Source organism: Salmo trutta, chromosome 25, assembly GCF_901001165.1.
Source record: "Salmo trutta chromosome 25, fSalTru1.1, whole genome shotgun sequence".
Lineage (NCBI taxonomy): Eukaryota > Metazoa > Chordata > Actinopteri > Salmoniformes > Salmonidae > Salmo > Salmo trutta.
The window spans coordinates 4,916,219-4,978,018 of record NC_042981.1 but is presented as its reverse complement, the minus strand read 5'-3'; the positions used below and the strand labels follow the sequence as shown (position 1 = coordinate 4,978,018).

The 61,800-nt window shown below is 42.6% G+C and overlaps 2 protein-coding genes and 1 long non-coding RNA gene across 3 annotated transcripts; 2 read left to right on the top strand and 1 right to left on the bottom strand.

The window, feature by feature from the left end:
• Positions 1-2,031: 2,031 nt before the first annotated feature.
• On the top strand, positions 2,032-9,705 carry LOC115161760 (uncharacterized). The gene is made up of 3 exons (XM_029712545.1): positions 2,032-2,087; positions 8,694-9,518; positions 9,609-9,705. The coding sequence occupies exons 1-3, from the start codon at positions 2,032-2,034 to the stop codon at positions 9,703-9,705; spliced, it is 978 nt and encodes a 325-aa protein (XP_029568405.1).
• A 1,948-nt stretch (positions 9,706-11,653) lies between these two features.
• On the bottom strand, positions 11,654-34,468 carry LOC115161894 (protein cornichon homolog 1). Its single transcript, XM_029712705.1, has 5 exons — positions 34,313-34,468; positions 32,028-32,096; positions 22,394-22,506; positions 21,746-21,889; positions 11,654-13,668 (listed from the first exon to the last, which is right to left on the bottom strand). The coding sequence occupies exons 1-5, from the start codon at positions 34,391-34,393 to the stop codon at positions 13,641-13,643; spliced, it is 435 nt and encodes a 144-aa protein (XP_029568565.1). The 5' UTR covers positions 34,394-34,468; the 3' UTR covers positions 11,654-13,640.
• Positions 15,071-16,681, top strand: LOC115161895 (uncharacterized). Its single transcript, XR_003869449.1, has 2 exons — positions 15,071-15,110; positions 16,576-16,681. It is a non-coding gene; the product is annotated as an uncharacterized LOC115161895 (long non-coding RNA).
• Positions 34,469-61,800: the final 27,332 nt, after the last annotated feature.

Below are 61,800 nucleotides of genomic sequence, written 5' to 3'. Positions count from 1 at the left end.
CAAGATGATGTCTTAAATACCAACCAATCACCCCAAGTTAGATGTGTCCTACTGTCTGTCCAACACTACAGACTAGTTCGTACCATCATCCCCAGTTACTGTACCAGCCTTCTGGTTCTGTATGGAAATTCAGCATTGGAGGCGTCACACGTAGCAACCCCACCAAAGCCTGGGACAAAGAGAAGGCTAGCTCCCCTAGTGGACTAATGGATTGTTCCACAGCTCCCCTAGTGGACTAATGGATTGTTCCACAGCTCCCCTAGTGGACTAATGGACTGTTCCACAGCTCCCCTAGTGGACTAATGGATTGTTCCACGGCTCCCCTAGTGGACTAATGGATTGTTCCACAGCTCCCCTAGTGGACTAATGGATTGTTCCACAGCTCCCCTAGTGGACTAATGGATTGTTCCACGGCTCCCCTAGTGGACTAACGGACTGTTCCACGGCTCCCCTAGTGGACTAATGGATTGTTCCACAGCTCCCCTAGTGGACTAATGGATTGTTCCACAGCTCCCCTAGTGGACTAATGGATTGTTCCACAGCTCCCCTAGTGGACTAATGGATTGTTCCACAGCTCCCCTAGTGGACTAATGGATTGTTCCACAGCTCCCCTAGAGGACAAACTGGGACTTGGCTCCCCTAGAGGACAAACTGGCAATTGGCTCCCCTAGTGGACAAACTGGGAATTGGCTCCCCTAGTGGACAAACTGGGAATTGGCTCCCCTAGTGGACAAACTGGGAATTGGCTCCCCTAGTGGACAAACTGGGAATTGGCTCCCCTAGAGGACAAACTGGGACTTGGCTCCCCTAGAGGACAAACTGGGACTTGGCTCCCCTAGAGGACAAACTGGGACTTGGCTCCCCTAGAGGACAAACTGGGACTTGGCTCCCCTAGAGGACAAACTGGGACTTGGCTCCCCTAGTGGACAAACTGGGACTTGGCTCCCCTAGTGGACAAACTGGGAATTGGCTCCCCTAGTGGACAAACTGGGAATTGGCTCCCCTAGTGGACAAACTGGGAATTGGCTCCCCTAGTGGACAAACTGGGAATTGGCTCCCCTAGTGGACAAACTGGGACTTGGCTCCACGGCTCTCCTAGTGGCTGTTAGAAATATCTGGATTCACAGAGGCGGGAGCCTGCTTCTATTAGCCAGAGGTTCTTGTCTTCTCTCAAAAATACCTTATTAATTTTAAGACAAACAACACATGCATCATGCTCGGATGTGCCTTTTTTTTTTTTTTTTCTATTTTACAGAATAGAGGCAAAAGGTGTCTAATGCTATTAAAAAAAAATCCTGAAAAGGAAAAACTAAATACTGTTTCCTATGTAATGCTTAGAACAAAAGCTATACACTTGAAAAACTACACGTTTGTGGATGCTGTGTATTTAACATGTATACATTAACTAAATCATTTGTATAAAGTGACTTCTCTGTTGTATTACATATACCCCCCCTCCACGTTGCCTAACTGTCCAATGCTGCTATGGTCAAACTTACTTACTTGCTGACAATCCCCCCCCCCCCCCCCCCCGCAGGCTAGAATCTAAACCCTGGGACTTCAACAGAGTAAAGCCATGTCTTCCAACCCTAGCCTGAGTTCTAGACTGGCTTGTGCTGTCTTGCCAACTCTTTTGTATTATTGTCACACTACGTCCTGTTGTAATTATTATTATTATTTTTTAAACATGATGTCATTAAAAGTATGTTGTTGTCATGACACGTGACAAAGAAATAGGAGTTGGCAAGACGACACGTACAGATCTGGGACTCAGGCTAATTTCTCCCTCCCAGCTAGTGTAAAGGAACGAAACGCTGTGTCCCAAATGGCACCCTATTCCCTACATAGTGCAGTAATACCCTATGGGCACTGGACAAAAGTGTGTTTATTTTTATATATATATATATTACTAAGAGGCCAGTTTATTAGGTACACCACCCCTTTCACAAATTGCCGTGGCTTGCTATATAAAGCAAGCAGACAGGCATCGAGGCATTCAGTTACTGTTGGATTGAACAATGGACCAAACCAATGGACCAAACCAGTGACCTAAGCGACTTTGAGGGTGGTAAGATCATCGGTGTCAGGCATGTCGGTTCCAGTATCTCGGAAACGGCCGGCCTCATTTGGCTTTTCACGCACGACAGTGTCTAGGGTTTACTGAGATTGGTACGACAAACCCCCCCAAAAAAACATTGAATGGCAGTCGTATGGGTGAAAAACAGCTTGTTGATGAGAGCCATTTTGAAGGAGAATGGCAGTCGTATGGGTGTAAACAGCTTGTTGATGAGAGCCATTTTGAAGGAGAATGGCTAGCTAACAGTCAGGCCTCAGACAGACATAACGAGCAGTACAACATCAAGGAGCGCACAAGTCGTCAGTCCTTGTCACAGATGGTCTATTACAGCAGACGACCACACCTGGTTCCACTCCTATCAGCTGAAAACAAGAAGAAGAAAGCTTCTCCAGGATTTGGCTTAAGCAGCGTGAGTCCATGACCCCATCCTGCCTGGAGGCAACAGTACAGGCTGGTGGTCTAATATTTCCCTGGCACACGTTAGGTCCCTTGATACCCATGTTTGAACCCCACAGCAGATTAATCCCTTCATGGGGGGGGTCTGACCTGTACTAGATGGGTGTACACAATAAACTGGCCAATGTATGTTACTTGATGAGCTTAGTTGAAGATTGAATTGACCATTTATCTCAATGCGAACAGAACACACTTTGGTACACTTTAGGCTGTACTGTTAGAGGGGTCGGGGAAGGATGGGTCTTGTCTGTTAGAGGGGTCGGGGAAGGATGGGTCGGTGTAGATGGGTCTTGTCTGTTAATGCCATGATGTGTAATGGTGACGGTCCTATATAGGGGTAATTTTCCCCAAATTCCCTGGTTTTCCAGTAATCCTGGTTGGATGATTCCTGAATTTCTTGCTTAATTCTGCCAGATTCCAGGAGTTTTCGAACTGGGAAAGTTAACGGAAATGCGCAACTCTAGCAACGATCCTACGCTGCTGTTAAACTCACTTTCTTCATGGATCAGGAATACAGACGCACACCCTCTATCCCTGACTCCAACCCCAACCCCGACCCCACACCCTCTATCCCTGACCCCAACCCCGACCCCACACCCTCTATCCCTGACTCCAACCCCAACCCCGACCCCACACCCTCTATCCCTAACCCTGACCCCACACCCTCTATCCCTGACTCCAACCCTGACCACACACACCCTCTATCCCTGACCCCAACCCTGACCACACACACCCTCTATCCCTGACCCCAACCCTAACCACACACCCTCTATCCCTGACCACACCCTCTAACCCTGACCCCACACCCTCTATCCCTGACCCCAACCCTGACCACACACACCCTCTATCCCTGACCCCAACCCTGACCACACACACCCTCTATCCCTGACCCCAACCCTGACCACACACCCTCTATCCCTGACCCCAACCCTGACCACACACACCCTCTATCCCTGACCCCAACCCTGACCACACACACCCTCTATCCCTGACCCCAACCCTGACCACACACACCCTCTATCCCTGACCCCAACCCTGACCACACGCACTCTCTATCCCTGACCCCAACCCTGACCACACACACCCTCTATCCCTGACCCCAACCCTAACCACACACACCCTCTATCCCTGACCCTGACCACACACACCCCCAACCCTGACCCTGACCCCACACCCTCTATCCCTGACCCCAACCCCAACCCTAACCCCACACCCTCTATCCCTGACCCCAACCCTGACCCCAACCCTGACCCCACACCCTCTATCCCTGACCCCAACCCTAACCCCACACCCTCTATCCCTGACCCCAACCCTGACCCTAACCCCAACCCTGACCCCAACCCTGACAACACACCCTCTATCCCTGACAGACACACTATGCCTGATTCACACTACAGGGCCCTTCAGAACCAGTCCACATTGTCCTTTTCTTGTATGTGGTTCAAGCAACTATGGTGGATGCTGGATATGTAACCAGGCCAGCCTAGTATGGTTTGGCACGGTATAGAGGAGAGGATACTAGTGTAACACCACCTGAGCTTTAGAACACCCAGCAGGCTGTCTGCTAACCTCTAACCCCTTTCACAGATGGCTACGGAGACGACGAAATCGAGCCTTACTGAACTCTGACATCTGTGATGTTACATCCTGTCTTTAATGCGCACAGCACCACTGTTCTGTTCCCCTGTTCAATATGGTTTCAGTCAGTCAGTACTATCAGTGTTTGTTTGCGTACTTTTCTTTCAAACCCCCAGGCAGTCCTACAGAATAACCCTGGGTCGTATTCAAACCCCCAGGCAGTCCTACAGAATAACCCTGGGTCGTATTCAAACCCCCAGGCAGTCCTACAGAATAACCCTGGGTCGTATTCAAACCCCCAGGCAGTCCTACAGAAGAACCCTGGGTCGTGGTGTTCAAACCCCCAGGCAGTCCTACAGAATAACCCTGGGTCGTGGTGTTCAAACCCCCAGGCAGTCCTAAAGAAGAACCCTGGGTCGTGGTGTTCAAACCCCCAGGCAGTCCTAAAGAAGAACCCTGGGTCGTATTCAAACCCCTAGGCAGTCCTACAGAATAACCCTGGGTCGTATTCAAACCCCCAGGCAGTCCTACAGAATAACCCTGGGTCGTGGTGTTCAAACCCCCAGGCAGTCCTACAGAATAACCCTGGGTCGTATTCAAACCCCCAGGCAGTCCTACAGAATAACCCTGGGTCGTGGTGTTCAAACCCACAGGCAGTCCTAAAGAATAACCCTGGGTCGTGGTGTTCAAACCCCCAGGCAGTCCTACAGAATAACCCTGGGTCGTGGTGTTCAAACCCCCAGGCAGTCCTAAAGAAGAACCCTGGGTCGTGGTGTTCAAACCCCCAGGCAGTCCTACAGAATAACCCTGGGTCGTGAGGTTCAAACCCCCAGGCAGTCCTACAGAATAACCCTGGGTCGTGGTGTTCAAACCCCCAGGCAGTCCTAAAGAAGAACCCTGGGTCGTATTCAAACCCCCAGGCAGTCCGACAGAAGAACCCTGGGTCGTATTCAAACCCCTAGGCAGTCCTACAGAATAACCCTGGGTCGTATTCAAACCCCCAGGCAGTCCTACAGAATAACCCTGGGTCGTATTCAAACCCCTAGGCAGTCCTACAGAATAACCCTGGGTCGTATTCAAACCCCTAGGCAGTCCTACAGAATAACCCTGGGTCGTGGTGTTCAAACCCCCAGGCAGTCCTACAGAATAACCCTGGGTCGTGGTGTTCAAACCCCCAGGCAGTCCTAAAGAAGAACCCTGGGTCGTGGTGTTCAAACCCCCAGGCAGTCCGACAGAATAACCCTGGGTCGTGGTGTTCAAACCCCCAGGCAGTCCTACAGAATAACCCTGGGTCGTGGTGTTCAAACCCCCAGGCAGTCCTACAGAATAACCCTGGGTCGTATTCAAACCCCCAGGCAGTCCTACAGAATAACCCTGGGTCGTATTCAAACCCCTAGGCAGTCCTACAGATTAACCCTGGGTCGTGGTGTTCAAACCCCCAGGCAGTCCTACAGAATAACCCTGGGTCGTATTCAAACCCCCAGGCAGTCCTACAGAAGAACCCTGGGTCGTGGTGTTCAAACCCCCAGGCAGTCCTACAGAATAACCCTGGGTCGTGGTGTTCAAACCCCCAGGCAGTCCTAAAGAAGAACCCTGGGTCGTGGTGTTCAAACCCCCAGGCAGTCCTAAAGAAGAACCCTGGGTCGTATTCAAACCCCTAGGCAGTCCTACAGAATAACCCTGGGTCGTATTCAAACCCCCAGGCAGTCCTACAGAATAACCCTGGGTCGTGGTGTTCAAACCCCCAGGCAGTCCTACAGAATAACCCTGGGTCGTGGTGTTCAAACCCCCAGGCAGTCCTACAGAATAACCCTGGGTCGTGGTGTTCAAACCCCCAGGCAGTCCTAAAGAATAACCCTGGGTCGTGGTGTTCAAACCCCAGGCAGTCCTACAGAATACCCCTGGGTTGTGGTGTTCAAACCCCCAAGCAGTCCTAAAGAAGAACCCTGGGTCGTGGTGTTCAAACCCCCAGGCAGTCCTACAGAATAACCCTGGGTCGTGAGGTTCAAACCCCCAGGCAGTCCTACAGAATAACCCTGGGTCGTGGTGTTCAAACCCCCAGGCAGTCCTAAAGAAGAACCCTGGGTCGTATTCAAACCCCCAGGCAGTCCGACAGAAGAACCCTGGGTCGTATTCAAACCCCTAGGCAGTCCTACAGAAGAACCCTGGGTCGTATTCAAACCCCCAGGCAGTCCTACAGAATAACCCTGGGTCGTATTCAAACCCCTAGGCAGTCCTACAGAATAACCCTGGGTCGTATTCAAACCCCTAGGCAGTCCTACAGAATAACCCTGGGTCGTGGTGTTCAAACCCCCAGGCAGTCCTACAGAATAACCCTGGGTCGTGGTGTTCAAACCCCCAGGCAGTCCTAAAGAAGAACCCTGGGTCGTGGTGTTCAAACCCCCAGGCAGTCCGACAGAATAACCCTGGGTCGTGGTGTTCAAACCCCCAGGCAGTCCTACAGAATAACCCTGGGTCGTGGTGTTCAAACCCCCAGGCAGTCCTACAGAATAACCCTGGGTCGTATTCAAACCCCCAGGCAGTCCTACAGAATAACCCTGGGTCGTATTCAAACCCCTAGGCAGTCCTACAGATTAACCCTGGGTCGTGGTGTTCAAACCCCCAGGCAGTCCTACAGAATAACCCTGGGTCGTGGTGTTCAAACCCCCAGGCAGTCCTACAGAAGAACCCTGGGTCGTGGTGTTCAAACCCCCAGGCAGTCCTACAGAATAACCCTGGGTCGTGGTGTTCAAACCCCCAGGCAGTCCTAAAGAAGAACCCTGGGTCGTGGTGTTCAAACCCCCAGGCAGTCCTAAAGAAGAACCCTGGGTCGTATTCAAACCCCTAGGCAGTCCTACAGAATAACCCTGGGTCGTATTCAAACCCCCAGGCAGTCCTACAGAATAACCCTGGGTCGTGGTGTTCAAACCCCCAGGCAGTCCTACAGAATAACCCTGGGTCGTGGTGTTCAAACCCCCAGGCAGTCCTACAGAATAACCCTGGGTCGTGGTGTTCAAACCCACAGGCAGTCCTAAAGAATAACCCTGGGTCGTGGTGTTCAAACCCCCAGGCAGTCCTACAGAATAACCCTGGGTCGTGGTGTTCAAACCCCCAGGCAGTCCTAAAGAAGAACCCTGGGTCGTGGTGTTCAAACCCCCAGGCAGTCCTACAGAATAACCCTGGGTCGTGAGGTTCAAACCCCCAGGCAGTCCTACAGAATAACCCTGGGTCGTGGTGTTCAAACCCCCAGGCAGTCCTAAAGAAGAACCCTGGGTCGTATTCAAACCCCCAGGCAGTCCGACAGAAGAACCCTGGGTCGTATTCAAACCCCTAGGCAGTCCTACAGAATAACCCTGGGTCGTATTCAAACCCCCAGGCAGTCCTACAGAATAACCCTGGGTCGTATTCAAACCCCTAGGCAGTCCTACAGAATAACCCTGGGTCGTATTCAAACCCCTAGGCAGTCCTACAGAATAACCCTGGGTCGTGGTGTTCAAACCCCCAGGCAGTCCTACAGAATAACCCTGGGTCGTGGTGTTCAAACCCCCAGGCAGTCCTAAAGAAGAACCCTGGGTCGTGGTGTTCAAACCCCCAGGCAGTCCGACAGAATAACCCTGGGTCGTGGTGTTCAAACCCCCAGGCAGTCCTACAGAATAACCCTGGGTCGTGGTGTTCAAACCCCCAGGCAGTCCTACAGAATAACCCTGGGTCGTATTCAAACCCCCAGGCAGTCCTACAGAATAACCCTGGGTCGTATTCAAACCCCTAGGCAGTCCTACAGATTAACCCTGGGTCGTGGTGTTCAAACCCCCAGGCAGTCCTACAGAATAACCCTGGGTCGTGGTGTTCAAACCCCCAGGCAGTCCTACAGAATAACCCTGGGTCGTGGTGTTCAAACCCCCAGGCAGTCCTACAGAATAACCCTGGGTCGTGGTGTTCAAACCCCCAGGCAGTCCTAAAGAAGAACCCTGGGTCGTGGTGTTCAAACCCCCAGGCAGTCCTAAAGAAGAACCCTGGGTCGTATTCAAACCCCCAGGCAGTCCTACAGAATAACCCTGGGTCGTGGTGTTCAAACCCCTAGGCAGTCCTACAGAATAACCCTGGGTCGTATTCAAACCCCCAGGCAGTCCTACAGAATAACCCTGGGTCGTATTCAAACCCCTAGGCAGTCCTACAGAATAACCCTGGGTCGTGGTGTTCAAACCCCCAGGCAGTCCTACAGAATAACCCTGGGTCGTGGTGTTCAAACCCCCAGGCAGTCCTACAGAATAACCCTGGGTCGTGGTGTTCAAACCCCCAGGCAGTCCTAAAGAAGAACCCTGGGTCGTGGTGTTCAAACCCCCAGGCAGTCCTAAAGAAGAACCCTGGGTCGTGGTGTTCAAACCCCCAGGCAGTCCTACAGAATAACCCTGGGTCGTGGTGTTCAAACCCCCAGGCAGTCCTACAGAATAACCCTGGGTCGTGGTGTTCAAACCCCCAGGCAGTCCTACAGAATAACCCTGGGTCGTGGTGTTCAAACCCCCAGGCAGTCCTAAAGAAGAACCCTGGGTCGTGGTGTTCAAACCCCCAGGCAGTCCTAAAGAAGAACCCTGGGTCGTATTCAAACCCCCAGGCAGTCCTACAGAATAACCCTGGGTCGTGGTGTTCAAACCCCTAGGCAGTCCTACAGAATAACCCTGGGTCGTATTCAAACCCCCAGGCAGTCCTACAGAATAACCCTGGGTCGTATTCAAACCCCTAGGCAGTCCTACAGAATAACCCTGGGTCGTGGTGTTCAAACCCCCAGGCAGTCCTACAGAATAACCCTGGGTCGTGGTGTTCAAACCCCCAGGCAGTCCTACATAATAACCCTGGGTCGTGGTGTTCAAACCCCCAGGCAGTCCTACAGAATAACCCTGGGTCGTGGTGTTCAAACCCCCAGGCAGTCCTACAGAATAACCCTGGGTCGTGGTGTTCAAACCCCCAGGCAGTCCTACAGAATAACCCTGGGTCGTGGTGTTCAAACCCCCAGGCAGTCCTACAGAATAACCCTGGGTCGTGGTGTTCAAACCCCCAGGCAGTCCTACAGAATAACCCTGGGTCGTATTCAAACCCCCAGGCAGTCCTACAGAATAACCCTGGGTCGTATTCAAACCCCCAGGCAGTCCTACAGAATAACCCTGGGTCGTATTCAAACCCCCAGGCAGTCCTACAGAATAACCCTGGGTCGTGGTGTTCAAACCCCCAGGCAGTCCTACAGAATAACCCTGGGTCGTGGTGTTCAAACCCCCAGGCAGTCCTACAGAATAACCCTGGGTCGTGGTGTTCAAACCCCCAGGCAGTCCTACAGAATAACCCTGGGTCGTGGTGTTCAAACCCCCAGGCAGTCCTACAGAATAACCCTGGGTCGTGGTGTTCAAACCCCCAGGCAGTCCTAAAGAATAACCCTGGGTCGTGGTGTTCAAACCCCCAGGCAGTCCTACAGAATAACCCTGGGTCGTGGTGTTCAAACCCCCAGGCAGTCCTACAGAATAACCCTGGGTCGTATTCAAACCCCCAGGCAGTCCTACAGAAGAACCCTGGGTCGTGAGGTTCAAACCCCCAGGCAGTCCTAAAGAAGAACCCTGGGTCGTGGTGTTCAAACCCCCAGGCAGTCCTAAAGAAGAACCCTGGGTCGTATTCAAACCCCTAGGCAGTCCTACAGAATAACCCTGGGTCGTATTCAAACCCCCAGGCAGTCCTACAGAATAACCCTGGGTCGTGGTGTTCAAACCCCCAGGCAGTCCTACAGAATAACCCTGGGTCGTATTCAAACCCCCAGGCAGTCCTACAGAATAACCCTGGGTCGTATTCAGTAGTCGCATTCGGGTAGAAAACACTTTGAAACAGAGAGGTATTAGTTGAACTTGTTTCTGTTTTTCTACGTTGTGCCCAAATGAACAAGGACCCTGGTTTAGCTCCTCCTGTGGCACTGCTGTAACAGCTTGATCCAGCTGTGGGTTGGTTGGTGTGTGTGTGGCCTTTTTTAACTGCTTTGTATTAATGGTCTTGATGAATTAATAAATCACCCAGTCTTAATCACATTCTGCTGTATTCTCATTTCACATTCACGTGCTTGCGTCCCGAATAGCGTACTACCTTAGACTAAAGCCGGGGCTTTCTGATCTAGAATAGGGTGCTATTTGGGACACATGATCTGGCTTTTCATTTCTCTTGCTGCCTGAATGTCCAGGGTCTTTCTGCCAGGACCTCGGTGTTGGTCGGTGTGACTAGAATGGGTTTTACTTGTTTCGGGTCTCATATCGACCTTAGTCTCTGTAAGGACCCTTGTACAGTGGTGCTCAATTCTGATCTTTTGACCAATCAGATTATTTGCCAATAATTGAACAAAAAAATCTGAATTATGCTGCCTGTGTAAACGCAGCAATTGTAGCAGAGATCAGTAATACACGACCGTAGTGCTATATGTTATCGCACAAACAGATCTGGGACCAGGCTAGTAATTGACAAGACGGCACAAACAGATCAGTTGTTGTCGACGGAGCATTGCGCTTTTCCACCAACGTGCATTTGATTGATCAGCGAAGGAGAACCTGCTGTGGTGAATTAACCCAGGTGGGTGTGAAGACATTGGTGGAGAGGAAAGGTGGTGGTCCCTTAGTCAAGCTGATGACCATGTTTTCATACTAGGGTCTCATTGACCCTGTCCCTCCAGGTCCGCTGGTCCTGCCTGGTGTCGAGGACTTTGAGGAGAGGGGTATTTGCCATCTCAGACTAGAGCTCTGCTAGCCGAGCCGGACGGGCCCTGACATTATAGATCGGGTTAGGGACGGGTTTCTTTCTCCAACTAAGGGTATTGGCAGGGCTCAGAGATCACTAGATTCATCATGAACATTTTGAAACTGAGCCAAGATAAGGTAAAGGAAACCATTTGGAACTGGTGAAAAAGTGTTTTCCACACTGGACACTTTGGTTTCTGATGAGGTAGGACAATTGAACTAAGTTATATTCAAGAATCAATGGGTACAGATCAATTTAAGTTCAACGCGAATGTCTAGCAACCAAAACAACTTTAGCATTTTTGTAGCTAACCCGTACTCTTATTACCTAGCGTAGCTAATGTTATCCACAACAAATCTGAATTCGTAGCATATACTAAATGGAGGTAGATATGTTTACGTCTAACCCGGAGTAGAGGTTGATTTGGCCTATATTATCAACATTCACCCTGATTGGCTGATGTGTGCAGCAGAGAGTGGTGAAAGTCATAATGATGTAGGATCTTAATTTGATCACCCAGTTGTGGGAAAAATATAAAACTTGTGGCGTATTTTACGTTTAAAAATAGTTCTGAAGTTAGTAAATTCCACATTGAGACTTTTACATTTTTCTTAAGGGAAAATGATCAACCCCTACACAAATGTCCATTAATTAGCGTTTGCTAAATGACGTAGTATACCACTCAGATTTAAATGAAAAGGTTTCTATCCCAGCAGCACTTGAGCTTTGACAGCTCAGCCCTAGCAACCTCAGAAGAAAACCAAACCATTCTGGTACACAGAGTATAGTTGGGGGTAGGTTTATTTGGATTCATAATTCAAGTTGTCATTCACTAGGTGAAATGAGCTACTCTAGTATGAATACATTGAAGTTAAAGCCCCAAAACATATGAATGTATAACACACACCAACCTCCTGTCTGATTTTACAGAGTTGGAAAACACAGAAAACACTAGGATAACATATTTGATTATCTTTTTTGAGAGAGAGAGTCATCCCACATTTGGAAATACAAACAAAAAATGACAAAACATCCTTATCAGGTTGTAATGTATTTGGAGTGAAACATTTAATCCAGAATAAATGTTAAAATTCATGGTGGGGGGGACTAAAATAATATTATGGAGTTGGTTGTTTAGATGGGGGGGGGGGAGAACTAACAGAACATTATGGAGTTGGTTGTTTAGATGGGGGGGGACTAACAGAATATTATGGAGTTGGTTGTTTAGATGGGGGGGACTAACAGAATATTATGGAGTTGGTTGTTTAGATGGGGGGGGACTAACAGAATATTATGGAGTTGGTTGTTTAGATGGGGGGGGACTAACAGAATATTATGGAGTTGGTTGTTTAGATGGGGGGGGACTAACAGAATATTATGGAGTTGGTTGTTTAGATGGGGGGGGACTAACAGAATATTATGGAGTTGGTTGTTTAGATGGGGGGGACTAACAGAATATTATGGAGTTGGTTGTTTAGATGGGGGGGGACTAACAGAATATTATGGAGTTGGTTGTTTAGATGGGGGGGGACTAACAGAATATTATGGAGTTGGTTGTTTAGATGGGGGGGGACTAACAGAATATTATGGAGTTGGTTGTTTAGATGGGGGGGGACTAACAGAATATTATGGAGTTGGTTGTTTAGATGGGGGGGGGGACTAACAGAATATTGAGTTGGTTGTTTAGATGGGGGGGGGGACTAACCGAATATTATGGAGTTGGTTGTTTAGATGGGGGGGGGACTAACAGAATATTATGGAGTTGGTTGTTTAGATGGGGGGGGGACTAACATAATATTATGGAGTTGGTTGTTTAGATGGGGGGGGACTAACAGAATATTATGGAGTTGGTGGTTTAGATGTTTCTTTGAGCTCATAACAGGTTCAACGGTTACAGATATTCCTCGTCAGGAACTTTTCATGATCACACACATTTCAGAAATCACTACTTGGGATTTCTATAGCTTCACACATCAAATAGCATCTACTGACAAGGGTAAAAACACACGTTAAAGCAAGGATGTATGACAAGGGCTATACAAGTAGAATGAGACGACAGAAAGCATGGCAAACCTAAAAAAAAAAATCAAATACTTTAAGACAACCATACTGATTGTCCTCGTCTGTGCAACACATTTTCCATCCCAGGATCAAGACTACTCATGCATTCAACCCTTTATACCCATTTAGGTGAGTTCAAGTTGTAAATGTGTCTGGGAAAGAAAACAATTTTACAATGTAATTATGATAAAAGTCCCCCCCCCATTGCATACCTTGAATACATTTTTAAAAGCTCGGCATCTAATTCACATCCACATTCCCTAATAGTCAATGAAGTGTTAGATTCAGAGCGGCCTGCTTATTATCAACTGACGATGCAAATCGGAACGGAATATCTGTTCTAATTTGTTAAGTCAAAAGTAGGGAGGGGCAAAAAGAGATTATTAAATAAAAATGTTAAAAGCATCAAATAATGGAAAAGTATGATTCTGAGGTCAGTCATTCTTCCTCTCAGAAAGCATTGTGTTGACTGTTGAACGAGAGGACAGCTGCGACTGAAACCGATAATATTCATTTAAAAAAAGATGTTTTTGTATAGTAATGACGCTCTGCACTGCGTTGGTGTTGAGAGTCAATCCAGCCTCTTGAAAACGGCAGCCATCTTGAATCACTGAGTGGTGAATGGTCGGTCTTCGCAGCAGGTCCCTCTTCTCCTGCGGCCACTAAAACCAGATATCTCCTACATGCAGATCTTTCTTCTCTGACCCGTCTAAGAGCTCACCAACACGTAGATCATCCTGTAAGAAAAATAAACTGTTTAGGGGAAAACTCTCGTCATTAAGACACTTCAGTTAACCTGTTGAGGTGTAGGGGGCAGTATTTTCACGGCCGGATGAAAAACGTACCCAAATGTAACTGTTTACTACTCTGGCCCAGAAACTAGAATATGCATATTATTAGTAGATTTGGATAGAAAACACTGAAGTTTCTAAAACTGTTTGAATGGTGTCTGAGTATAACAGAACTCATATGGCAGGCAAAAACCTGAGAAAAATCCAACCAGGAAGTGGAAAGTCTGAGAATTGTAGTTCTTTTGATTCTCTATCGAAACTACAGTTTCTGTGAGGTCACGTTGCACTTCCTAAGGCTTCCATTGGCTGTCAACAGCCTTCAGAATGTTCTTTCAGCATTCTCCTGTCACTGGGCAGATAATAGGAGCTCAGTCAATCAGTGGACTGCCTGGAGACAAAGGGATTGGATATGCTCGGTCCCGCGAGCGCGACGTTCCTTCTTTTTCTTCTTGAATGAATTCGCTATTGTCCGGTTGGAATATTATCGCAATTTTACATTAATACCATAAAGATTGATTTTAAACAGCGTTTGACATGCTTCTAAGTACGGTGATGGAACATTGTGACTTACTCTCTGATTCCGCGCTCGCGCGTTATGCCTTTGGATAGTGCTCTGTACACACAAACAAAACGGAGGTATTTGGACATAAATATGGATTATTTCGAACAAAAACAACATTTCTTGTGGAAGTAGCAGTCCTGGGAGTGCATTCTGACGAAGATCAGCAAAGGTAAGAGAATATTTATAATACTAATTCTGAGTTTAGGTGACCTCGAACTTGGCAGGTGTCTGGATAGCTCGCTGTGATGGCGAGCTATGTACTCAGAATATTGAAAAATGTGCTTTCTCCGTAAAGCTATTTTAAAATCTGACAAAGCGGTTGCATCCAGGAGTAGTCTCTATTATTCTTTTAATAATTGTTATATATTTTCTCAACGTTTATGATGAGTATTTTTGTAAATTGATGTGCACATTCACCGGCAGTTTTGGTGGGAATACATTTTCCCAATGTAAAATGCTGTTTTTGGATATAAATATGAACTTTATCGAACAAAACATAATGTCCTAGGAGTGTCATCTGATGAAGATCGTCAAAGGTTAGTGCTTCATTTAGCTGTGTTTTGGGTTTTATTGACATGTCCTTGCTTGGAAAATGGCTATGTGATTATTTTTGTCTATGTACTCTCCTAACATAATCTAATGTTTTGCTTTCGCTGTAAAGCCTTTTTGAAATCGGACAATGTGGTTACATCAAGGAGAAGTGTATGTGTAAAATAGTTGTATGTTTGAGAAAGTTGAATTATGACATTTTGTTGTTTTTGAATTTGCCGCCCTGATATTTCACTGGCTGTGTCCCGCAGGTTAGCGTCCCACGTAGCCCATAGAAGTTAACCTCTACGGGCCACGGGGGCAGTATTGAGAATTTTGAAAGAAATATGTGCCCATTTTTAACTGCCTCCTACACCAACTCAGAAGCTAGGATATGCATATTATTAACACATTCGGATAGAAAACACTCTGAATTTTCTAAAACAGTTTGAATGGTGTCTGTAAGTATAACAAAACTCATATTGCAGGCAAAAACCTGTGAAAAATAGATTAAAAAAAATGAGAATTTTGTGACTGTACTATTTAGTGTCATTGTTTTAAAGATACCACAGTGAGAAAGGATTCAGTTCGCAACTCCTACTGCTTCCACTAGATGTCAACGATCTTTAGAAAGTTGTTGGAAGCATCTGTCATGAATACAGACCGAATTAGAAAGCTTACAAGTTGACACGTCATCACTTCATTTTTTGCGCCTGCGCATGAATCTGAGAAGAGTGCCTTTGTCATTATCGTTTATTCTAGACACTTGATAGGTTGTGTGAAAATATTACTGATGTTTACTGATGTTTCACGTTAAAAATGGAACAAAAGATTAGTGCTAAACAACGTTTGACATGTTTAAACAAACGTAAATAGATTATTTACTAGGTTTTCTTTAGCTTTTCGACGTGACTTTACACTGCCCACCTCATTTTGTGGGAGCCTACTGAACGCTAACTATTTGGACATAAATTATGAACTTTGTCAAAAGAAACCACATTTGTTCTGGACCTGGGATCTCTGGCAGCGCCTTCTGATGGAGATAATCAAAGGTAAGGGGATATTTAGAATGTTATTATCGATATTAGATGATGCTAATGCTAACGGTATAGCTTAGCTTAGCTTAGCATATAGCTTATTGTTGTTAGCATAGTACCCAGTTTATGCAAAATGTGATTTCCCAGTAAAGTTATTTTGAGATCTGGCCATTCGGTAGCAATTACGAGATGATAATATATTATTCTTTGAATGACAATATTATAATTTACCAATGTTTTCGAATAGTAATTCCGTGATTTGTAATGCTGGATTCACTGGGTGCATTCGAGCCGAAAAAAATTCTGAATTTCACCGCGACTGTAAATGCTGTTTTTGGATATAAATATGAACTTGATGGAACTAAAAATGCATGTATTGTATAACATAATGTCCTATGAGTGTCATCTGATGCAGATTGTCAAAGGTAAGTGCATAATTCTAGCTAGTTTTCTGTCTGTTGATGCCCTTCTTTGAATTGGCTAAACATTACACGCAGCTATTGTCAATGTACTCTCCTCACATAACCTAACTTTATGCATTCTCCGTAATGCCTCTGAAAATCGGACAGCGTGGTTAGATTTAGGAGATATATCTTTCAAATGGAGGAAAATAGTTGATTATTTGATTTTTTGAAATGATTACTCTTGCAGTTTTGAATTCCCCGCCATGGTCACATGACAATGAATCCCAATACCGGGATAAGATCGGGATAAGATCCTCAACAGGTTAATCAGAAGACATGAGCTCAAAACGAAACTCAGCCTTTAAGGCAGATCAGTTATTACTACATACCCGTAGAGACTGAAGGAGAGGAGGTAGAGAACATACCCATAGAGATAGTAGAAGGAGAGGAGGTAGAGAACATACCCGTAGAGATAGTAGAAGGAGAGGAGGTAGAGAACATACCCGTAGAGACAGAAGGAGGAGGTAGAGAACATACCCGTAGAGATAGTAGAAGGAGAGGTAGAGAGAACATACCCGTAGAGATAGTAGAAGGTAGAGAACATACCTGTAGAGATAGTAGAAGGAGAGGTAGAGAGAACATACCCGTAGAGACAGAAGGAGAGGAGGTAGAGATAACATACCCGTAGAGATAGTAGAAGGAGAGGAGGTAGAGATAGAAGGAGAGGAGGTAGAGAACATACCCATAGAGATAGTAGAAGAAGGAGAGGAGGTAGAGAACATACCCGTAGAGATAGTAGTAGAAGAAGAGGAGGTAGAGATAGTAGTAGAAGAGGTAGAGATAGTAGTAGAAGGAGGTAGAGAACATACCCGTAGAGATAGTAGAAGGAGAGGAGGTAGAGAACATACCCATAGAGATAGTAGAAGGAGAGGAGGTAGAGAACATACCCGTAGAGATAGTAGAAGGAGAGGAGGTAGAGAACATACCCGTAGAGATAGTAGAAGAAGGAGAGGAGGTAGAGAACATACCCGTAGAGATAGAAGAAAGAGAGGAGGTAGAGAACATACCCGTAGAGATAGTAGAAGGAGGTAGAGAACATACCCGTAGAGACAGAAGGAGAGGAGGTAGAGAGAACATACCCGTAGAGACGGGAGAGGAGGTAGAGAACATACCCGTAGAGATAGAAGGAGAGGTAGAGAACATACCCGTAGAGACAGAAGGAGAGGAGGTAGAGAACATACCCGTAGAGATAGTAGAAGGAGAGGAGGTAGAGAACATACCCGTAGAGACAGAAGGAGGAGGTAGAGAACATACCCGTAGAGATAGTAGAAGGAGAGGTAGAGAACATACCCGTAGAGATAGTAGAAGGAGAGGTAGAGAACATACCCGTAGAGATAGTAGAAGGAGAGGAGGTAGAGAACATACCCGTAGAGATAGTAGAAGGAGAGGAGGTAGAGAACATACCCGTAGAGATAGTAGAAGGAGAGGAGGTAGAGAACATACCCGTAGAGATAGTAGAAGGAGAGGAGGTAGAGAACATACCCATAGAGATAGTAGAAGGAGAGGTAGAGAACATACCCGTAGAGATAGTAGAAGGAGAGGTAGAGAACATACCCGTAGAGATAGTAGAAGGAGAGGAGGTAGAGAACATACCCGTAGAGATAGTAGAAGGAGAGGAGGTAGAGAACATACCCGTAGAGATAGTAGAAGGAGAGGAGGTAGAGAACATACCCGTAGAGATAGTAGAAGAAGAGGAGGTAGAGAACATACCCGTAGAGATAGTAGAAGAAGAGGAGGTAGAGAACATACCCGTAGAGATAGTAGAAGGAGAGGTAGAGAACATACCCGTAGAGATAGTAGAAGCAGAGGAGGTAGAGAACATACCCGTAGAGATAGTAGAAGCAGAGGAGGTAGAGATAACATACCCGTAGAGATAGGAGGTAGAGAACATAACCGTAAAGACAGAAGGAGAGGAGGTGGAGAACATACCCGTAGAGATAGAAGGAGAGGTAGAGAACATACCCGTAGAGATAGTAGAAGGAGAGGTAGAAAGAACATACCCGTAGAGATAGTAGAAGGAGAGGAGGTAGAGAGAACATACCCGTAGAGATAGTAGAAGAAGAGGAGGTAGAGAACATACCCGTAGAGATAGTAGAAGGAGAGGTAGAGAACATACCCGTAGAGATAGTAGAAGGAGAGGTAGAGAACATACCCGTAGAGATAGTAGAAGCAGAGGAGGTAGAGAACATACCCGTAGAGATAGTAGAAGCAGAGGAGGTAGAGATAACATAACCGTAAAGACAGAAGGAGAGGAGGTGGAGAACATACCCGTAGAGATAGAAGGAGAGGTAGAGAACATACCCGTAGAGATAGTAGAAGGAGAGGTAGAAAGAACATACCCGTAGAGATAGTAGAAGGAGAGGAGGTAGAGAACATACCCGTAGAGATAGTAGTAGAAGGAGAGGAGGTAGAGAACATACCCGTAGAGATAGTAGTAGAAGGAGAGGAGGTAGAGAACATACCCGTAGAGATAGTAGAAGGAGAGGAGGTAGAGAACATACCCGTAGAGACAGTAGAAGAAGAGGAGGTAGAGAACATACCCATAGAGATAGTAGAAGGAGAGGAGGTAGAGAACATACCCGTAGAGATAGAAGGAGAGGTAGAGAACATACCCGTAGAGATAGTAGAAGGAGAGGAGGTAGAGAACATACCCGTAGAGATAGTAGAAGGAGAGGTAGAGAACATACCCGTAGAGATAGTAGAAGCAGAGGAGGTAGAGAACATACCCGTAGAGATAGTAGAAGGAGAGGAGGTAGAGAGAACATACCCGTAGAGATAGTAGAAGGAGAGGAGGTAGAGAACATACCTGTAGAGATAGTAGAAGAAGGAGAGGTAGAGAGAACATACCCGTAGAGATAGTAGAAGAAGGAGAGGAGGTAGAGAACATACCCGTAGAGATAGTAGAAGGAGAGGAGGTAGAGAGAACATACCCGTAGAGATAGTAGAAGGAGAGGAGGTAGAGAGAACATACCCGTAGAGATAGTAGAAGAATGAGAGGTAGAGAGAACATACCCGTAGAGATAGGAGGTAGAGAACATACCCGTAGAGATAGGAGGTAGAGAACATACCCGTAGAGATAGTAGAAGGAGAGGAGGTAGAGATAACATACCCATAGAGATAGTAGAAGAAGGAGAGGAGGTAGAGAGAACATACCCGTAGAGATAGTAGAAGGAGAGGAGGTAGAGAGAACATACCCGTAGAGATAGTAGAAGAAGGAGAGGTAGAGAGAACATACCCGTAGAGATAGTAGAAGGAGAGGAGGTAGAGAGAACATACCCGTAGAGATAGGAGGTAGAGAACATACCCGTAGAGATAGTAGAAGAAGGAGAGGGGGTAGAGAACATACCAGTAGAGATAGTAGAAGAAGGAGAGGTAGAGAACATACCCGTAGAGATAGTAGAAGGAGAGGTAGAGAGAACATGCCCGTAGAGATAGGAGGTAGAGAACATGCCCGTAGAGATAGGAGGTAGAGAACATACCCGTAGAGATAGTAGGAGAGGAGGTAGAGAGAACATACCCGTAGAGATAGGAGGTAGAGAACATACCCGTAGAGATAGTAGAAGAAGGAGAGGGGGTAGAGAACATACCAGTAGAGATAGTAGAAGAAGGAGAGGTAGAGAACATACCCGTAGAGATAGTAGAAGGAGAGGTAGAGAGAACATGCCCGTAGAGATAGGAGGTAGAGAACATGCCCGTAGAGATAGGAGGTAGAGAACATACCCGTAGAGATAGTAGGAGAGGAGGTAGAGAGAACATACCCGTAGAGATAGTAGAAGGAGAGGTAGAGAACATACCCGTAGAGATAGTAGAAGCAGAGGTAGAGAACATACCCGTAGAGATAGTAGAAGAAGAGGTAGAGAACATACCCGTAGAGATAGTAGTAGAAGAAGAAGAGGAGGTAGAGATAGTAGTAGAAGAAGAGGAGGTAGAGATAGTAGTAGTAGTAGTAGTAGTAGTAGTAGTAGTAGTAGTAGTAGTAGTAGTAGTAGTAGTAGAAGAAGAGGAGGTAGAGAACATACCCGTAGAGATAGTAGTAGTAGTAGAAGAAGAGGTAGAGATAGTAGTAGTAGAAGAAGAGGAGGTAGAGAACATACCCGTAGAGATAGAAGGAGGAGGTAGAGAACATACCCGTAGAGATAGTAGAAGAAGGAGAGGAGGTAGAGATAGTAGAAGAAGGAGAGGAGGTAGAGAACATACCCGTAGAGATAGTAGAAGAAGGAGAGGAGGTAGAGAACATACCCGTAGAGATAGTAGAAGGAGAGGAGGTAGATAACATACCCGTAGAGATAGTAGAAGGAGAGGAGGTAGAGAACATACCCGTAGAGATAGTAGAAGGAGAGGAGGTAGAGAACATACCCGTAGAGACAGAAGGAGGAGGTAGAGAACATACCCGTAGAGATAGGAGGAGAGGAGGTAGAGAACATACCCGTAGAGATAGTAGAAGGAGAGGAGGTAGAGAACATACCCGTAGAGATAGTAGAAGCAGAGGTAGAGAACATACCCGTAGAGATAGTAGAAGAAGAGGTAGAGAACATACCCGTAGAGATAGTAGAAGAAGAAGAGGAGGTAGAGATAGTAGTAGAAGAAGAGGAGGTAGAGATAGTAGTAGTAGTAGTAGTAGTAGTAGTAGTAGTAGTAGAAGAAGAAGAGGAGGTAGAGAACATACCCGTAGAGATAGTAGTAGTAGAAGAAGAGGTAGAGATAGTAGTAGAAGAAGAGGAGGTAGAGAACATACCCGTAGAGATAGAAGGAGGAGGTAGAGAACATACCCGTAGAGATAGTAGAAGAAGGAGAGGAGGTAGAGATAGTAGAAGAAGGAGAGGAGGTAGAGAACATACCCGTAGAGATAGTAGAAGAAGGAGAGGAGGTAGAGAACATACCCGTAGAGATAGTAGAAGAAGGAGAGGAGGTAGAGAACATACCCGTAGAGATAGTAGAAGGAGAGGAGGTAGAGAACATACCCATAGAGATAGTAGAAGAAGGAGAGGAGGTAGAGAACATACCCGTAGAGATAGTAGAAGGAGAGGAGGTAGATAACATACCCGTAGAGATAGTAGAAGGAGAGGAGGTAGAGAACATACCCGTAGAGACAGAAGGAGGAGGTAGAGAACATACCCGTAGAGATAGGAGGAGAGGAGGTAGAGAACATACCCGTAGAGATAGTAGAAGGAGAGGAGGTAGAGAACATACCCGTAGAGATAGTAGAAGGAGAGGAGGTAGAGAACATACCCGTAGAGATAGTAGAAGGAGAGGAGGTAGAGAGAACATACCCGTAGAGATAGTAGAAGGAGAGGAGGTAGAGAACATACCCGTAGAGATAGTAGAAGGAGAGGAGGTAGAGAGCATACCCGTAGAGATAGTAGAAGAAGGAGAGGAGGTAGAGAACATACCCGTAGAGATAGTAGAAGGAGGAGAGGAGGTAGAGAACATACCCGTAGAGATAGTAGAAGAAGGAGAGGAGGTAGAAGGCCAGTTTGCACCAGCCCTCCTTTTGACAGTAGGCCAAGACGTCAGCGTTCATGATCGTAGTTGGATCATAGAGGCCTGGACCACTCATCACCGGCCTGCTCGTATACCTGCAGAGAAACATGGAAGTCAGCACACATGTTGCTGTGTTTCAACAAATTATTAACCAGGAAACATGTTGGTTCATAGCAGCGGGACTATTTAAAAAAAAAAAAAAGGTCCTCAGGGTTTGAATCTGTTAAAAGTAAAAGACTTTGTGCCTGCAGAGAAACACATTTAGGCCTATTTATAGAAACGCATTCAACAGACAGGCTTACTTATAGAAACGGGACAAATTTAGCTGTAGTCAGCATGGTTAAGTCCATTACATTGGTTTCCGTAGAAACAACACTGCAGAATTCCAAGTGGCGCATATCCAAGAGAAATTTAATCTGTCATCCAGGCTGAGATTCATTAAACGGTTTTAACAAATCATGAACCATGAAAATTCCCATTGGAAGGTGAATGTTGCATAAAGAAAAATATACAATGTTTAACTGTTTTCACTGAGGGAAAACTAAAACTATAGCATGTGTACATTGCTTAAAGTGACTAATAAAACCCCTTGAACATACCTCCAGACGTGGTAGGCCAGCAGTGGCATGTTGAGACCGAGGGTGAGCCACTCTGCAGCACACAGGAACATCACGCAGAAGAACACATGGATGAGATACTCCGGGAGCACCAGCTGGATGAACATGTAAACAACACAGTCACATCAACAAGAAATTACACTGAAATGTACTCAACTGAAAAATGTCCTATACTGAAATGTACTGACTGCTATGCAGAAAACAGATACAGTAGAAATTAGAGACTGAAAATGTGTGCAAGACTTGCATGTTGTGTTGGTCATAGAATGGTTGTTGCCTTTGTACAACAAATGTTAGAGTACAGAGGACACCGTGAACATGAATTAAATAGATATTGGGACTAACAGAACAATTTAGGCATAAACTGTTAAGACATTCCCTTGATACCATTTGAGACAGTAGCTTCCATAACATTACTAGACACTAGCTTCTATAACATTACTAGACACTAGCTTCCATAACATTACTAGACACTAGCTTCCATAACATTACTAGACACTAGCTTCTATAACATTACTAGACACTAGCTTCCATAACATTACTAGACACTAGCTTCCATAACATTACTAGACACTAGCTTCTAGACAGTAGCTTCCATAACATTACTAGACACTAGCTTCCATAACATTACTAGACACTAGCTTCCATAACATTACTAGACACTAGCTTCCATAACATTACTAGACACTAGCTTCCATAACATTACTAGACACTAGCTTCCATAACATTACTAGACACTAGCTTCTAGAACATTACTAGACACTAGCTTCTAGAACATTACTAGACACTAGCTTCTATAACATTACTAGACACTAGCTTCTATAACATTACTAGACACTAGCTTCCATAACATTACTAGACACTAGCTTCTATAACATTACTAGACACTAGCTTCTATAACATTACTAGACACTAGCTTCTAGAACATTAGACACTAGCTTCTAGAACATTACTAGACACTAGCTTCTATAACATTACTAGACACTAGCTTCTAGAACATTAGACACTAGCTTCCAGAACATTAGACACTAGCTTCTATAACATTACTAGACACTAGCTTCTAGAACATTAGACACTAGCTTCCATAACATTACTAGACACTAGCTTCCATAACATTACTAGACACTAGCTTCCATAACATTACTAGACACTAGCTTCTATAACATTACTAGACACTAGCTTCCATAACATTACTAGACACTAGCTTCCATAACATTACTAGACACTAGCTTCTAGAACATTAGACACTAGCTTCCATAACATTACTAGACACTAGCTTCCATAACATTAGACACTAGCTTCCATAACATTACTAGACACTAGCTTCCATAACAGACACTAGCTTCCATAACATTAGACACTAGCTTCCATAACATTACTAGACACTAGCTTCTATAACATTACTAGACACTAGCTTCTATAACATTAGCAGCCTAGTCCAGGGCAGCAGCCTAGTCCAGGGCAGCAGCCTAGTCCAGGGCAGCAGCCTAGTCCAGGGCAGCAGCCTAGTCCAGGGCAGCAGACTAGTCCAGGGCAGCAGACTAGTCCATGAGTGCGTCCTATTCCCTAAATAGTGCACTACATTTGACCAGGACCCGTAGGGCTCTGATGTAAAGTAGCGCACTCTGTAAGGACTATTCCGTCTGTCCCATAGGACAGGGACAGGGCTACTGTGACGTCATCTGGTGTAGGCTCAGGCATAAAAAAAAAAAAGACACGCATCCAATGAAGAGAGGTTGTGGAGAAGTGGGGTGATGACCCACCAAAGCCCACAGATGGAGAGGATCGTTCCAGCACTGCTACATTGTAACATGTGATAGCAGATATCATGTTACACTAGACTAGATGTATGTCTATGTCCCAAATGGAACCCTTTTCCTTATGAGCCCTGACTAATAGCAGTGCAGCAGCGTTTCTGCTGTGACAGTCAGCCACGCCCCACGCCCCCCCCCCCCCCCACAGCCTTCGTCAGAGCTTTACGCATCGGCCACACGGCCTTCGGCCACACGGCCTTCGTCAGAGCTTTACGCATCGGCCACACGGCCTTCGTCAGAGCTTTACGCATCGGCCACACGGCCTTCGTCAGAGCTTTACGCATCGGCCACACGGCCTTCGTCAGAGCTTTACGCATCGGCCACACGGCCTTCGTCAGAGCTTTACGCATCGGCCACACGGCCTTCGTCAGAGCTTTACGCATCGGCCACACGGCCTTCGGCCACACGGCCTTCGTCAGAGCTTTACGCATCGGCCACACGGCCTTCGGCCACACGGCCTTCGTCAGAGCTTTACGCATCGGCCACACGGCCTTCGGCCACACGGCCTTCGTCAGAGCTTTACGCATCGGCCACACGGCCTTCGGCCACACGGCCTTCGTCAGAGCTTTACGCATCGGCCACACGGCCTTCGTCAGAGCTTTACGCATCGGCCACACGGCCTTCGTCAGAGCTTTACGCATCGGCCACACGGCCTTCGTCAGAGCTTTACGCATCGGCCACACGGCCTTCGTCAGAGCTTTACGCATCGGCCACACGGCCTTCGTCAGAGCTTTACGCATCGGCCACACGGCCTTCGTCAGAGCTTTACGCATCGGCCACACGGCCTTCGTCAGAGCTTTACGCATCGGCCACACGGCCTTCGTCAGAGCTTTACGCATCGGCCACGCGGCCTTCGTCAGAGCTTTACGCATCGGCCACGCGGCCTTCGTCAGAGCTTTACGCATCGGCCACGCGGCCTTCGTCAGAGCTTTACGCATCGGCCACACGGCCTTCGTCAGAGCTTTACGCATCGGCCACACGGCCTTCGTCAGAGCTTTACGCATCGGCCACATGGCCTTCGGCCACCCGGCCTTCGTCAGAGCTTTACGCATCGGCCACATGGCCTTCGGCCACCCGGCCTTCGTCAGAGCTTTACGCATCGGCCACATGGCCTTCGGCCACACGGCCTTCGTCAGAGCTTTACGCATCGGCCACACGGCCTTCGTCAGAGCTTTACGCATCGGCCACACGGCCTTCGTCAGAGCTTTACGCATCGGCCACACGGCCTTCGTCAGAGCTTTACGCATCGGCCACACGGCCTTCGTCAGAGCTTTACGCATCGGCCACACGGCCTTCGTCAGAGCTTTACGCATCGGCCACATGGCCTTCGTCAGAGCTTTACGCATCGGCCACATGGCCTTCGTCAGAGCTTTTGCTTCTTTTTTTTTTTTTAAATCAGCACCCCTATGTAGACCTAGCCCCACCCACATCCGTTCCACGCATGGAAAGGGGTTGGAGGCAAAGGAAAAATAAATAAGTGCTACCAAACATAACAAAATGCATTTCACAAACACTACAAAAGTGTATAAATAAGACGCATTAAACACGTCCATAAAACCACAATGAGGACACAGCAAGTTTTCATTAATCATTGGGTACATCGTACGAAAAACATCAGAATTATCTTAAATAGGAGCATAATTCATGTTCAAATTCACAACATGATGATGAAATAACGTCTGGAGGGTGAAAATCCAAAAACATTCTCTTTTACTCAGAGTATTATTAATATCACCTCCCCTGTCTGATATCTTAACTTTCTCTACGCCACAAAATCTAAAGGTAGAAATGTCATGTTTTAGGTCATTAAAAATGTACTGCGACTGGAAAATCCCTGTCGTTTCTCCTGATTGAACTTTTATGTTCACTAATTCTCTGTTTGAGAGAGCGGGAGGTCTTACCGACATAGCAGAGCCCACATGACATTTAATAATGTAAATAACATGTGTGGTGGTACACGTAATGATATAATTTATTTGGAACCATTTTCCTGTGTGGGGGTGGCAGAAATATTCACACTTCATCATATTGTTGCACTGTGCGCATCCTCTGCATTTATAGCTACCATTTGGTAGAGGGCGTAAAAGAGCCTGGTTGATTTTCTTTTGTGGCTGGCAGTTGGAATGGACCAATTTATTGCGTAAATTGCGACCTCTTTTAAATTCAGCCGGCAAAGCTGGGTCCGATGATAAAATATGCCAGTGTTTCTTGACCGCATCTCCCACTTTTCACGAGTTCAAAGTATATGTGGTTGTGAACATTACGGAGTGTTCTTTAGCGGGTCTTTTTTGTAGCAATTCATCTCATGTTTTTCCCAATGCCAAATGAAGAGCTTCATCCACACATTGTGGCGAATAGCCTCTTCTTAGAAACCTAATGCGCATCTCCGCTGCTTGTTCTAGATAATCCTCTGTGGAGTGGCATATATACGGCGCAGTCTGAAAAACTGGCTTCTTGGAAGTCCTCTTTTTAATGGCTCAGGATGGAAGCTGTCCCCCTGTAATAGAGTTTCTAATAGAGTTTCTTTACTATACAGAGTTGTAAACAGCATTCCATTTGATTTCTCAATCCACATATCGAGGTAATATACGCAGTGTCACATTCAATAGTGAATTTGAGATTGGGGTCAATGTCATTGAGTAGTGCCATAAAACCTGACAGCTCTTGTTCAGTTCCTTCCCATATGCAAAAAAATGTCGTCAATATATCGATACCACTTCAGGATTTTATTCAAAAATGAATTTTTGTTTTCATATTGACAAAACGTTCTTCAAATAGACCCACAAAGGTTAGCGTAGCTCGGAGCGAATGTGGAGCCCATCGATGTTCCATTCGTTTGGAGGTATTCATCATCAAACCTAAAATAGTTATACTTCAAAACATATTCAGCTCTAGAATGAAGTTTGTTTGTGGATTAGAGGTTGACCGATTAATCGGAATGGCCGATTTAATTAATTAAGTTTTCATAAATCGGAAATCGGTATTTTTGGACGCTGATTTGGCCGATTTATTTATTTGACCTTTATTTAACTAGGCAAGTCATTTAAGAACACATTATTTACAATGACGGCCTAGGAACGGGGGTTAACTGCCTTGTTCAGGGGCAGAACGACAAATTTTTACCTTGTCAGCTTGGGGATTCAATCTTGCAACCTTACGGTTAACTAGTCCAACGCTCTAACCACCTGCTTTACATTGCACTCCACGAGGAGCCTGTCTGTAACGTGAATGCAGTAAGAAGCCAAGGTAAGTTGCTAGCTAGCATTAAACTTAGCTCATAAAAAACAATCAGTCAATCATAATCACTAGTTAACTACACATGATTGATATTACTAGTTTATCTAGCCTGTCCTGCGTTGCATATAATCGCTTAGGTACATGTTGCTCCAACCATAAACATCAATGCCTTTCTTAAAATCAATACACAAGTATATATTTTTAAACCTGCATATTTAGTTAATATTGCCTGCTAACATGAATTTATTTTAACTAGGGAAAATGTGTCACTTCTCTTGCAAACAGAGTCAGGGTATATGCAGCAGTTTGGGCCGCCTGGCTCGTTACGAACTGTGAAAACTGTGAAGACTATTTCTTCCTAACAAAGACAGCCGACTTCGCCAAACGGGGGATGATTTAACAAAAGCGCATTTGCGAAAAAAGCACAATCGTTGCACGACTGTACCTAACCATAAACATCAATGCCTTTCTTAAAATCAATACACAGAAGTATATATTTTTAAACCTGCATATTTAGCTAAAAGAAATCCAGGTTAGCAGGCAATATTAACCAGGTGAAATTGTGTCATTTTGCGGTCATTGCACGCAGAGTCAGGGTATATGCAACAGTTTGGGCCGCCTGGCTCGTTGCGAACTAATTTGCCAGAATTTTACGTAATTATGACATAACATTGAAGGTTGTACAATGTAACAGGAATATTTAGACTTAGGGATGCCACCCGTTAGATAAACTTGGCAACGTGTCGTATTCTCACATGGAGATAGAGAACATAAACACTGCGCGTCCACAATGTAGAATATTGTCGCACCACACAAGGGACAATTCCCTACTACACACTATGCTGGTAGCCTTGTGTCTGCCTCACCGCTCACAGAATGGAATTCGCAACAAGCTCCTGTGTTTTTAAAAAGTGTGTTTTTTATTTATTTAAAACGTTTCCGACCCGCAATATAATTGACACCCACACGTTGAAAGTGAAGGTTGTACAATGTAACAGGAATATTTAGTGTTTTCATTCCACCCGCCAGCTGATTTTGTTTTCCAGCTCACCTGCTTCGCTACTAATGATTAAAGCAACAGACAGGGGACCCCATATTCAGCCTGTTTATTTATATCAGTTGGGCTACAGGTGATAATGCTTATTGCTAATAGCATGCCTTATCACTTTTTATTTAAATAAAAGGTTAACTAGGCAAGTTAATAATAATATTAATAATAATATGGACCATGCATAGGCTAAATGGATGGTCCAATATGTTAAAATAATTTGTACAAAACATTTTATCAATATGTTATTGGGCTCATTTCTGGAGGTGGACATTATATTTTAGATGATGTCAGTATTATTTTAATTATTTTTGGAGTAGAATGTCCTCTAAAGTCACCAGAACTGAGCTACTCAGTCCTCTTACATACATATGATCCAAGGGGATCTGCGATGACGACCCACCGCCACACATTTTTCCAGCGGAAACACCATAGTGCACAATATATAGGGAATAGGGAGCTATTTGGGACGCAATCTATATAAAATGTCCATAGCAGAGAACTGAACTGAGTGAACATTGACCGAAACCATTTAGGGCAAAATTGGCAAACCCAAGATTAAACCGTAAATTAAAAAACTGCAAGCCAATCTTGAACAGAAAAAGTACGAGTGCTTCTCAAATGCCACCATACTACATATATATATATTTATTTATTAGTGCCCTACTTTTGACCAAGGCCCATATGACTCTGGTCTAAACTGCCCTGGACAAAGCTAGTGCCCTATATAGTGCCCTATATAGTGAACAGAGTGCCATTTGGGAGGTGCACTACACCTAGATGAATCAATCGGTTTTATGTCTTTACTATCCAATCAGTGATCTAAAAAAAAAAAAGCTTTTTACTGTCTTTACTATCCAATCAGTGACCTCCTAATTTCTTTACTATCCAATCAGTGATGTCTAAAAAAAAAAAAAAAAAAAATGCTGAGCTCGAGGGTGTTAAGATTCTCCGTTCCCGAACCCCAGATGTTAATGTAAAAAGGTTGAGCCAAAAAATCACATCTACTGTCGTGTTCGCAAACGACCCTTAAAAACACAAGTCTAGAAAGCAATTTGAGAGAAAATACTCCACATTTTACAGCATTCCATTATTTTGTTACTGATTCTTCCCCAGCTGCTCTTTTGTATTGACTGCCTTAATTAAGTCATAGAAAGGGCAGTATATGGTTGTGGTGCAACACTACAACTGAATAGTCCAGACGAGGGTAACACAAACCACGGATTAACCAGTCCTGAGACCCACAGTTAATGTGTTATTTAATCCCATAAACTTCTGGTTTTAAGAGCCTCCTGTCTGTCCTCACAAAATCCCACGACCAACTTTAGGAGATCTGCGACTAGAATACTCTCTTTAAATATTATAGGCACCCTAGCCTAGTATTCTCAGAACTAAAATGTAGGCTAAACCCCACTTCAAAAACGTTGACTTAATAAAAGAATCTCCTTGGGAAAAGATGGTATTATATAATAGTAAATCCTGGGTATAATGGGTAATTTTATATTAGGGATATTACAAGGGTACTCTATTTTTTTTGGTAACCTTTATTTAACTAGGCAAATCCGTCAAGAACAACATTTTTATTTACAATGACGGCCTACCGGGGAACAGTGGGTTAACTGCCTTGTTCAGGGGCAGAACGACAGATTTTTTTTACTTTGTCAGCTCGGGAATTCGATCTATCATCCTTTCGGTTCCTGGACCAACGCTCTAACCACTAGGCTACTTGCCGCCTCTTATCAAAACACTACATGCAAACAGAAGTTGGCTGTCATGCTCTGAGCATTTGCAAGTCTTTTCAGTTAACCTCAGTATGTAGCACTACGGTCATCCATGTGTCTTTGCACGTCCCAATGCTTTAGATGAACCCTCTTCCTGTGTAATATAACTAAACTGACCAAGACCGCCCCAAATGGCACCCTATTCCCGACATAGTGCACTACTTTAGACCAGAGCTCTATGGCACCCTATATAGTGCACTACTTTAGACCAGAGCCCTATGGCACCCTATTCCCTATATAGTGCACTACTTTAGACCAGAGCCCTATGGCACCCTATTCCCTATATAGTGCACTACTTTAGACCAGAGCTCATAGGGATGCAGCCTTAATGTTTAGAATAAAAGTGTCCCCAAATACATTTCAGCCCAGCTTGAAAAGAGGTTTCTCTTAAAATGGTTTAATCTTCACCCACTTTCATTATACTTTGATGTTTAAATAAATAAATAAACTGTATGAAATGGAGAGAAAAAAATAATGAAAACAATCAAGTCAAGAGCCCTTTACATACCGTAATTTCTGGACTATTAAGCGCACCTGAATATAAGCCGCACCCACCGAATTTAAAAAATATATATATATTTTGAACATAAATAAGCCGCACATGTCTATAAGCCACAGGTGCCTACCAGTACATTGAAACAAATGAACTTTACACAGGCTTTAACGAAACACGGCTTGTAACAAAAAATTAATAGGCTTTAACGAAACACGGCTTGTAACAAAAATAAATAGGCTTTAACGAAACACGGCTTGTAACAAAAAATAAAAAATTTGAAATAAGCTTTAGTTGTCTTTTTGCACTGAGTCAATTCTTCACGCTGCTGTTTCCAACGTCTTATCATCGACTCATTAAGACCAAGCTCCCGTGCAGCAGCTCTATTTCCTTTTCCAACAGCCAGATCAATCGCCTTCAACTTGAAAGCTGCATCATATGCATTTCTCCGTGTCTTTGCCATGAGGGTGACAAAATGACTACCGTAATCAGAATGATGGGAAGTTTGAGAGCGCTCGATTTAATCTAAACAGTAAACAAAAAAGTTGTTTTACCTTAACCCGTTCGGCGATTTCATTGGTCTAATGAAAGCTTCATGCCGCCAAAAAACTGAGCATGTCACAGAATGTGTTTTTTTGGAGAGAAAGAAAATTGAAAGTGGGAAAAATCCATATATTAGCCGCGTCTGACCGCCAGACCGGCCTGACCGCCAGGCCGTAACCTCATCCGGCCTGACCGCCAGGCCGTAACCTCATCCGGCCTGACCGCCAGGCCGTAACCTCATCCAGCCTGACCGTAACCTCATCCGGCCTGACCGCCTGACCGTAACCTCATCCGGCCTGACCGCCAGGCCGTAACCTCATCCGGCCTGACCGCCTGACCGTAACCTCATCCGGCCTGACCGCCAGGCCGTAACCTCATCCGGCCTGACCGTAACCTCATCCGGCCTGACGGTAACCTCATCCGGCCTGACCGTAACCTCATCCGGACTGACCGCCAGGCCGTAACCTCATCCGGACTGACCGCCAGGCCGTAACCTCATCCAGCCTGACCGTAACCTCATCCGGCCTGACCGCCTGACCGTAACCTCATCCGGCCTGACCGCCTGACCGTAACCTCATCCGGCCTGACCGCCAGGCCGTAACCTCATCCAGCCTGACTGCACATATTATAGAAAGCAGAACAGTATACAGTCAAAGAAGTCAGGAGAAAGATGTCCCCTGCAAACATTGTCTTTACGTACCGGATTTAATGTGTTACATTGGTCTATCGGATTCTTGTAATCAGTCTTCAGTTCATCAAATGCAATGATCTGGAGAGAAAGAGAGAACATATGCATGTGTAAGTCAATTACTTCTTCCCCATTCTTGTATGACAAAGACGACTGGTTCATAGAACAAAAAATAATAATGCAGATTGAAAATGTCCTGGCCAATGGCCATATGCAGTGAGGGAAACATTAACAGCTGTTGTCTTTCATAAAGAATACATATCGTCCTATTTATTTGTTCAATGTCCTCCGGTACAACTTGCCTACAACAAGCATAACATGTTGACCACACCACTTGCGTCGCGTGCACGAGCGTTGCAAAAATAAATTTTAAACATACGTTATTCAATTATTGCACCCACACTGCTCACGCGCGCCAAAGACCGTCTGCGTTGCCAAGCGCTAAAATAGAAGTCAGTTCTATTTGTGACTTTGAAAGAGGTGCAAGTCCTGCCTCTCCCATCTCCTCATTGGTTTATAGAAGCAGATACCCATGTAGGTGATTGAAAGACAAACTTAGTTTGGTCGGTCATCATGGTAACTATGAGACACCAATCGCAATATAAAGTCCAAAGAAGAAAAAGCCTGGAAGGAGAGATGACTAGAAACGATTCGGTTGATCGTTTTATGTGTGGATAATTGTCAGAGTAGAGGACCTTGTGCATTTCAGGTAAAACAACAACTCAATGTTTATATCCCAGGACAAATTAGCTAGCAACCGCATGCTAGCTAAATAGGACAAATTAGTAGCAACTGCAAACTAGCTAGATTGCCATAAATGTTTAATGCTTTTCGACCTGTCCCCAAATTAATGTAATTGGTTCAGAGTTTGTTTTGATATTTTTGTTATCACGTTTGGTGTGGGGGGACAAAATCAATTTGCGCACGCGTGTGGAGTTTGGGTACTGTGTTAGGGCCAACAACATTATGTGAGTCTGGGGATTAGGAAGTGGAATCCCAACACAGTAAGTCTTTAGCTAATGGGACGATTCAAAAGGATCGAAGATATCTAAGTAGAATTGAAAGGTTAGAATCTAGATGACTGGGCCAAAAAAGGAAACATGACCGAGAATAAGGAAACATGTCGGGGAATGACAGCAATCAAATCAGGTGAATTTCCATCACCTAACGACAAGGTCCTGGTAAATTACTGCATAAACTAGCTAGTTTAGCTTGCTAGTCAACTACCGTGTTCACCCGTTTGAAATGTAGGAAGCTAACGTTAACTACACTAAACAAAAATATAAAACGCAAAGTGTTGGTCCCATGTTTCATGAGCTGAAATAAAATATCCCAGAAATGTTCCAGACGCACAAAAAGCTTATTTCGCTCAAATGTTGTGCACAAATTTGTTTACATCCCTGTTAGTGAGCATTTCTCCATTACCAAGATAATCCATCCACCTGACAGGTGTGGCATATCAAGAAGCTGATTAAAACAGCATGATCATTACACAACCTTGTGTTGGGGATAATAAAAAGGCCACTAAAATGTGCAATTTTGTCACATCAATGCCACAGATGTCTCAAATTGAGAGCGTACAACTGGCATGCTGACTGCAGGAATGTCCACCAGATAATTTCTCTACCATAAGCCACCTCCATCGTTCTAGAGAATTTGGCAGTATGTCCAATCTTCATCAAAACAGCAGACCACGTGTAACCACGCCAGCCCAGGACCTCCACATCCGGGTTGGTCTGACCAGCCACCAGGACATCTGATGAAACTGAGGAGTATTTCTGTCTAATAAAGCCCTTTTGTGGTGAAAAACTCATTCCGATTGGCTGGGCGTATGGCTGTGATTAGGGCCTAATGATGGATTTATTTCAATCGAAATGAAATTATATGAACTGTAACTCATTAAAATGGTTAAATTGTTGCGTTTTATATTTTTGTTCAGTATAGTTATCTACCTAGCTAGTATAAAGTGATAGCGTTACCATTTAGCTAACTCTGGTAACGTTAACGGATGTAGTTTGCTAAGCTGGCTGACGTTTAACTAAATGTTTGTTTAGAAAAGGTAGGCCAGATATTTTTGATAAGCGAATGAAGAACAAAATGACTCGGGTCTTTTCGGTCCAACAGTACGGATATGTTGCCATTCATTCTCGGTTAGTTAAACTAACGAATGACAAGCCTTGTTTGCAACTGGGTTCATTGCAACAATAAAACAAATCGTTGGTTATCTATAGCCTAGCTAGATCATTATAGTTCCAAGTCATACTGTTTTTGATTATGATACCAATATAGCTACTTACATGCCAAATAGCGAAGAAAATGAGAGCGGCGGTAAGCAATAGAGCAAGCATGTAACAAAAGGCCGCGAATGTGAACGCCATTTTTGTGTTTCTTGCTGGCTGATATCAAAGCAGAGAGATGTGTCACCCTGCTGGAGTGAAGAGAGGAACTACAGACAGGAGGGGAAACAGGGATGCTGCGTTCAAAACAACTGGGAACTCGGGCTTCTCTGACTTTCAGTGCTTCCAAGACGACTGGGTAGTCGGGAAGAAATGAGCTCCAACTCGGGGGGGGGGGGGGTAAAAATATATTATTTTTTTTGAACGGTCATCCAAGTTTATAAACTCGGGTATCTTTCTAGTGCTCTGACCTGATGATCACAGACTTCATGATTTTTACTTCGTTTTTTTAACTTCTTCTTCAAATTCGCATTTCTTCTTCGCTGAGGTTTAACGGCGGTTGGCATGTAATAAATGTTGCATTACCGCCACCTACTAGACTGGAGTATAACTCCCTTATACTTAACTTAAACAAAATAAAACCCCTACCATCTAACACGGGGGGGGCAATTCCAGTCAGTGAAAGCCTGATTGGTGTCACAGTCTAACACAACACTCACACTTTAAAAAAATATATATTAAATTAAATAATACAAAATTAAATATAATAAATAGCCTGTAGCAGTCTACTGAAACGCCATTGGTCAGAGATGAAAGGGCGATGACGAAAAGCGAACAATGGCCGACAATAAAGAGGTCTCTAAGTGTCTTGTTTCACAGTCTTTGTACAAAATAATAAAATGTAGCCCTTTATTAGCTTGGTAACTGTCATGTGTTTTTTTATTTTGTATTTTTTTTTGGGGGGGGGGATTTTTATATTTATTTTTTAATTCAAAATACAGATCAACAATTTACATTGTTACATTATACATAACAGAACGCAGGTATTAATGAGAAAATACTAAAACATATTCTGACTGTCATGTGTCTCCAGCAACGATCAACTGCAATGACCTCACGACCGAAACCAATCATAGCACAGTATATGACTGTAGAACGCAAACCAATTACAATACAGTATGTTAACACATATGAATATTACATCTCCGTTACTACATTTTTTTATATATATATAAAAATGTTCTACATATTTTCAAGCATTTCTTTTGAATACATGATCTGTAGTATGAACTCAAGGTAAGTAACCATGTCAAATCAAATCAAATGTATTTATATAGCCCTTCTTACATCAGCTGATATCTCAAAGTGCTGTACAGAAACCCAGCCTAAAACCCCAAACAGCAAGCAATGCAGGTGTAGAAGCACGGTGGCTAGGAAAAACTCCCTAGAAAGGCCAGAACCTAGGAAGAAACCTAGAGAGGAACCAGGCTATGAGGAGTGGCCAGTCCTCTTCATGTGTTCTGCACCAATTACATACTGCGTCAACATAACAGACTCTGAAACAATGTTTTAGTACCAAGATTTCTCAGCAACTCTGCTTTTCACCGTAGCCATGACAACATTTCAAAGACATGCAATATCAAAGCATTTCAAGTTAACTGTTCAATAACAAGTTTACAGTCTGGAACTCTTTTAGGGCAGCGATCCTCCTACACCCTTTGACATTTCACAGGTCTAGGACAGCTCTGAGCTTGACCTCTCTTCTTGACCTTGTGTGGTATGAAGCTGAGCATGCTTCTGTGTCAGTAAACATTTATTGTGGTGTTTTTCGGGTAAGCATGGTGTGTGTGTTGTGTGTGTTGTGTTTGTGTGTGTGTTCAGTCCATCACATTCTCTTTCAGGGAGAACAGTTAATCTCGTCAGTGTGTTTTTTATTTTGTGTTCAGTAGGTGACGACGATCTTTCTGCTGTGCGGACGTGATACGAACGTTCAGTGTCAACTGGTTGGATGACGACTGCTGGTTCCCAGAGGCCATGCTCCTGGATTCTAACCCGACTCTCCGTTCATTCAGTGGTGGCAGTGGTCTAGCTGACCTGTCGTAGTACCTCTTTTAATGTTGTTGTCTCTGTGTCCGTTTTGCAAAACACTTCCTTGTAACTTACTGACAACCTCAGGGTGCAGGGTGAATTGAGCAAAGTCCGCTGCTCGTCAACAACTGACCTTGGTGACGAATATCAGATTGCTCCATGCTCTCTCCAACTCTTTCTTCAGACGGGCGCGGAGAGCAAGGGGATATCTTTCCCGGTGGGTAGACCACAGGGGTCAAGGTGACTGGTACATTCTTCTGGGAATAGTCCTATTCCTGTAAAAAATAAATAATAATAATCATACAACTCCTCCATGACATTCTCTGTCTCCACCGATGCGGTCCCTGATAACACTAGCTTGATGAGGTCCGTCTCTAAACATAAAGACCTAGCACTGCACGTGCTCTAGTGTCAATATAAAAAGTCCAACATGTCACTTTCCTTGCGTTTTAAAAAGTACACGTAAAATTGTGCCTTTTACTGTGAGCTGTTCACCACCATAAGCAGTCAGTCTGCGCCTGGCTCCGATGTCAAGCTGTGGTTCTCATTCAGAGGAATAACGTTTACCTGTCCACCAGTGTCTTGTTTGAACTTTCTCTCTGTGCTCCTATCTCAATGTCAGGCTTACTTTGTTTGTGATGTTTGACTTTTCTGTGTCACTGAATCAATATATAGTTCATCAGAATTTAACTCCTTTGGTTGACATTTCATTTTTATTCACTGTGTGTACTGCTTTCCCACGGTAAATTGGTATTACATAATGTATTACACTGTAGGATGTATTAACATAATGTATTACACTGTAGGATGTAATAACACAATGTATTACACTGTAGGATGTAATAACATAATGTATTACACTGCAGGATGTAATAACATAATGTATTACACTGCAGGATGTAATAACAATGTATTACACTGTAGGATGTAATAACATATTGTATTACACTGTAGGATGTAATAACATAATGTATTATACTGTAGGATGTAATAACATAATGTATTACACTGCAGGATGTAATAACATAACGTATTACACTGTAGGATGTAATAAACAATGTATTACACTGTAGGATGTAATAAACAATGTATTACACTGTAGGATGTACTAAACAATGTATTACACTGTAGGATGTAATAACATAATGTATTACACTGTAGGATGTAATAACATAATGTATTACACTGTAGGATGTAATAAACTAGTACTAACAGTAATAAACTAGTAATAACAGTACTAACAGTAATAAACTAGTACTAACAGTAATAAACTAGTAATAACAGTACTAACAGTAATAAACTAGTAATAACAGTACTAACAGTAATAAACTAGTAATAACAGTAATAAACTAGTAATAACAGTAATAAACTAGTAATAACAGTAATAAACTAGTAATAACAGTAATAACAGTAATAAACCAGTAATAACAGTACTAAACTAGTAATAACAGTAATAAACTAGTAATAACAGTAATAACAGTAATAACAGTAATGAACTAGTAATAACAGTACTAACAGTAATAAACTAGTACTAACAGTACTAAACTAGTAATAACAGTAATAAACTAGTAATAACAGTAATAACAGTAATAACAGTAATGAACTAGTAATAACAGTACTAATAGTACTAACAGTAATAAACTAGTACTAACAGTAATAAACTAGTAATAACAGTACTAACAGTAATAAACTAGTACTAACAGTAATAAACTAGTAATAACAGTAATAAACTAGTACTAACAGTACTAATAGTAATAAACTAGTAATAACAGTACTAACAGTAATAAACTAGTAATAACAGTAATAAACTAGTAATAACAGTACTAACAGTAATAACAGTAATAAACTAGTACTAACAGTAATAAACTACTAATAACAGTAATAAACTAGTAATAACAGTTCTAACAGTAATAAACTAGTAATAACAGTAATAAACTAGTAATAACAGTAATAAACTAGTAATAACAGTAATAAACTAGTAATAACAGTACTAACAGTAATAACAGTAATAAACTAGTAATAACAGTACTAACAGTAATAAACTAGTACTAACAGTAATAAACTAGTAATAACTGTACTAACAGTAATAAACTAGTACTAACAGTAATAAACTAGTAATAAATGTAATAAACTAGAAATGACAGTACTAATAGTAATAAACTAGTAATAACAGTAATAAACTAGTAATAACAGTAATAAACTAGTAATAACAGTACTAACAGTAATAAACTAGTAATAACAGTACTAATAGTAATAAACTAGTAATAACAGTAATAAACTAGTACTAACAGTAATAAACTAGTACTAACAGTAATAAACTAGTAATAACAGTAATAAACTAGTAATAACAGTAATAAACTAGTAATAACAGTAATAAACTAGTAATAACAGTACTAATAGTAATAAACTAGTAATAACAGTAATAACAGTAATAAACTAGTAATAACTGTACTAACAGTAATAAACTAGTAATAACAGTACTAACAGTAATAACAGTAATGAACTAGTACTAACAGTAATAAACTAGTAATAACCTATAATAAACTAGTACTAACAGTACTAATAGTAATAAACTAGTAATAACAGTAATAAACTAGTAATAACAGTAATAAACTAGTAATAACAGTAATAACAGTAATAACAGTAATGAACTAGTAATAACAGTACTAATAGTACTAACAGTAATAAACTAGTACTAACAGTAATAAACTAGTAATAACAGTACTAACAGTAATAACAGTAATAAACTAGTACTAACAGTAATAAACTAGTAATAACAGTAATAAACTAGTAATAACAGTACTAATAGTAATAAACTAGTAATAACAGTACTAACAGTAATAAACTAGTAATAACAGTACTAACAGTAATAACAGTAATAAACTAGTACTAACAGTAATAAACTACTAATAACAGTAATAAACTAGTAATAACAGTTCTAACAGTAATAAACTAGTAATAACAGTAATAAACTAGTAATAACAGTAATAAACTAGTAATAACAGTAATAAACTAGTAATAACAGTACTAACAGTAATAACAGTAATAAACTAGTAATAACAGTACTAACAGTAATAAACTAGTACTAACAGTAATAAACTAGTAATAACTGTACTAACAGTAATAAACTAGTACTAACAGTAATAAACTAGTAATAAATGTAATAAACTAGAAATAACAGTACTAATAGTAATAAACTAGTAATAACAGTAATAAACTAGTAATAACAGTAATAAACTAGTAATAACAGTACTAACAGTAATAAACTAGTAATAACAGTACTAATAGTAATAAACTAGTAATAACAGTACTAACAGTAATAACAGTAATAAACTAGTACTAACAGTAATAAACTAGTAATAACAGTAATAAACTAGTAATAACAGTAATAAACTAGTAATAACAGTAATAAACTAGTAATAACAGTACTAATAGTACTAACAGTAATAAACTAGTAATAACAGTACTAACAGTAATAACAGTAATAAACTAGTACTAACAGTACTAAACTAGTAATAACAGTAATAAACTAGTACTAACAGTACTAATAGTAATAAACTAGTAATAACAGTAATAAACTAGTAATAACAGTAATAAACTAGTAATAACAGTAATAACAGTAATAACAGTAATGAACTAGTAATAACAGTACTAATAGTACTAACAGTAATAAACTAGTACTAACAGTAATAAACTAGTAATAACAGTACTAACAGTAATAACAGTAATAAACTAGTACTAACAGTAATAAACTAGTAATAACAGTAATAAACTAGTACTAACAGTAATAAACTAGTACTAACAGTACTAATAGTAATAAACTAGTAATAACAGTACTAACAGTAATAAACTAGTAATAACAGTAATAAACTAGTAATAACAGTACTAACAGTAATAACAGTAATAAACTAGTACTAACAGTAATAAACTACTAATAACAGTAATAAACTAGTAATAACAGTTCTAACAGTAATAAACTAGTAATAACAGTAATAAACTAGTAATAACAGTAATAAACTAGTAATAACAGTAATAAACTAGTAATAACAGTACTAACAGTAATAACAGTAATAAACTAGTAATAACAGTACTAACAGTAATAACAGTAATGAACTAGTAATAATAGTACTAACAGTAATAAACTAGTAATAACAGTAATAAACTAGGAATAACAGTAATAAACTAGTAATAACAGTAATAAACTAGTAACAACAGTAATAAACTAGTAATAACAGTAATAACAGTAATAAACTAGTAATAACAGTACTAATAGTACTAACAGTAATAAACTAGTAATAACAGTAATAAACTAGTAATAACAGTAATAAACTAGTACTAACAGTAATAAACTAGTAATAACTGTACTAATAGTAATAAACTAGTAATAACAGTAATAAACTAGTAATAACTGTACTAATAGTAATAAACTAGTAATAACAGTAATAAACTAGTAATAACAGTAATAAACTAGTAATAACAGTAATAAACTAGTAATAACAGTAATAAACTAGTAATAACAGTACTAATAGTAATAAACTAGTACTAACAGTAATAACAGTAATAAACTAGTAATAACAGTACTAACAGTAATAAACTAGTAATAACAGTACTAACAGTAATAACAGTACTAAACTAGTAATAACAGTAATAAACTAGTAATAACTGTACTAATAGTAATAAACTAATACTAACAGTAATAAACTAGTAATAACTGTACTAACAGTAATAACAGTAATAAACTATTAATAAAAGCAATAAACTAGTAATAACAGTACTAACAGTAATAACAGTAATAAACTATTAATAACAGTAATAAACTAGTAATAACAGTAATAAACTAGTAATAACAGTACTAACAGTAATAACAGTATAAACTAGTACTAACAGTAATAAACTAGAAATAACAGTACTAACAGTAATAAACTAGTAATAACAGTAATAAACTAGTAATAACAGTAATAAACTAGTACTAACAGTAATAAACTAGTACTAACAGTAATAACAGTAATAAACTAGTAATAACAGTAATAACAGTAATAACAGTAATAAACTAGTAATTTTTTTTATTTTATTTTTATTTTATTTCACCTTTATTTAACCAGGTAGGCAAGTTGAGAACAAGTTCTCATTTACAATTGCGACCTGGCCAAGATAAAGCAAAGCAAAGCAGTTCGACAACATACAACAACACAGAGTTACACATGGAGTAAACAACATACAGTCAATAATACAGTAGAAAAAAAAAATAAGACTATATACAATGTGAGCAAATGATGTGAGATAAGGGAGGTAAAAGCAAAAAAATGCCATGGTGGCAAAGTAAATAAAGTATAGCAAGAAAAACACTGGAATGGTAGATTTGTAGTTTGAAGAAAGTTCAAAGTTCAAATATAAATAATATGGTGCAAAGGAGCAAAATAAATAAAATAAATAAATACAGTAGGGGAAGAGGTAGTAGTTTGGGCTAAATTATAGATGGGCTATGTACAGGTGCAGTGATCTGTGAGCTGCTCTGACAGCTGGTGCTTAAAGCTAGTGAGGGAGATAAGTGTTTCCAATTTCAGAGATTTTTGTAGTTCGTTCCAGTCGTTGGCAGCAGAGAACTGGAAGGAGAGACGACCAAAGGAGGAGTTGGCTTTAGGGGTGACCAGAGAGATATACCTGCTGGAGCGCGTGCTACAGGTGGGTGCTGCTATGGTGACCAGTGAGCGGAGATAAGGGGGGACTTTACCTAGCAGGGTCTTGTAGATGACCTGGAGCCAATGTGTTTGGCGACGATTATGAAGTGAAGGCCAGCCAACGAGAGCATACAGATCGCAGTGGTGGGTTGTATATGGGGCTTTGGTGACAAAACGGATGGCACTGTGATAGACTGCATCCAGCTTGTTGAGTAGGGTGTTGGAGGCTATTTTGTAAATGACATCGCCGAAGTCGAGGATTGGTAGGATGGTCAGTTTTACGAGGGTATGTTTGGCAGCATGAGTGAAGGATGCTTTGTTGCGAAATAGGAAGCCAATTCTAGATTTCACTTTGGATTGGAGATGATTGATGTGAGTCTGGAAGGAGAGTTTACAGTCTAACCAGACACCTAGGTATTTGTAGTTGTCCACAAATTCTAAGTTAGAACCGTCCAGAGAAGTTATGCTGGATGGGCGGGCAGGTGCAGGCAGCGATCGGTTGAAGAGCATGCATTTAGTTTTACTTGTGTTTAGGAGCAGTTGGAGGCCACGGAAGGAGAGTTGAATGGCATTGAAGCTCGTCTGGAGGGTTGTTAACACAGTGTCCAAAGAAGGGCCAGAAGTATACAGAATGGTGTCGTCTGCGTAGAGGTGGATCAGAGATTCACCAGCAGCAAGAGCGACATCATTTATGTATACAGAGAAAAGAGTTGGCCCAAGAATTGAACCCTGTGGTACCCCCATAGAGACTGCCAGAGGTCCAGACAGTAGGCCCTCCGATTTGACACACTGAACTCTGTCAGAGAAGTAGTTGGTGAACCAGGCGACGCAATCGTTTGAGAAACCAAGGCTACTAAGTCTGCCGATGAGGATGTGGTGATTAACAGAGTCAAAAGCTTTGGCCAGGTCAATGAATACGGCAGCACAGTATTGTTTCTTATCGATGGCGGTTACGATGTCGTTTAGGACCTTGAGCGTGGCTGAGGTGCACCCATGACCAGCTCTGAAACCAGATTGCATAGCGGAGAGGGTGCGGTGGGATTCGAAATAGTCGGTAATCTGTTTGTTGACTTGGCTTTCGAAGACCTTAGAAAGGCAGGGTAGGATGGATATAGGTCTGTAGCAGTTTGGGTCAAGAGTGTCACCTCCTTTGAAGAGGGGGATGACAGCAGCTGCTTTCCAATCTATGGGAATCTCAGACGACACGAAAGAGAGGTTGAACAGGCTAGTAATAGGGGTTGCAATAATTTCGGCAGATAATTTTAGAAAGAAAGGGTCCAGATTGTCAAGCCCAGCTGATTTGTAGGGGTCCAGATTTTGCAGCTCTTTCAGAACATCAGCTGAATGGATTTGGGAGAAGGAGAAATGGGGGAGGTTTGGGCGAGTAGCTGTGGGGGGTGCAGTGCTGTTGAATGCAGTAGGGGTAGTTAGGTGGAAAGCATGGCCAGCCGTAGAAAAATGCTTATTGAAATTCTCAATTATAGTGGGCTTATCGGTGGTGACAGAGTTTCCTATCCTCAGTGCAGTGGGCAGTTGGGAGGAGGTGTTCTTATTCTCCATGGACTTTACAATGTCCCAGAACTTTTTAGAGTTGGAGTTGCACGAAGCAAATTTTTGTTTGAAAAAGCTAGCCTTGGCGTTTCTAACTGCCTGTGTGTATTGGTTTCTAACTTCCCTAAAAAGTTGCATATCGCGGGGGCAGTTCGATGCTAATGCAGAACGCCACAGGATATTTTTGTGTTGGTTAAGGGCAGTCAGGTCTGGGGAGAACCAAGGGCTATATCTGTTCCTGGTTCTAAATTTCTTGAAAGGGGCATGCTTATTTAAGATGGAGAGGAAGGCATTTTTAAAATATAACCAGGCATCCTCTACTGACGGGATGAGGTCAATATCCTTCCAGGATACCAGGGCCAGGTCGATTAGAAAGGCTTGCTCGTTGAAATGTTTCAGGGAGCGTTTGACAGTGATGAGTGGAGGTCGTTTGACCGCTGACCCATTACGGGTGCAGGCAATGAGGCAGTGATCGCTGAGATCTTGGTTGAAAACAGCAGAGGTGTAATTAGAGGGCACATTGGTTAGGATGATATCTATGAGGGTGCCAGAGTTTGCGGCTTTGGGGTTGTACCTGGTGGGTTCATTAATAATTTGTGTGAGATTGAGGGCATCAAGCTTGGATTGTAGAATGGCTGGGGTGTTAAGCATGTCCCAGTTTAGGTCGCCTAGTAGCACAAGCTCTGAAGATAGATGGGGGGCAATCAGTTCACATATGGTGTCCAGAGCACAGCTAGGGGCCGAGGGGGGTCTATAGCAGGCGGCAACGGTGAGAGACTTGTTTTTGGAGAGATGGATTTTTAGAAGTAGAAGTTCAAATTGTTTGGGTACAGACCTGGATAGCAGGACAGAACTCTGCAGGCTATCTCTGCAGTAGATTGCAACACCGCCCCCTTTGGTAGTAATAACAGTAATAAACTAGTACTAACAGTAATAAACTAGTAATAACAGTAATAAACTAGTAATAACAGTACTAACAGTAATAAACTAGTAATAACAGTACTAACAGTAATAAACTAGTAATAACAGTAATAAACTAGTAATAACAGTAATAAACTAGTAATAACAGTAATAAACTAGTAATAACAGTAATAACAGTAATAAACTAGTAATAACAGTAATAACAGTAATAAACTAGTACTAACAGTAATAACAGTAATAAACTAGTAATAACAGTACTAATAGTAATAAACTAGTAATAACAGTACTAATAGTAATCAACTAGTAATAACAGTACTAATAGTAATAAACTAGTACTAACAGTACTAATAGTAATAAACTAGTACTAATAGTACTAATAGTAATAAACTAGTAATAACAGTACTAACAGTAATAAACTAGTAATAACAGTACTAATAGTAATCAACTAGTAATAACAGTACTAATAGTAATCAACTAGTAATAACAGTACTCATAGTAATAAACTAGTAATAACAGTACTAATAGTAATCAACTAGTAATAACAGTACTAATAGTAATCGACTAGTAATAACAGTACTAACAGTAATAAACTAGTACTAACAGTAATAAACTAGTAATAACAGTACTAACAGTAATAAACTAGTACTAACAGTAATAAACTAGTAATAACAGTACTAATAGTAATAAACTAGTAATAACAGTACTAACAGTAGTAAACTAGTAATAACAGTAATAAACTAGTAATAACAGTACTAATAGTAATAAACTAGTAATAAATACAGCTAAATCCGGGTAATAATGAGCTCCATAGATGACAGAAACGGTTAGAAACACTAACTTTGGCCAACTGGACAGTTTGCACCCGTTTGTTTTTCAAAATTAGTGGATTCGGCTATTTCAGCCACATCCATTGCTGACTGGTGTATAAAATCAAGAACACAGCCATGCATGCTCCATAGACAAACATTGGCAGTAGAATGGCCCATACTGAAGAGCTCAGTGACTTTCAATGTGGCACCGTCATAGGATGCCACCTGTCCAACAAGTCAGTTCGTCAAATTTCTGCCCTGCTAGAGCTGCCCCAGTGTAAGTGCTGTTATTGTGAAGTGGAAATGTCTAGGAGCAACAACGGCTCAGCCGCGAAGTGGTAGGCCACACAAGCTCACAGAACGGGACCGCCGAGTGCTGAAGCACATAAAAATCGTCCTCGGTTGCAACACTCACTAGTGAGTTCCAAACTGTCTCTGGAAGCAACGTCAGCACAATCACTGTTTGTTTGTCAGGAGCTTCATGTAATGGGTTTCCACGGCCGAGCAGCCGCACACAAGCCTAAGATCACCATGCGCAATGCCAAGCGTCGGCTGGAGTGGTGTAAAGCTCACCGCCATTGGACGCTGGAGCCATGGAAATGCATTCTCTTGGGTGATGAATCACGTTTCACCATCTGGGTTTGGCGGATGCCAGGAGAATGCTACCTGCAATAAAGGTCTGGGGCTGTTTTTCATGGTTTCGGGCTAGGCTCCTTAGTTCCAGTGAAGGGAAATCTTAACAATACAGCATACAATGATATTCTAGACGATTCTGTGCATCCAACTTTGTGGCAACAGTTTGGGGAAGGCCCTTTCCTGTTTCAGCAAGACAATGCCCCCGTGCACAAAGCAAGGTCCATACAGAAATGGTTTGTCGAGATCATAGTGGAAGAACTTGACTGGCCTGCACAGAGCCCTGACCTCAACCCCATCGAACAACTTTGGGATGAATTGAAACACCGACTGTGAGCCAGGCCTAGTCGCCCAACATCAGTCCCCAATCTCACTAATACTCTTGTGGCTGAATGGAAGCAAGTCCCCACAGCAATGTTCCAACATCTAGTGGAACTCCATATGAATGCCCATGATTTTGGAATGAGATGTTTAAACGAACAGGTGTCCACATACTATTGGTCATGTAGTGGATTTTACTATCCATTAAATCGGGGTGTGTTCATTAGTTGCAGACATTTGGTCTTTTACAAAACTTTTTACAACGAAAACCATTTTGCAGTGAAAGCTAGAGTTTCTATTGGACAAATTCAGGTAGGTCCCTCCCCGTTTCATTCTGTTTGTATCTTTTGCGTCCTTTTGGTTCATAGAGTGAATGATAAATTGGTTTCCGTTGCAAAATGTTTTGCAACAGGCCAAACGTTTTGCTACGGTCTGCGACTAATGAATACACCCCATTTTATCTCCATGAGCAAGCCCCCTTCAGTTAAAATGGCAGACTGAATGTATCATTTTTTTTTAAATAAAATGGGCCGAACAGGTGTTGTTATCAAGTCGCTCTGGATAAGAGCGTCTGCTAAATGACTTAAATGTAAAATGTAAATGTTTTAACAGGGTGTGACAGCCACTTTCTACAGGGATGATGAGGACCAGATCTTATCTTACCCACTGGACTGGAGAAGGTAAGAAACTCGCCCGTCATCATGTTCGTACTTGTATCTATACACCACAAATGTGGAGCGGGTTAAGGAGAGCTTCTACGATTCAAATAGAGATGATCGAGTGACAGATAAAGCCCAATCTGACTGTGCTCAGACTAGGATTCGGCCCAAATAGTGAAGACATCAAAACTATGAAATAACACATATGGAATCATGTAGTAACCAACAACAAAAAAGTGTTAAAACAATCATAATATATTTCAGAACTAGCCACCCTTTGCCTTGATGACAGCTTTGCACACTCTTGGCATTCTCTCAACCAGCTTCATGAGGTAGTCACCTGGAATGCATTTCAATTAACAGATGTGCCTTGTTAAACGTTCATTTGTGAAATTTCTTTCCTTCTTAATGCATTTGAGCAAATCAGTTGTGTTGTGATATGGTAGCGGTGGTATACAGAAGATAGGGCTATTTGGTAAAAGACCAAGTCCATATTATGGCAAGAACAGCTCAAATAAGCAAAGAGAAACAACAGTCCATCATTACTTTAAGACATGAAGGTCAGTCAATCCGGAAAACTTCTTCAAGTGCAGTCGCAAAAACCATCAAGCGCTAAGACAAAACTGGTTCTCATGAGGACCGCCACAGGAAAGGAAGACCCAGAGTTACCTCTGCTGCAGAGGATAAGTTAATTGGAGTTACCAGCCTCAGAAATCGGCAATTAACTGCACCTCAGAATGCAGCCCAAATAAATGCTTCAAAGAGTTGAACAGACAACTTTTCAGAAGCGATTGTGTGAATCAGGCCTTCATGGTCAAATTACTTCAAAGAAACCACTACTAAAGGACACCAATAAGAAGAAGACACTTGCTACGCCCAAGAAACACAAGCAAGTAGGTGAACGGATTATCTCTGCATGTGGTCCCGTGTGGCTCAGTTGGTAGAGCATGGTGTTTGCAACGCTAGGGTTGTGTGTTCGATTCCCACAGGGGACCAGTACGGGGAAAAAAATGTATGAAATGTATGTATTCACTACTGTAAGTCACTCTGGATAAGAGTGTCTGCTAAATGACTAAAATGTAAAAATGTATGTGTGGTTCCCACTGTGAAGCATGGAGGTGGTGTTGATGGGGTAGGGGTGCTTTGCTGATGACACTATCAGTGATTTATTTAGAATTCAAGGCACACTTAACTAGCATGGCTACCACAGCATTCTGCAGCAATATCGCATCTGGTTTGCGCTTAGTGGGACTATCATTTGTTATTTAACAGGACAATGACCCAAAACACACCTCCAGGCTGTATAAGGGCTATTTGACCAAGAAGGAGAGTGATGGAATGCTGCATCAGATGACCTGGCCTCCACAATCACCAGACCTCAACCCAATTGAGATGGTCTGGGATGAGTTGGACCACAGAGTGAAGGAAAAGCAGCCAACAAGTGCTCAGCATATGTGGGAACTCCTTCAAGACTGTTGGAAAAGCATTCCTCATGAAGCTAGTTGAGAGAATGCCAAGTGTGCAAAGCTGTCATCAAGGCAAAGAGTTGCTACTTTGAAGAATCTAAAATATATTTTAATTTGTTTAAAGAAAATTTGGTTACTACATGATTCCATATGTGTTATTTCATAGTTTTGATGTCTTCACTATTATTCTACAATGTAGAAAATAGTAAAAATAAAGAAAAACCCTTTAATGAGTAGGTGTGTCCAAACTGTTGTGTGTATTATACGCATGTATGAAATGGAAATGTGTGTTTTTTTTTTGCATATCCCAACTCTCCCTGAGCAATTAAGACGTTAGTGCCTTGGTCAAGGGCACATCAACTTTGACGGCTATCGGATTCGAACTCGTGACCTTCGGCTCAGATTACTACTACTTGTACAGGGAGAACTGATCCTAGATCAGCACAACTCTGAGACATTTAATGAATATGAGCCCAAGAAAAATGATTGTTATGAATTAGAAGCTTAGAATTTTAAATCTATTTTCAAAGCAGAGTAAGTTAGCGTCCCAAATGCCACCCTATTATAGAGCACTGGTTAAAAGGAGTGCACTATATAGGGAATAGGGTGCCATAGGGCCTTGGTCTAAAGTAGTGCACTATATAGGGAATAGGGTGCCATAGGGCCGTGGTCTAAAGTAGTGCACTATATAGGCGGTGGTGTAAAGTACTTAAGTAAAAAATACTGTAAAGTACTACTTAATTCATTTTTTGGGGTATCTGTACTTTACTATTTATATTTTTGACAAATTTTACTTTACTACATTCCTAAAGAAAATATTGTTATTTTTATGCTATACATTTCCCCTGACAACCCAAAGTACTCATTACATTTTGAATGCTTTGAGCAGAACAGAAGAATTGTGAAATTCACACACTTATCAAGAGAACACGTAGTCATCCCTACTGCATATGTTCTGGCGGACTCACTAAACACCAACGCATATTTTGTAAATAATGTCTGAGTGTTGGAGTGTGACCCTGGTGTCCGTAAATGTTTAAAACAAGACAATGGTGCCATCTGCTTTGCTTAATATAAGAAATTATTTATATATATTTTTTTGAAACTTAAGTATATTTTAGCAATTACATCTACTTTTGATACTTAGGTATATTTAAAACCAAATACACTGCTCAAAAAAATAAAGGGAACACTTAAACAACACATCCTAGATCTGAATGAAATAAATCATCTTATTAAATACTTTTTACTTTACATAGTTGAATGTGCTGACAACAAAATCACACAAAAATAATCAATGGAAATCCAATTCATCAACCCATGGAGGTCTGGATTTGGAGTCACACTCAAAATTAAAGTGGAAAACCACACTACAGGCTGATCCAACTTTGATGTAATGTCCTTAAAACAAGTCAAAATGAGGCTCAGTAGTGTGTGTGGCCTCCACGTGCCTGTATGACCTCCCTACAATGCCTGGGCATGCTCCTGATGAGGTGGCGGATGGTCTCCTGAGGGATCTCCTCCCAGACCTGGACTAAAGCATCGCCAACTGCTGGACAGTCTGTGGTGCAACGTGGCGTTGGTGGATGGAGCGAGACATGATGTCCCAGATGTGCTCAATTGGATTCAGGTCTGGGGAACGGGCGGGCCAGTCCATAGCATCAATGCCTTCCTCTTGCAGGAACTGCTGACACACTCCAGCCACATGAGGTCTAGCATTGTCTTGCATTAGGAGGAACCCAGGGCCAACCGCACCAGCATATGGTCTCACAAGGGGTCTGAGGATCTCATCTCGGTACATAATGGCAGTCAGGCTACCTCTGGCGAGCACATGGAGGGCTGTGCGGCCCCCCCAAAGAAATGTCACCCCACACCATGACTGACCCACCGCCAAACCGGTCATGCTGGAGGATGTTGCAGGCAGCAGAGCGTTCTCCACGGCGTCTCCAGACTCTGTCACGTCTGTCACGTGCTCAGTGTGAACCTGCTTTCATCTGTGAAGAGCACAGGGCGCCAGTGGCGAATTTGCCAATCTTGGTGTTCTCTGGCAAATGCCAAACGTCCTGCACGGTGTTGGGCTGTAAGCACAACCCCCACTTGTGGACGTCGGGCCCTCATACCACCCTCATGGACTCTGTTTCTGATCGTTTGAGCAGACACATGCACATTTGTGGCCTGCTGGAGGTCATTTTGCAGGGCTCTGGCAGTGCTCCTCCTGCTCCTCCTTGCACAAAGGCGGAGGTAGCGGTCCTGCTGCTGGGTTGTTGCCCTCCTACGGCCTCCTCCACGTCTCCTGATGTACTGGCCTGTCTCCTGGTAGCGCCTCCATGCTCTGGACACTACGCTGACAGACACAGCAAACCTTCTTGCCACAGCTCGTATTGATGTGACATCCTGGATGAGCCGCACTACCTGAGCCACTTGTGTGGGTTGTAGACTCCGTCTCATGCTACCACTAGAGTGAAAGCACCGCCAGCATTCAAAAGTGACCAAAACATCAGCCAGGAAGCATAGGAACTGAGAAGTGGTCTGTGGTCACCACCTGCAGAACCACTCCTTTATTGGGGTGTCTTGCTAATTGCCTATAATTTCCACCTGTTGTCTATTCCATTTGCACAACAGCATGTGAAATGTATTGTCAATCAGTGTTGCTTCCTAAGTGGACAGTTTGATTTCACAGAAGTGTGATTGACTTGGAGTTACATTGTGTTGTTTAAGTGTTCCCTTTATTTTTTTGAGCAGTATATTTTTGCTCAAGTAGTATTTTACTGGGTGACTTTCACTTGAGTAACTTTCTATTAAGGTATCAATACTTTTACTCAAGTATGACAATTAGGTACTTTTTCCACCACTGTATATAGAGAATAGAGTGCTATTTGGGATCCAAATTATATTTAACACGATTGCCAGCTTTTGATTGTAGCCACTACAGAATAATTCAGGAGGTCATTCACAACTCAAAACATTTGATGTCATAGTCACTGAACTTGCAAATTCCATCAACTTCTGAAAAATGGCTGCCATGATCACACCAGTCACACATCGTCATTCATGTAGCATTCCAGGGACCAGTTTCCCAAAAGCATTATAGAATCCTATAGTTCTAACGATGAGCTTAACCTTAAGATGCTTTTAGGACACCGGGCCCAGAAACATTGTTTTCGATGGGTTAAATTCCTTCAATGGCCTGCTGTGGATTTGACAGAGCACTCCCAGTAAGCAAAATGATGTTGAAAAGACACTTTTTTTTGTTGTTGTATTTTCCAGACGTTGACCTAAAGTACATTTTAGGTGCTGAATTAAAGGTGAAAATATGTATTTTCCGGTTATTGATTCTACGGCAAAATTTCAACTCACATACATTCTCAATAAAGTAAACCTTATATCACAATACTTTTTCAAGCGTCTTAATGTAGGAAAGAGGAGTCAACTTGAGATTTAAACAGTATATTTATTATCGCTCCCATCGGGCACATTCACTTGTGTAAACTTTTTCAAAAGCTTTTAAAAAAAACTGGCAGCGATGATGTTCAAAGTAGTCCAAACCTACAAAATAAAATAAACATACCTCTTCAACTACAATAACATTATCAGTAACGGTATAAAAACATTTTATAAAATCTTACTATCACTGTAATATGTTGTTGTTTATCTACTTTAGATGAATGACTGCAAGTCGCTCTGGATAAGTATCTGATGGACGAACAAAATGTAAATGGAACAAATCTGAACCAGTTATAGACATCTATGTTTGGGCCAAATATAGGTCGGTCTGGACCCGACCGGACCAAAAAACAACATCCTTGGATGTTGAAATCAAGGCACCAAAATAATTACCAAAAAAAGACGCCGCCGTCGGTAAATTCTTAAATTGTCTGTCACGGATAAGAAGTAACGACGTGTACTGATTCAACTACAGTAGCTCACAGTCAAATGTATTATAGTACAATATGAGAGATGCGCATCCCTGACAGTGCTGAGTTTGGTTTATCTTGAAGCCAAGTTGAGCTAGATAACTAGGTTAAACTACACGAAATGCGTAGCGAGCTGGCTTTCTAATTATATACACCTCGCTGCCAGAATGAGCACAGCATGTCGACGATATGAAACCAGCTAGTTAGCTTGCTATACTCCATATCGTGACATGTTGCAGTACATCTCAATGAGTTGGGTGGAACAAACTTCATATTTCAAAACATTTTACAAAAAAATAAAAATAAAACGAAGCCCCTTTTAAATTAAAGAGGTGATTATACAGACAGACAATGAGGATATCAAACAGTTTCTACTTGAAAATAAGCTTTATCAAAATACATTGATTAAGATTCTTTCTACAACACCTCTTTTAAAAACGTACCATTTTCCCTGAAGTGTAGACTAAATGTTTCTGTCTAGACCGGTATATATATATATATATATATATATATATATATATATATATATATATATATATATTTTGCCTCTTCACTTGTTACAACAGCCACAAATGGCTAAACCCTGACTTTTTCTACAATTTATCTTCTTAAAATCTGATTTTAAACACAACCTTAACCACACTGCTAACCTTATGCCTTACTCTAACTTTACATTAAGAACAAAAAAGCTATTTTGTTTTCATGAATTTTTACAATATAGCCAATTTTGACTTTGTGGCTGTGGTAACTGGTGGCAACCAATGATTTATATATATACTAGATGAATTCCCGGGGTGCTGACCGTTTGCACTCCCCACAATTGGAAGCTAAAGAAATGCATTTAGTAATGCATTTATTATATTACAGACACCTTCATGTATACTTCTAAATTATATTGTGTGAGCTAAACATACCAACACGTTTAAAATATGTATATATAAAAACCTTTTCCTTAAAGTATATATATATATATATATATATATATTTGTTTATTTATTTTTTTGCCTCTACTGTTACTGTCCCCACTACAACACAAAAATATCATTTTGTCCTTGAAACATTTAATTCAAATACTGTAGAATTCCATTCATTCCAATGGAGGACTGCTTTTTCTGGGGAGTGCCAATATGGCCGACCATTGGCTTCAAGCCTCTCATTGGCCAATACATGACAAATAACAATTGAGGGTTTAGACACATCATTGGTGACAACCCAGTAGTGCTTCTTCTTCTTCTTTGGTTTTTATGGCGAACTACACGCAAAAGTTGGTAGAGACGAGAAGCAGGTACAGGGAGTGAACATTTAATTATCAACGGACGTGGAACAGGACAGGACAGCGTCTAGACAAGAACACATAACAACATTAATGCAGACACAGGGAACAAACGGGGGAGCAGACAGTTATAGACGGGGCGATCAAAAAAGGGAAGGAGTCCAGGTGAGTCCAATGAGCGCTGCTGAGCGTAATGACGGTGACAGGTTCCCTCGAGCACCAGAGAGGAAGAGTGAGAGCAGGCGTGACAACAACAATACACACAAATCTAAAGTAAATGAATGGAATTAAAAATATATAAATATTTGGATGAGCAACGTCAGGGCGGCATAGACTAAGATACAGTAGAATAGAATACAGTATATACATATGAGATGAGTAAAGCAAAATATGTAAACATTATTAAAGTGGCATTATTAAAGTGGCTAGTGATTTCAAGTCTATGTATATAGGGCAGCAGCCTCTAAGGTGCTAGTGATTGCTATTTAACAGTCTGATAGCCTTGAGATAAAAGCTGTTGTGGCCTCCCAAGTGGCACAGTGGTCTGAGGTACTGCATCGCAGTGCCACTATAGATTCTGGGTTCGAGTCCAGTCGCTGTCGGTTGTGACCGGGAGTCCCATGGGGCGGCGCACAATTGACCCGGTGTCGTTAGAGGAGGGTTTGGCCGGCAGGGATGTCCTTGTCCCATCGCGCACTAGCGACTCCTGTGGCGGACCGGGTGCAGTGCACGCTGACACGGTCGGCAGGTGTACGGTGTTTCTCTGACACATTGGTGCGGCTGGCTTCCCGGTTAAGTGGGCATTGTGTCAAGAAGCAGTGTGGCTTGGTTGGGTTGGGTTGTGTTTCGGAGGATGCATGGCTCTTGACCTTCGCCTCTCCTGAGTCTGTACGGGAGTTGCAGCGATGAGACAAGACTGTAACTACCAATTGGATACCATGAAACTGGGGAAAAAAACAGGGTAAACATTTTTAAAAAGATAGAAGCTGTTTTTCAGTCTCTCGGTCTCAGCTAAGATGCATCTGTACTGACCTCGCCTTCTGGATGGTAGCGGGGTGAACAGGCAGTGGCTCGGGTGGTTGTTGTCCTTGATGATCTTTTTGGCCTTCCTGTGACATCGGGTGCTGTAGGTGTCCTGGGGGGCAGGTAGTTTGCCCCCGGTGATGCGTTCGGCAGACCACACCACCCTCTGGAGAGCCCTGTGGTTGTTGTAAACTTGATGACTGAGTTGGAGGCGAGCGTGGCCACGCAGTCATGGCTGAACAGGGAGTACGGGAGGGGGCTGAGCACGCACATTTGTGGGGCCCCTGTGTTGAGGATCAGCGAAGTGGATGTGTTATTTCCTAGCTTCACCACCTGGGGGCGGCCCATCAGGAAGTCCAGGACCCAGTTGCACAGGGCGGGGTTCAGGCATAGCCCCGCCTCCACATGCCACTCTCTTCTACCGTCTCAATCATAGTGAATAGCCATTTTTTCTGTTGCTTGTAAATGTTTACTTAAATATTTTTTGGAAGTAGGCCTACAGTTGACATTATCGATCATAGTCTGCTGCTGGAAAAACGTACGTGTTATGGCTTTACACCCCCTGCTATATTGTGGATAAAGAGTTACCTGTCAAACAGAACACAGAGGGTGTTCTTTAATGGAAGCCTCTCCAACATAATCCAGGTAGAATCAGGAATTCCCCAGGGCAGCTGTCTAGGTCCCTTACTTTTTTCAATCTTTACGAATGACACGCCACTGGCTTTGAGTAAAGCCAGAGTGTCTATGTATGAGGATGACTCAACACTATACACGCCAGCTACTACAGTGACTGAAATGACTGCAACACTTAACAAAGAGCTGCCGTTAGTTTCAGAATAGGTGGCAAGTAATAAGGTAGTCCTAAATATACTAAAAGCATTGTATTTAGGACAAATCATTCACTAAACCCTAAACCTCAACTACATCTTATAATAAATAATGTGGAAATTGAGCAAGTTGAGGAGACTAAACTGCTTGGAGTAACCCTGGATTATAAACTGTCATGGTCAAAACATATTGATACAACTGTAGCTAAGATGGGGAGAAGTCTGTCTATAATAAAGCGATGCTCTGCCTTTTTAACAACACTATCAACAAGGCAGGTCCTACAGGCTCTAGTTTCTACCTTCTTAACAACACTATCAACAAGGCAGGTCCTACAGGTTCTAGTTTTGTCACACCTGGACTACTGTTCAGTCGTTTGGTCAAGCACCACAAAGAGGGACCTCGGAAAATTACAATTTTCTCAGAACAGGGCAGCACGGCTGGCCCTTAAATGCACACAGAGAGCTAACATTAATAATATGCATGTAAATCTCTCCTGGCTCAAAGTGGAGGAGAGATTTACTTTATCACTACTTGTTTTTCTAAGAAGTGTTGACATGCTGAATGCACCGAGGTGTCTGTTTAAACTACTAGCACACAGCTTGAACACCCTTGCATACCCCACAAGACATGCCACCAGAGGTCTCTTCACTAACGCTCTCAGTAGCCAATGTGAGCAAGACCTTTAAAGAGGTCAACATTCACAAAGCCAGATGGATTACCAGGACGTGTACTCAAAGCATGCACAGACCACCCGGCAAGTGTCTTCACTGACATTTTCAACCTCTCCCTGACTGTGAAGACACACACACAGGTACAAACACACACACTGTAATATGGTTGTGTTAAACATTTTGTACTGTAATTATATATATATTTTATTTAACTAGGCAAGTCAGTTAAGAACAAATTATTATTTACAATGGTGGCCTACCAGGGAACAGTGGGTTAACTGCCTTGTCAGCTTGGGGATTTGATCCAGCAACCTTTCAGTTACTGGCCCAACGCTCAAACCACTAGGCTACCTGCCGTGATGTAAGTGCGTTAATGTGTTTGCACCCCAAGAAGAGTAGCTGCTGCCTTGGCAGAAACTAACGGGGGTCCATAATAAACCCCAGGAAGAGTAGCTACCGCCTTGGCAGGAACTAATGGGGATCCATAATAAACCCCAGGAAGAGTAGCTACCGCCTTGGCAGGAACTAATGGGGATCCATAATAAACCCCAGGAAGAGTAGCTGCCGCCTTGGCAGGAACTAATGGGGATCCATAATAAACCCCAGGAAGAGTAGCTGCCGCCTTGGCAGGAACTAACGGGGATCCATAATAAACCCCAGGAAGAGTAGCTGCCGCCTTGGCAGGAACTAATGGGGATCCATAATAAACCCCAGGAAGAGTAGCTGCCGCCTTGGCAGGAACTAATGGGGATCCATAATAAACCCCAGGAAGAGTAGCTGCCGCCTTGGCAGGAACTAATGGGGATCCATAATAAACCCCAGGAAGAGTAGCTGCCGCCTTGGCAGGAACTAATGGGGATCCATAATAAACCCCAGGAAGAGTAGCTGCCGCCTTGGCAGGAACTAATGGGGATCCATAATAAACCCCAGGAAGAGTAGCTGCCGCCTTGGCAGGAACTAATGGGGATCCATAATAAACCCCAGGAAGAGTAGCTGCCGCCTTGGCAGGAACTAACGGGGATCCATAATAAACCCCAGGAAGAGTAGCTGCCGCCTTGGCAGGAACTAATGGGGATCCATAATAAACCCCAGGAAGAGTAGCTGCCGCCTTGGCAGGAACTAATGGGGATCCATAATAAACCCCAGGAAGAGTAGCTGCCGCCTTGGCAGGAACTAATGGGGATCCATAATAAACCCCAGGAAGAGTAGCTGCCGCCTTGGCAGGAACTAATGGGGACCCATAATAAACCCCAGGAAGAGTAGCTGCTGCCTTGGCAGGAACTAATGGGGATCCATAATAAATACAAATATAAATAAACACAATACATACCGGTAACAGGAGTAAATTTAAGATAGATGCTCAGCGAAAGTCAATATATGGTGAGTAACGAACACATTTTAACATTATAACGCTTGCAGAGCTGTCAAATGGGAGTTTGAAGCAGAGCTTCCTGGGCATTAGAGAGGAGACACGTCATACTCATCGTCGACTTCTCTCAAAGCCCCGATTCTGGGGCACTTTATACATACAGCACAGCTTTCTCCAGCACTTTGGATGATTTCAATCGATTCACCCAATCGGTTGTACATAATCTCAGAAAATGTAGGCTACTTCTACCAGATACGATGGGGAATTAAAAACAGTAGCCAAAATTAACACACATTGATTTTGCTTATTTTTCCATTTATTTGGAGAAAAAAAAAAGTCCATACTTAATTTCCACCACCAACCGATTCAAGCGCCAAGCTCCATCTCTGTTTCCGCCATCATGACCACCTGACCTAAAAATGCTCAGAACAGTATGTTGTTGATGTTCTTCTTCTTTAAATTTGTTTTAGCGTATCGCAACCAACTGAAAGGTGATTACACCAGCAACTACTGTGCTGAAGTGTGAGGCAGTCACTATTTATCTAATCTAACCCTGTTCTGGACTGTGAATTCATTACACTTTGTGACACAAAAGGGAAGGGAACAAGGATGGAGAAAAGGGAAGACAAATTTCCCTACCAACTAACCATTAAAACCTCATCAATATACCAACTAACCCTACACCCATTAAAACCTCATCACTATACCAACTAACCCTGCACCCATTAAAACCTCACCAATATACCAACTAACCCTGCACCCATTAAAATCTCATCACTATACCAACTAACCCTACACCCATTAAAACCTCACCAATATACCAACTAACCCTACACCCATTAAAACCTCACCACTATACCAACTAACCCTACACCCATTAAAACCTCATCACTATACCAACTAACCCTACACCCATTAAAACCTCACCAATATACCAACTAACCCTACACCCATTAAAACCTCACCACTATACCAACTAACCCTACACCCATTAAAACCTCATCACTATACCAACTAACCCTACACCCATTAAAACCTCACCAATATACCAACTAACCCTACACCCATTAAAACCTCACCACTATACCAACTAACCCTACACCCATTAAAACCTCACCACTATACCAACTAACCCTGCACCCATTAAAACCTCACCAATATACCAACTAACCCTACACCCATTAAAGCCTCCCCACTATTCCACTACTTGGCCTTATCTGATCCTAAACCAGGCCGGCAGCCTGGGAGGTTGTGACACTAGTGGTGCGCGGGTCAGCTGTTTGTTCACCCATCCGCAACCTCCAGAATATTCACTATGTATACAAAAGTATGCGGACACCACTTCAAATTAGTGGATTCGGCTATTTCAGCCACACCCGTTGCTGACATGTGTATACAGTGCATTCGGGAAAGTATTCAGACCCCTTGACTTTTTCCACATTTTGTTACAAATGTATTACAAATAAAAAACGTACCTTATTTAAGTAAGTATTCAGACCCTTTGCTATGAGACTTGAAATTGAGCTCAGGTGCATCCTGTTTCTATTGATCATCCTTGAGATGTTTGTACAACTTGATTGGAGTCCACCTTTGGTAAATTCAATTGATTGGACATGATTTGGAAAGGCACACACCTGTCTATATAAGGTCCCACAGTTGACAGTGTATGTCAGAGCAAAAACCAAGCCATGAGGTTGAAGGAATTGTCCGTAGAGCTCCGAGACTGTATTGTGTTGAGACACAGTTCTGGGGGAAGGGTACCAAAAAAAGTCTGCAGCATTGAAGGTCCCCAAGAACACAGTGGCCTCCATTATTTTTAAATGTAAGATGTTTGGAACCATCAATACTCTTATTAGAGCTGGCCGCCCGGCCAAACTGAGTAATCGTGGGAGAAGGGCCTTGGTCAGGGAGGTGACCAAGAACCCGATGGTCACTCTGACAGAGCTCCAGAGTTCCTCTGTGGAGATTGAAGAACCTTCCAGAGGGACAACCATCTCTGCAGCACTCCACCAATTAGGCCTTTATGGTAGAGTGGCCAGACGGAACCACTCCTCAGTAAAAGGCACATGACAGCCCGCTTGGAGTTTGCCAAAAGGCACCTAAAGACTTTTAGACCATGAGAAACAAGATTCTCTGATCTTGTGAAACCAAGATTGAACTCTTTGGCCTGAATACCAAGCGTCACATCTAGAGGAAACCTGGCACCATCCCTACGGTGAAGCATGGTGGAGGCACCATCATGCTGTGGGAATGTTTTTCAGCGGCAGGGACTGGGAGACTAGTCAGGATCAAGGGAAAGATGAACGGAGAAAATTACAAAGAGATCCTTGATGAAAAACTTCTCCAGAGCAATCAGGACCTCAGACTGAGGCAAAGGTTGGCCCTCTAACAGGACAACGACCCTAAGCACACAGCTAAGACAACTAAGGAGTGGCTTCAGGGACAAGTCTGTGAATGTCCTTGAGTGGCCCATCCAGAGCCCGGACTTGAACCCGATCTAACATCTCTGGAGAGATCTGAAAATAGCTGTGCAGCAACGCTCCCCATCCAACCTGACAGGGCTTGAGAGGATCTGTAGAGAAGAATGGGAGAAACTCCCCAAAAACAGGTGTACCAAGCTTGTAGCGTCATACCCAAGAAGACTCGAGGCTGTAATCGCTGCCAAAGGTGCTTTAACAAAGTACTAAGTAATGGGTCTGAATACTTATGTAACTGTGATATTTCAGTCTAAAAACCTGTTTTTGCTTTGTCAATATGAGGTATTGTGTGTAGATTGATGAGGGGAAAAAACGATTTAAACAATTTTAGAATAAGGCTGTAACGTAATCAAATGTGGATCAAGTCAAGGGGTCTGAATACTTGCACTGTAAAATAGAGCACAGCGCCATGCAATCTCCATGGAGCTGCGCTCGAATGTAGAATGGCCTTACTGAATAGCTCAGTGACTTTCAATGTGGCATCATCATAGGAAGCCATCTTTCCAACAAGTCAGTTCGTCAAATACTGCCCTGCTAGAACTGCCCCGGTCAACTGTAAGTGCTGTTATCGTGAAGTGGAAACGTCTAGGAGCAACAACGGCTCAGCCGCGAAGTGGTAGGCCACACAAGCTCACAGAACGGGATCGCCAAGTGCTGAAGTGTGTAGCTCGTAAAAATCGTCTGTCCTCGGTTGCAACACTCACAACCGAGTTCCAAACTGCCTCTGGAAGCAACGTCAGCACAATAACTGTTGGTCGGGAGCTTCATGAAATGGGTTTTCATGGCCGAGCAGCCTCACACAAGCCTTGCATCACCATGCGCAATGACAAGAATCGGCTGGAGTGGTGTAAAGCTCACCGCCATTGGACTCTGGAGCAGTGGAAACGCGTTCTCTGGAGTGATGAATCACGCTTCACCAACTGCCAGTCCGACAGACAAATCTGGGTTTGGCGGATGCCAGGAGAACGCTACCTGCCCGAATGCATAGTGACAACTGTAAAGTTTGGTGGAGGAAGAATAAAGGTCGGGGGCTGTTTTTCATGGTTTGGGCTAGGTCCCTTAGTTCTAGTGAAGGGAAATCTTAATTCTACAGCATACAATGGGGCTATTGTCATGCTGAAACAGGAAAGGGCCTTCCCCAAACTGTTGCTACAAAGTTGAAAGCACAGGTCCCTTAGTTCTAGTGAAGGGAAATCTTAATGCTACAGCATACAACGGGGCTATTGTCATGCTGAAACAGGAAAGGGCCTTCCACAAACTGTTGCTACAAAGTTGAAAGCACAGAATTGTCTAGAGTGCTTTCAACTTTGTAGCAACAGTTTGGGGAAAGCCCTTTCCTGTTTCAGCATGACAATAGCCCCGTGCACTAAGCGAGGTCCATACAGAAATGGTTTGTCGAGATCGGTATGGAAGAACTTGACTGGCCTGCATAGAGCCCTGACCTCAACCCCATCAAACACCTTTGGGATGAATTGGAACGCAGACTGCAAGCCAGGCCTAATCGCCCAACATCAATGTCCGACCTCACTAATGCTCTTTCCAAAAAACTACTTTTCTGGACCTCCCTTCTCTTTATTTTCAACTCTGCATTTCGCAGATTTTCTCTTATTGAATTCATCTCTGACATTGCCCCTTTAGCGTCCGTGGATCGATGATAACTTATTCTGCCCATTTGGCGAATGGCATATTTGGAGCGTTTACAGTTTGGCCCTAAAGCTTATGCACCATTGCCAGATAACCTAAAATAGTTAAAGAAAAACCTCAAAGTAGGCTATAGATATAAAATGCACAATAATTATACATTGATGGATTTTTTTAAGGTGTAGTTTTCTCTCTATTCAACCCGCCATTTCATCCACACAATATTTAATGACCCTAAACCCGCCCGCCCTGCGTAACAGCGAGTTATGAATCAAGCCTCACATCA

Bases quoted from the DNA above. Each gene is read 5' to 3' on its own strand.
- LOC115161894 (XM_029712705.1), bottom strand. From the start codon at position 34,393: ATGGCGTTCACATTCGCGGCCTTTTGTTACATGCTTGCTCTATTGCTT. The intron at 22,507-32,027 runs GTACGTAAAGAC...ATGTTCATCCAG, and splicing joins AATGTAACACATTAAATCCG to CTGGTGCTCCCGGAGTATCT. The intron at 13,669-21,745 runs GTATGTTCTCTA...TTTTTCTTACAG, and splicing joins TTCTTCTACTATCTCTACGG to GATGATCTACGTGTTGGTGA.
- LOC115161760 (XM_029712545.1), top strand. From the start codon at position 2,032: ATGGACCAAACCAGTGACCTAAGCGACTTTGAGGGTGGTAAGATCATC. The intron at 2,088-8,693 runs GCATGTCGGTTC...GCAGTCCTAAAG, and splicing joins GGTAAGATCATCGGTGTCAG to AAGAACCCTGGGTCGTATTC. The intron at 9,519-9,608 runs GCAGTCCTAAAG...TCAAACCCCCAG, and splicing joins CGTGGTGTTCAAACCCCCAG to GCAGTCCTACAGAATAACCC.